This window comes from Falco cherrug, chromosome 5, assembly GCF_023634085.1.
Source record: "Falco cherrug isolate bFalChe1 chromosome 5, bFalChe1.pri, whole genome shotgun sequence".
NCBI lineage: Eukaryota > Metazoa > Chordata > Aves > Falconiformes > Falconidae > Falco > Falco cherrug.
The window spans coordinates 92,422,621-92,494,345 of record NC_073701.1 but is presented as its reverse complement, the minus strand read 5'-3'; the positions used below and the strand labels follow the sequence as shown (position 1 = coordinate 92,494,345).

Sequence of the window (71,725 nt, the reverse complement as noted above, 5' to 3'; positions counted from 1 at the left end):
ATCCACAGGGTAAGATTTCCAGTAACTGATTCTGGATCTGAAATCCCCTGCCTGTTTGCAAAGCCAAGCCTAAAACTTCAAATGGTAAAAACCAGAGGATATTTGCCAGACATTGCTCTTCACAGAGATTTGTAGTTTTGTGATGATAATTCCATTCTAGTACCTCTTACACTGTAGGTTCTGACTTCCCGCACCAGCAAGCTGCAGTAGTATTGTACAGAGAACACTAAAGCAAAGCTGAATGCATGAAAATACAAGACTAGGCCAGAAACCCATCACATGCAGAAGAAATAACCGATTATCCACCAGAAGTAAACTAACCCCTTTTTAGAGACTTTATTTCTCACAGAGTTTATCCTTTGTAATTCGTTTACCTTATTGAGGCCAGCTGTTGAAATAGCACCTCCCATAGAGGCTGGATGCATTCAGTCTTGGACTTAGTTGCAATGAAGGGGTTTGGCACTCCAGTTTCACTACAGGTGGACAACTTGCCAGCAGCCTGGAGACTACACCTGATTTGTAAGACTGGAAGTCAAGCAGGTGCCAGGGGGTTCAGTGCAGAGGTGCAGCTCAGAAGTTCCAAAACAAAGAAAGATTCCTTTCCAGTGGCCCCTTCTGAATTGAGGGGGCTCTGCTCATGGTTATTCCTTTTATAAAGAGGCATGTGTGGAGGCAAAGGCTACAGTGCCTGCTCCTGCTTCAGTTGGAACCTCTTCTCTGTGATCACTCTCAAGCTGAAATGCATTTGTGTTTTTTTGGCAGGGATCTGACCCGCTGGTCCGTCAGATCTGCAAAGCTTATCTGGAAGAGGGGCCCTAAGTGGTGCAAAAAACCTCTGCCAGTGGGACACCCTTTGCTGAAGGATAATGTCAAACATACACACAAGCCTCTCTGTTTAAACCAGTAATGGACAGAACTGGCATAGTCAGTAAGCACAGCTGTTCCCCACTGCTCTGCTTTTTTTGCAAGGTTGTCAGTATCCCCGATTTTCTTATGCCAAAACTGTCATTAGTACTCTATACTGTCTCCAGTGAATGAGCTGCAACCTGCTCCTCTAGCAGAATACAAGATTTAGCAAAGCAAAGTCCAGTGTGCAGAATGATTTGGAGAAAGGAGGGGCAAAGACTTTTACCTCAAAGCTGGAAAGGATCTGAAGGCTTTTGTTTCATCATGGTTCATGACTGGGTTTGGAAAAGCATGTTTCCTGCTTTTTCCAACAATGAATGGTGATTCCCCATTAACCTGTGTTTCAACTCAGATCTGCCTCATTTGGGCTTTTATACCTGTGACACTAATGGAAGAAAAAGTCTCCTGCAGAACTATATTTCCTTGGCAGTAACAGAAATTGTTATGACTACCGAAATTAATTTTTTTAATTATCTGTACTATCCATAATTTGCAGCAGAACACCTATGGCAGTGGTAAACAGACGTGTGTATCTTACACGTCCCCTTAAGGATTTCTGGCTTGTGCTTCACTCCTGGATCTAGGAAATACAGAATGTTGACATCCTTGATGACTTGGCCTGTGATTTTTTCCCCATGGAAATACATTTGCCTTAAGTCGTCCATATCGGTGGTACGGCTGCTTCCTGGGATAGTTTGGGCCTGATCGATGCGCGTAATTTTCCACGCTCTAACTAAAAGGTGGCACCATTTCTCTCCTTGTATAGTAGTACATGCATGTACCTTGCACCTACTGACCACTGCTACTTGAGACGTGCTACTTATGGGCCTGGTATGAAAAGGTCATTACATTTATCAGGGTCATTATGGCTTTGGCTCCGTTTCTTTGATATTTGTCTGGGGGCTACAGATCAACACAGCTTATTTATATACTACTACTATGCCACTTAACCTTGTACTGCTTTCATCAGAATCATCTATCAGCATGGACAGGAACAGAGAGTACGGATAAACACGTTTTACCCAGGAAACCAAGTTATAATGGTTCTTCTTAGCCTTACTTTGTGAAATGGAAGCCCTACATTCAGCCCCTTGAGCTGGCCAAGATCTTTTTGCTTTGGGAGGCAGAGCTAAGACTTCATTAACTATACTGAGATAAAATCTCTGGCTGACCGTCTATTTTATGAAGCTTTGAAACCTACAGCCCTTCAGAAGGGAAAAGATTTTTCTTTCTTCTCCTGCGTACAGAAGTTACTATGTCTTCTAGCCTAGGTAGCTCTGCTCAATGAGCTTTACTAATGGAAAAGTCGCTGGATTAAACCACTGCCTTGAGATGAACCTGAATGAGCACATTTTGCAAAAGACCAGGTGATGCCCACAGTTAATGTTTTCTACAGTTTAGTGCCATGAGCTGGAAGGACCTCTCTAATTTTCATGAAACCTAACATTTGAAAAACAAAATACTTTCTTCAATATGCCTTTCTAGAGTTCAGGGTTTAGTACAGATCCCTTACAGTATGCATGAGCTTTCTACTCTGAGTGCAGCCCTGTTCTGTTTGTCGTTCATGGGTGATAGTAGGCACTCATTCATGCTGTCTCCAAATTAGTTTTTGTGTAAGCATGGTGTCAAGGAAGTGTCATGGTTGTGTAAGCATGTGTAACTAGATGGCCTAGGTTTGATTTCTAACCTGGGGCTTCACCCATCATGGAAGAAAATGCCATCTGTCAGTATCTAAAGGATCTTCAGTGACACATAACAGGGAATTCAACCTGGAGCTGAAGGAGGATCGCACACAGCAAAGTCCTAAGGAAAGAACTGGGGCCAGAATCCAGGCACAAAAGAATCTTACTCAAAGTGCAGAGGTTTCACACTTTTATTAGAACAAGCAGTAAACAAAAGTCTCCTAAGTATAAAATCTAAATGTTCTCGAGCCCTCATCCCAGACAGGCGAGTCACCGCATGAAGGGCAGGTCCAAGTTCTTCTCGCCAGTGCCGAAGCAGACATAGCCGTACTGCTCGGTCATTGGGACATGGTAGAACATCAGTCCCAGCCGCAGCAGGCTCCGCAGCACCACCACAGTGCCTCCCTTCTCTAGCTGGACAGTCCAGGAGCCTGTGCAAGAAAATGCCATTTGTCAGTATGTCACAAGTGCAGTCCCTGGAAGGGAGAAAGAGGCAGCATTCCTGGAGCAAGCTGTCCCTAAGCTGAGAGGGGGGCTGCAGTGCGTTCTGCCTGACCAGTTAACAGGGCACAAGGCTGCACTGGAGTTTGTGACACCTGAGAAAAGGGAAGTGAGGGAGACCAGAAACCTTGATACCTTTTTATCTTTTGTCAGTTCAGCGTTACAGGCTGCCCTCAATTCCAGATGTCTGTGTCTAGCTTCACAGAGTAGCATATTCCATGGCTATGATAGTAACGCCATATGCGTCACAGGAAGGGACCCCTGGAGCTCCAGACTTGTATACTTGATCCCTAGGAGAGGCTAGAGCTATTCTTGGATGCTTCTGAGCGGGCAGCAGTTACTCTACCAAGCTGCCACCTACTTGGTCTAGCTACTAGCTAGAGAGCCAAGACTAGCTATAGCAATCCTGCATAGTATGAAATTTATTTTTAAAATAAACTTGTAGCATTAGTAGTGAGAAGAGGAAGAAGACACTTCAGCTCCAGAGAAGACCGGTTTCCCTGATGCAGCAACTGGGAAAGAGGAAGAGAGCACGAAAAGCAGGGTATTTCTTAGCTCAGAGAATTTTGCAGAAAAGGTTAATTCTCTTCAGTCTTTCCTGGCTCCATCATTGAAGAGGATGTGCGTGGTAGGGGCAAAGGGATTAGTTTCCGCATTGATTTTGCTTTGGCTCTGCAGAGGAGGTTCAGAGCCAGTGTGAAAAGGCAATTTCTCCTGGATGCAAGGAGCTCTGAGCCACTGAGTGTTTATTTTGCATCTGACACAACAGCCTGGGAACAACACAGGAGGGGAGGGGGCTGGAGCATCAGCCTGGATTCAATGCCAGAGGGCAAGGAGCTGCCAAAAGAAGAAAATACCAGCTTCAGCATCAAATCAGTAACGCCTAGAGGCTACAATGTAAGGAAGAAGGTTCCTGCTGAATCTTCATCTAAAAGCAAAAGCAGCAGGCCCAAATTAAAAATTGCAGTTGGAGCTGTCATACTACTATGGGCCTGGAGTCAAGCGGTCAGGCTGTCTGCACCCAAAGTCAAAATCTGCCAATTCCAGAGTAAGCAGAAAGCCCATAATGTGTTGGGACAGTTAGACAGTATTCATCCTTGTAGATAATTTTAGGCTCATCAATTTATGCTGTGACTATGCTTACTTATGTCATGGTTAGCCTGGGGAAGGGCTTCTGTGATTGCTGTCAGCTGCCAGTCCTCCCCTTCCCACTCACTTCTGACTCTTGGCCAATTTTAGTGGCATCCGACAAAGGGTTGAAGTGTTTTAACACCACAGGTTCCTACAACAGGTCTCCACAGGACACGGCCCAAGGGTTGCCTGCAGCTCCTGAAGCTATTTGTTTATCTGCCAGCAGCTGTGGGGAAGCACAGGCTGTTTGGCTCGCCCGGCAGCAGCTATCTGGGCAATCAGTGCTTGTAGCTTTGGGCTCTTGCACACTCACTTGCGGTACATGTAGTCTCTGAAGCAGTTCATGGCAAACTGCAGTAGTTGAGGGCTTGATGGAGGGGGGAAGTTGAGAGGAAACAATATATATGGTGGCTGCAGAATCAGAAAGGAACACCACAATTCAAAGCCCTGTAAAAACAGGTGTCGTGAGTTCTGCTGCTCACCTGTTACCTCCCTCTTCTCTTCGTATTTCTGTACTTTTCAAAAGTTTCTTGGGCACCACTGTTTCCCCTGTCTACTTCAGTAGCAAGTTCCACAGGTTGGTTATATCATAATATGCACCGTGTCGTCTTTGATCTGTTACCTTTCAAAGTACCCTCTTCAGTTACGTGCAAACATGGAACTAAATGGACAGCAACACCTGCCTTCCATGGCAGTCACTGAACTTTCTAACAAAGTGACTCTGGCTGCAGGATAGAAGTACAAGAGACATTCACAATCTTTTAAGGGCTCGGGAGATTTGCATACCGGAGAGCGAGCTTCTGACTCACTCAGCTCCATGTTGCCACTAAAGAGAAACAGCTGGAATCTCGGTAAAGCAAAGCGCTACTTCATACAGAGCAGGATCAGTACAGGTGTGTGCCATCTTCCTTGCACTGTGACATTCCTTGCACACGTCCTAGTTAAAGCATGAGCTAGTGTCTTCACACACAGTGGTTTCACAGACAAGGCAACCCTAGACTCCCATGCAGTCTCTCCAGTGCTACTCATGGACACAAACTGGACTGGACCTTGGTCATAGCTGGAGTAAAACCACATATTAATGATTCAGCCACTGGGATTACAAATTCTAACTGACTGGGTCTCTGACAAAATCTGCATGTTCTTAAGAAACTTCACTACTTGGATAGCATGGAAACCCAGGTGAAGAACATTTCATGGCAAGGCAGATCATCCAGTGGCTGAAGCACTACAGCCATCTGCTGTCAAAGGACAAGCTTTCAAACAGTTTATTGAACTTTGCCTCTAAAAATTTTCACCATTTGCTCGTGGCGGTAGCTAGACTATGCATAGGGGAGTTGAGCAACAAGTGGCAAGCAAATAGGTCTGAATATGTGACAAATAACTTCTTCCATTTCTCCTTTGAACATCGACTCTGCTTTCAGTGCAGGGTTCTTGCAGCTTGCGCTTGCAGAAATGATCTGCGAGCCCTTTATCACGTACTGGTGGTTCTTGCTGCGGCTTTACACATTGGTTTGCAGGGGGATGACTGTAAACTTTTGAAAGAGTTTCTCTGACAAAAAGCTAATGGAAGGAGGAACTCTCATTGTCTTTGATTTAGGACCAGTCCTCTGAGAAGCAAGTCTGTCACGAATAGGACTGTGCCTTGCCCTGCTGGGTGGTGAGAGCCTCTAGGGATTATCTGGTTTGCTAAACGTCTCCCAACATACTGGAAGCATCCAGCAGCCTGGGTACATGTGACAGCTTGTGTGTGTGTGTGTATATATATGTTCATGTACACAGATGAATCCTCTGCCCAAAACTATTTACAAAGAACAAAAAGAAATGCCTGGAGCATGACAAGTGGGAAAGGTGAGAAGGAAAACAGGTATATTAATGCTCTCATGAACTATATCTGGATTCAGACTCCTTTTTGCTGGACAAATTCAGAGAGAAGCTAGAGTAAATACAGTTCAACTTGATTTAATCCCCTTATCTATGCTCTGGGGCAATACAGTACATGGATCCATAGTGTCACACAGGCTTGTCTATCTCTGCAGAGTATTCATCAGCAGTTAACTCTGCTGATCAAAGGAACTTCCCATGTACCTTCACACCTGGCAGAAATGGACAGATGTAATTGAAGACAGCTCCATTCACTTTTATGCTTGATCTCTAAAGGCTGTGATGTGCAGCTGTTTCATTTCCCTATTGTCTGTCCAAGCTGCAAACTCCCAAAGGGCTCAGATTTGTCATTTCATAAATGTGAGACCTTTGGGGAATATTAAATTGTTACAGCTTTCTAGCTCTTCTCTGATACTTGATTCTGCATCTAATTCTATGCAAATAGGGACAATAAAGTTTTGCTGATGCTGCATAAGTCTTACTGTGAAATAAGGACCTAAACAAAACAAGCAGGTTACTTCAGGGCAATCCCACCTGGACTGACACAACACTCGTTGAAGACAGGAAAAAAATTACATGAAACTGTCTGAAACTGTAACGTCGTTTTCACTCAGATCCTGTTTTCAGCAAGAATTAGTCATAGAGCTGCTCTTTATTCTGCAGAGCCAAAACAGCAGCAGCCGTGCCACCTTCTACCTTTTACTAACCAGGTCACTGGGGACATATTTCTAACACAGCAATCAAAGGTGATTTATTCAGTATACTTTTCCAGGCTGGACCTTTGCAACACAGAAAATCAATTCAGAAACTGCACTGATACACAGTGCTGGTGTTTGCCTTCTAAGAAGGCAGCGCATTAAAGTTGTGAAACCTAACCACTTATTTTGGTCCTTTTAGAGCCCATTATCTCAGTCTGTTTTTTCCCATACCTCACCACATTAGCAGCATTTGAGGAGATGGTCCAGAAGACAAAATTATTTGAACTCATGAGACACAGAGCAAGTTATTCTCCTTGAAAGCTCCAAGACAATTGTGTTCTCTTCCATCACAGCTCAAATCTCACTATACTAATAAAAAATGCTTTTTCAGGCCCACCTTTCTTGTAGGAGTTTGAAATAATGATGTCATAAATCACTCTAAAAGTACTTTAATCAGAAGCTTAATAACAGCATGAAATAATAGCTTAAAATGAATATGCCTTCTTTCCTCCTTCAAGAAAATGCCTTAGAAATGCATTTCATAATAAAATATAAAAAGGGCTGAGAACTGCGAAAATGAATTGCTGCTTTTATCCTTTTTTTTTCTTTTATCCTTTTTCTTTTCTTTTAAACCTCCCTGCTATTACAAATGGTTCTTGGAGTAAAATCATTGCATAGGTAGTTGTAGGTCTCTATTACTATAAAAATGCAGGAGTGGGATGCTGGGTTCAAATCCTTTCTAATATTGGCTCAGAATATCCCAGGGCAGTCCCCGTACTGTTCATTGCCGCTGTGTCAGACAACATGTCTCTTGCTGGGAGGCTGAGAAATTCAGAGCATCAGTCTGTAAGGTACACCAAGACTCCTAGATAAAAGTTGTCAGGAAAAAAAATTTTATGAATTATTATTTGCATTGGAGGGAATACAAATAGAACTAAGAGACAGCAAGTAAAAGCTGGCTTTCCTAGAGTTAAATACTGATTTTTACTTGCATCTACATGTGAGCTGTAGCTAGCCTATGTTATCCCTAAATCAGGCAGCAGAGTTAACTTCACTCATCATGCTTGCTGAGGTACAGGGAACCAGAGGTCATTGCTCTCACACCAGAGATTTCTAACAGTAACACCGCTCTGGTAAGATTTCCATTCTTCAAAATACATTTTTTTAAAAGAGCAAATTAATTCTGAAGCTGCACCCAGCAAACCTAAGGAAGCCAAGCACTGTCTGTGTTGAAACTATTGCCTGTCGCTGCTCCAGAAGGGAAGGGAGGGAGCTGCTGTGTGGGAGGAAAGAGCATGGGAAAAATATCCGCTGGATGAAGATCTGGAGCTTCCTATTCCCTCTTTAGAGCAGGCTGCAGTCTCCACCCCTCCAAACGCAGACAGGAATTCTGAGGAGTTCCTTACATCTTTCCCAAACAAGAAAGTGCTTTGAAGATTCTGATGCTCACCCAGTGTTAAACCACTGCCTTTTTTATGGCACTTCAACAGCTGCCAGGACACCAGAGCTGAATTTCAAAAGTCAACCTACTTCTCAGCTTCTTCTTCCTTTCCAGTTGCCAATAGAAATCCCTGTCTCATCCCCCATGTCTGTCTCAGCTATGGGCTGAATCTTCTAATTCACAGAGGCAACAGTGTGCGTGAGACATTAGCTTTTAAACAAAAGCCTTTTAAGAAGGCTGTTTGCAGAACTTTCCTGTGGGAACTGGTCCACTTTCAGTATGACTTCTCATAACATTGCTGCTTCGGAGGTGATTCAGCAATGCCTCGTTTCAGTACAAGCTTGAGAAGAAACAGCTTTAAGAGCTAGACAGGCTGATAGAGAGGCTCCATGTCGCAAAAGCTCACAGAGGGTCATAAAAGTGACATTATCAATTCCTCTTCAAAGGAGGAAATGTCTCAAGGGAAAAGCAGCGTCAGCATGGTTGCTCTTACCATTAACGCAATATGCTGCCACATGAGCAGGTTATAACCTACCTTGCTGCAGTTCAGTTCTGAGTGAGGGTGAAGTATGGAGTTATAGCACAAATATTAACACCCACAGAGGGGTAACATAACTGCTTCCCTTTGCAAAAGCAGCCACTGCTTGGCTGCGTGACCCCAGGCACTTAGCTCTGACAAAGCTACACTACACCCGTGGGATTTAGCTTCCATTTCCCTCCAACAGAAAATCTAGCACTGCAAAGAGCTTCCTACTTCTAATCTGCTGTCGATAGGAAACAAAGACAAATTGCAAAGCAGAGCAGCTGTAAGGAAATTTTGCTGCTCGGAAATTTGAGGCACAGCCTACCAGCCATAAGGACACACATCCAAATGCTCTTACATGTGGGGCTCAGACTCCTTCATGCCACTTACTGGCTACAAACTAAATCTCTTTCATTTGCTTGACACACCACCTGCACCCCATACGTTAACACTGCTGTCAATATTTCCAATTCCCCATATAACTATTTAATAATAATTAAATAAAAACACAGACTGGTGGCAGGTTCGGTACTATTTTTAAAAGCCTCCAGAGCCAGGAAAGCACAGTTTACAAACAGTCAGATGCTTCCAAGTGGCTCTTGCGTGGTCCTAATGCCTGCCACATCTTTGACACACAAATACAACCATGCCCAAACCTCAAAGTAAAATGGTCTCGCTTCAGAGGGTTTTTCTCTCCATTATCCTCCCCCACTGGGGATGCCTCTGCAGCACAAATGATTAAGACAGCCCTGGGCCTTCCATTTACGCACAAAGTACCTGTTTCCTGCTGACAAGGAAGACCCAGGCATTGCAATGTTGTCCCAGGAGCACAGTATTCAGGTGCCTCCAAGTACTGGCTGAAATGAGGCCGTACTTAGACATCTGACAACAGTGCTGCTTAATCCGGTTAAGCAGGCTCTGCCCCCAAACCCTTATTCCCCTCCTCATCACTCTTCCATCACAGAGACCACAAAAGTGTTTATTTACTGCTCAGTGAACCAGGTCAGGGAACGATCTGGCTGAAAAATAGTTTAGCCAAAAATAAAGTTATTTTTCCAGCTGAAATCTGGCTGCACAGCCAGCAATGCCAACACAAAAGAAGGGACAATACACAGACATAAATGAGCAGCAAAGGATGGGAAAGACTGAAAAAGCTAGCACAGAAGTAACACACATCAAATTACAGCCTCCCTTATTGCCCAGTTAGTTTGCCCTTAAGTCCTAAATCCACCTGATAATTAGAATAGAGCTAGAATCCTTTTAACTTTTGTTGTTGTCCTTGAGAAAAAGATGCAGACTTTGCACAGAAAGCATCCAGAACAAAGATTTGGAACAGGGCTGTGCACTAGAGGAAACAGCAAGACAATATACAATCAAAACTTAGGAGTAGAAAAACTGGTTAAAATCTGTGCTATTTGGATTCTGACAACTGTAATACTGATCATTGTATCTTGGGTCTTCTGTAGTAAATTTGCAAATCTCTCAGAGAGGCAAAGCACCCTCCTTCCAAAGCACAAGTTTATGCTGGATCTTGTCACACTCCGTATTTCTTGTTCAGCTGGTCGCTGTGGAATCATTTTTGGAGCGTGGCATGAGTCACGTAGCATCTACCTGGGGAGCCCCTGCATTAATCCGTCACCTTCGTGGGCTTCTGTGAGCCCATTGGTTGGTAGGAAGAAAACGAAGGACTCTCGCCCCTCCCTGCTCTGAATGAAAGACGCTTCCTCTAAATCTTGCTGCAGGATTTCAGGCTCAATTCAGCTTCTTTGGGGCTTTTGTCACCAAACAAATGTGATGTCTTTGAAAGAAAGATTAACAGTTTGATGAAAGGATGCAATGGACAGCTTTGTTCTAGCCTGCTTCCCCCTAGAGCTTTCAGTCACTGTCACTTTCTTACCCAGGGAGAGTATCTGTCTGACTCTCAGAGGAGATTATGGCCACCTTGTAAGATTTTGCCTCTCCTGATAACAAAGCACTGGCCACTTTGAGGAGGTGATAATGATGAACGGGGGCTGGATTAGGGGCAAAGAACCTCACATCGATCTCCGAATTCTGAGAGAACACAAAGCAGTCGATGCTGGGATTCAAAACCCATCGAATGCTTAGAGGACATCCAATTCTCTCTCCTGCAGGAGGGGCAAGGCTACAAGCCCTGTCAGGCCCCCAGTTGTACTTACCTCATCATCAAATTAGCAGGACTAGTTAAAAGGGCTTAGGGTGAGGAACAGATGGCATGGATTATTAACTGTTGATGTTCTCATACTAAACTAGATACTAAATTCTGGCCCGAATTACCTGAAGAGCTTACCAGTTTCTGAGAAGACTGTCACACTGAGCGTATCCACACAGCACAGTGCAGTTGTGTTGATATTCAAGCTAATTCTGAACACTAAAGATGGCTAAGCGTCTTCTAATGCCTGGGATATCTTAGCTGTCTCTGCACAGCACAACCTGCACAGCACAACTGCCATACAAATATACCCATAGATGAACTGTCTCATCCTTTTCCCTCTACACACAGCCACGCACCCATTCAGCCTGCAGAATTTCAATCTATATGACATTTGCATACAGTAAAGCAAGACAACGCCCATTACTTCCTCCCTGCAAATGTTCTATGGCCAAAGGGGCAGCAAACAGCAAAGCAAAGCTATAAACAGGGCTGGCACCAATGCCAGCTGCTGCACAGGCAGGAGCTGCCACTCAGAAATAGATCACTCCTAGCAAAAGCTGACCTTGTTGTGACTTCAGTGACATACAGACTGCCCTGGGCTTTCCCCTGCAAGTAATTTTTCATCATTCCCTAGAGAAAGGGCTAGGCCAAGGCTGACCGATGTGGTGATAAAACTACAACTTCTGGTTCTAAGAGGCTTCACCCGCATTTCCCATCAGTTCAGCAAGAAGTTCATCTCCTTTTCATGTCCAATGAACCAGGAGCTGAAATGGAGACAGGGTGGGCCATGATTTCTTTTACTGAGAAGGAAAAAACTTCAAATATAATCCCTGGAAAGTTGCTACGGAAGACTCTGCTTCTGTCCTCCTCCTTTCACTGCAGCAGTCAGGAGAGTGAAGGATTCCACCACAGCTCTCGGTTGATGGGCAGCCCTGCTCCAGTATAAACTCATCCAAGGTCTCTGACTAAGCAAGACCCCTGCGGTGATACAGACCTAGGACCCAAAAGCAGTGAATGCACGGCTTTATTACCCATGGACACAGAGCCCAAGGAAAACAGACTCCTTTCCAGAAATCAAAGCAGACCACAGACAGCCAGTCAAAAGCTATAATACCAGCTGGCTCTGGAGTCCTCACGTGGCAACATAGCAGGAGAGGTTCCAGTCTGATCTTGAACTCCTGAGTTGGCAGCACCCCAGCTTGTAAGAGGGACAACATCTTGTATTGCTCCCAGGCAATGCTCTCGGGTCGCTGCAGGCGTAGCCTTAACAGCCTTTAAAGGCTCCTCAGTCCAAAAACATGAAGAGTGTCTCTACTTTTGAAGGATGTAGGAGACATGCTTATGTATTTGTGTACATCCATTGCATGCCTGTAATCACTAAGGGTGCGAAGAAAGCTATTGAAAAGCCCCAGGACCATTCCAGAAATTGCCTAAGCTTGGAAGGGACAAAGTAGCTTCTCCATACCTACAGTTCAGAAGGTCAATATACCACACACAGCCTGGAAACTCAGGCCATACCTTCTCCTCAATTTGATGCTGCTCTCGGTGCTTTTCTTTCTCGTTTTGCTTTTCTACAGCCTCCTTTTCTGTGCGCAGCACTGACAACGCCTGGACCACAGTGCGCCCTGCTGGAAAGCAGCAGCTACGGCCAGCCTGGAACTATTTCTAGGGATGGATGACTGCAGTTTTAACAGAGAACTTCAGGTACCAATGCTTTAAGTAATAACCCACTGAGCTAACTGTTTGGTTCGACTCTTACGTCTGAAAGCCGACTGTTCTGATGCACGCTAATCTGTTTTACTCCTTCTGTACTACTGTGTTATGAAGTTTGTCAAAAACACTTCTATAAATGTCAGGTAACTCCATGGGATGCTGTAGCTCAGTTTCACACATTTACCGGACCTACAGATCACCTCTCCTAACCAGGAATGAGGATAGCTGTGAGCCACACTAGGAGTTTTGTTCTATGTTTTGGCTACCTCTTTTTATCCTTGCTAATATGAAGCACTGCCCTCTCATTCATTATGGGTCTTTTAGTTTGAATTTCTGCAAGACAGCTTGAAAAGCCTTGTCCCCGTGTGGCTCTTGGCAGGCTAAGAAGTAAAGTGCTTTTGCTCTCAGTTTTCACAGAGCTGGGGAGGTGCTGCTTGTTGTTAAGCAATGAAAGGGGAGGGCTTAGGTCACATCTGTGAAATGTTAGTGGAGAAGGGAGGCTGGGTGAAAGTAGGTGGCCAGCACAGCATAGCACTGCTGGATTTTGCAAGGCCACTGGGGAGATAGCCATTTGTCTTAGAGCCCTGATAACGGGCAGGCTTGCTCTCTGCTAGCTAGCTGGGGGTTGTAAATACCTCTGCAGACACAGACTCTTCAAATGGCTGGAGACTAGGCTGATAGAGGATTAATCGCCTGGAGGGTGGGTCGAAAGGGAGTTAATTAGCTGTGTTAATGCATGGAGATAAAGCAGGTTCGTGCCTCCTGGCCGCCTTACTTCCAGCACCTGGACTTTTGGGGCAACCAAGATGGAGCTACCAAAATGGGCCTTGAGAGTGGCCAAAGGAAATTATCTCCCACTTAGAAACGCAGCCTCTCTATCTTCAAGGGCCCATTAAGCACCAGCTGTTGCTAAACCGGTAAAAAGCGTGCCAATGAAGCTCAGAGAACAGGAGGTTATGAGTGTTCTAACCCAGGCTACTGTTCAGCAAGTTTGCAGAAAGGCTAGTGCCCAAAGTATTCAGCCAAGGAAACAGCCACAAATCCCATTGTCTGCAATGCTGTGTAAGGAATGCCTCAAAATCACTGCACTTTCAGGTGAAGAAACGGAGCTACAGACTGAGTGGCTGTCACTTCTTCCGCAGTCAAAATGGTAAACGATCTTCTCTCTAGGCACTTCTCTGGCTGAATCATGAAACAGCAACTAGACAAGACTCACTATGATCCACCCTGCCACTGTATACCCGTTTAGAATGACGCTACGAAATCCCAGCATTACAGAGTCAGAGCAATCACATCTGAGAGGTCTCAGCTCCCCAGTCTACCCTACACAATGCATGGCAATGTCAGGAATCTCCTCAGTCCTCTTTTGAGCCCTCATGCGTCATAGCTCAGAGTGTAAAGCCAGCTGTACTGAGAGTCCTGTGCTTAGAGTCGCTGTCTCAGGAGCACATTGCCACCTTTGCGTTAATGTCACTGACAATGAAGAAGCCCAAACTAAAAATCACCCTCCATGGCTGTCATCAAGTTTACAGCCAGGCATATCAGGAAATCACCTGTTCTGTACTCCTACACTAAACTTAACTCAGTTACACATGTCTGGGACTAGCAACTTAGATTTGCCTTTGGCTAAAACACAATTCCCAGGAAGACATCCAGAATGATGCTAAGATACCAAGAGACACAAATTCCTCCATTATCCTTGTTAGCTGGTAGTAATTTTACTGTTAAAATTTGTACCTAGTTTCTCATTTTCATTTTTCTGGCTATAATATTCAGCTGCTGATTCCTGTTACGCCTGTCTCTGCTATACTAAATAGATCTTCAATAATCAATACTTAAACTCCATGGAGTATTTACACAGTGTAATACAGTCATTCTCATGTTCTTTCCTGCAAGATAAACAGATTGAACTGTTTATGTCTCTCACCAGCCCTTGAATCCTTTTGTGGCTCTTTTCTGTAACCCTCCAGTTTTGCAATGTGCAGTAATCCAGTCCTGATTCCACTAACAGCATGCGCAGAAAAAAAATCACCTCCCTGTTCCTATTTGCTACACCCTTGCTTATAAATCTACAGATCAAATTAGCCTTTTAAGTTTCAGGATCAGACTGGGAGCTGATGTTCAGTGGGTTGTGCCTGGATTTCCTTTCAGAGCCACAGCTTCCAGAATACAACTCACAGTCTGGCTTCCAGTCCCTGCTCTTAGGTCTGTGACTTTGCAAGTAGCTACATCAAAATGTACTTTCTTTAAGCAAGCCCAGTTTACCAGATCTCTGTAGCTGTCCTGCCCTTGTCATTATTTGCCTCTCCACCAATTCTTTACTCCTAGATCATTTATAAATAAGTTGAAGAATACCAGTACTGGCACTAGTCCCAGCTGAATCCCCTTCTGACCCTCTCCAGAAATATGCCCATTCAGTGATTTCTAAATCACAACTACCAATTAAGATAAGTTTAGGGGAATATTTCTGCAATGCTGGGATTTATTAAAGGTTAACATCGTAAGTATGCCACAAGTCTCCTGAGATAATGATTTCAGCAGTAACTTATCTGGCTCAGCCATTTTCATTTTTTGACACACAGTAAAGGTTGTCTAACTACCCTCCCATAGCAAACAGTCTGAAAACTGTCTGAAAGAGTATTTTATTGTCTTCATTTCATGTGAGTCCTTATTCTTCCCCAAAACAAACCAGAAAAAAAAAATTTGAGCATTTCTGCTCTTCCACATTTCTTATCAGCCTTTTTACCTTCACGATTTAGTGACAGTTTCCAGTACCATTACTATGCTTTCTTCTCCTATCAATATAGTTGAAAAAGTCCTCCTTATAGTTGTCAGGGACTACTGCAGGTTATCCTGGCTTCCTTGTCATTTTCTACTCAATATAAATTCCAAATTATATCAATCATTAATTGTTCCCAACTTTCTGTATTTCTTTTATATTGCTTTTTAAATTCTAATTCCTACCCTTATTCCACCAGTGAACTGTGGTAGGCTTTCAGCCAGAAGCAGCTCTTTATTGACTGGGAGTCATGACTTGTGAATAAAGTCTTATTTTATAAATCCTATTTCCACTCATATCTTTTCCTATCCACATTTTTCTTTTCCTTTGCCTCCAACATACCTCCCCTCCCGCATCAGTTTTTAACTGCATCAGTTTTTTAACCTGTTGGTGTCCCTTATCTCCATATCAAAGTGATCTGAGTCAGCAATCTGTAACAAAACTCAGAGTCAATTTATTGCTTTTCTGAACTGTACTTTGAAAGTACCAAAGACCTGAATTCTGCATCCCCTGTTTTACTTCCTCCCAAGCTTTCCAGTCTATGCTAGCACCTTAGGCTTTCTCCCATCCCCTTTCATTTGTCCTTGCAGAACGTAGCATAGCCTGATCTGATACTATGGTGACAGTAAAATCATCCTTCCCCCTCCATTTTCACTTTTCCCATCATGTCAATGCTTGACAGGTGACTATTATTTCATACCTATGCAACATTAGGTCATCAAGTGAAAATGCTGTAGGCATGCTAGGAATTTCTGCTATTTTTTTCACCATTCCATTACCTACAAGCACATGTAAAACTGCCACAACTCTAGTTCCCGAGATGCTATCACCCAGGGTGCCAAACTCCATGCAACAGAAAGGACCACACTGGCAATCTGCCAGCAGCTGAAAGGCTATATCTAATTGTGCATAAAGTTGAGCAGATTGTCTGCTTAGACTAGAGCAAACAAGCTTATCTTTAATGCAGACATATGGCCAGCAAAACCTACAGATCCCAGCATGCAACATTATGGCCAGCTGGCCACTTGGATCAGAAAGAAGCATTACATGATCTGATACTGTGGTGGCAGAAGATCAGTATCACAACCCCTCCATGTTCAAAAATCATGAGTCGGGCCACTCAAATTCATGAGTTTGGCTCAGAGAGCTGGCGACTTTAGAGGGGATAAGCCAATTGAATTTGCTTTTGAGACAGGGTTTGCATTCTCCCACTTTTCTCTACAATCATTTACAAAAAATTATTTTTAAAGTAAAATCTAAGTTACACAGTCACTTGTCTCTGGGAGCTGAGACACCAAGAAAAACCAGACAGACTCACAGTATGATTAGGGGAGGAGCAGCAACATAGTCTGAACTCTTGAAGTGCACAGATAACCCAATAGACAGACACACGGACAGAATCTGGAACCTGCAATCACCACAGATATCACTGATAAAGATGAGGGTGGCAGACAGTTTTGTTACAAAACTCCAGGTTCCCCAATCTTGCACTAAACTCTCTGCTTTTACCATTGTTTCTTTTATTCAATCTGGTTTAACTTCCTTTCTTCCCACCTCTCAGCTGTCATATGAAATGTTCTCTCTGCCTCCAATTTTCCATTCTGTAAGACACCTCTGCTCTCCTATTATGACACCCCATACATTTGATGACAGTTACACCCTTGACAGCCACCACACATGTTCAGTTTCCAATTAATAAAGAAAACTATTCCAAAAGAGCTGTTACTTTTAGACAGGTTAAAATCAGCCCTTAATCTCTCAGTCCTGTTCTTTAGGTCTTTTAAGGGAGAATTCTAATGCACGCTGGGAGCATCACTCACATGTTACTCAACCCGGTCAATTTTTTGTATATTTATGGAGGGCAGAGATGATTTTGACTTTGGTCAATAGATTTGGGAATTCTTACTTCTGCTCTGACAATAACTGTTCAAGAGTGGATCTAGCCAAGAAAGACAAGAAAAGCTTCAGGTCAAAATGAGGGGATTTGCCAGAGCTATGAACAACATGTCAGGAAATAAAAAAAGCACTGTCTGCGCTGGGTCAGGACCAACATGAACTGGCAGAATTGAAAGAGGGTAATTCAAGAACCAGAGTTTGAGTACCTTGCAACCTGGAGTGAGGGACTTCGGCAGAGCCGTGCAGATAAAATCAGCAGAAAGCCTGTGTCTACCTCCTGTTCTTTTTTTTTCCCCCTACATTTTCACAAGCAACCAGTACTTCAGGCAACCTGAATGCTTATTAAAGGGGGGTGGATTGATCTTTCTTTAATGTCAGAGCTCCTATGTGCATGTGATAGAGTGCAATTAGAGAGGCTACATGCCTTGCTGATCCTGTAACCAGTTCCTGTCTTACTTCCTTCACCTGACAAGCTCATTCCATCAGTCCTCAGGTTCAGTCCAAAAAGGAGCAGAACAGAGCAGCCAGAGCTGCACAGGCACCATGATGAATCTTCTTTTCTTCCATTAATAAGCACTCAGCTGCACTTGAGCTCAGGTAGTCTTTGAGAATTAACTTTTTTGAGGAGATAGAGATCTGCACTAACAGCAACAACCTCCCAGTGTTACCGAAATCTCGGAATGAAGAACTTATCGACACCAATGTGATGTAGATAAGCAGACACTTCTTTATTGACGGCCGGGTGCGTGAGCGAGTCCTCTCACGATCAATGCACACCAAGTCTCAAAATCAGACACCATATATAGAACTTATTCATACATATTCATTAAGTATTCATGCATAAACATAATATCATTAACATATTCTCCTCCTATATCCGATTCTGCGCAGTAGAGCTTGGAAAGGTCTAGAAATGGGTCTGGGGTACGATTTGGGTAGGTGGTATGTGAGTCGGTGGTCGCGATCTCCCCCTGCCGGAATTACCTTTTACTAAAGTTCATGGTTTCTTGGCAGGTAACCACAAGCTGTTCCAGTCGACTCTCCCCGGTTTCCATTCATCTCATATTCTGACATTTCAATACACCTCTGCATACAGAAGACTGGTCAAATACAAAGAAACCTTTCAAACCCTGAAGTTATTACCTAAGTTTTAACAATGGTTCTAGACCCTTCTTCTAGCCTTGGTACGGGATGTACAGAAGATCTCATAGCAGCTTTTACTGTGCAACTATAAGTTTCATTAAAAATATTTCTTATCCTTCTATTTTTCGATTTTATAAAATAAATTAATCAATCAAATAAAGTCAATCAATCTTAACTTATTAACAAATTGATAACAGAAGGATAAGATTGGATGTGAGGAAAAAGAAGTGTCCCTCTGAGGGTTACCCTGGGATGCCAGGGTTCACCCAAGGGAGCCTGGATCAGCCCGTGGCTTTGAGTTTCAAGGAAGAAGCAGGGATGAGTGCAGAGACATCAGCGAAGGCAGACAAGCAAGGGTGTGAGGGCTGGGTGGGAAAGAAAGAAATGTGCTAACCGCCAGAGTGGAAAGTGATACCAGCATGGACAGTGCAGGGCAACTTGCAGTGTAGGTGACCCAGGGCTGCAGCAAGGCTGAATGGCCCCACAGGGGACTGAGGCCTTTGTCCCCCTGGCAGTTGCCCATGTCATCAAGGCCTGTGACAGGAAACTTTATTGGGAGAGACTTATTATCTGCACTCCAAGGGCTTGGGGGTCAGGGCTTGGCCTTTCTGCTTCATCAAAAAAAAAAAAAAAAAAAAAAAAAAAGGATAATTGCAGTATTACAAGCACTGACACAGTACCTTTGCCTACCTGCACTTCTGGCCTCTATTAGCTACCCTAACGAGTCCATGGGAACACCTTCTCAGTAACAGCCCTCATTGGGACCCATTAATATTTGAAGGTATTTTCAGTATTGCTTCTGACTTGCATTCCTTCAGTTGCTGGTTCAGTCTTTTCTCAGTAGCTCAGGTTCATGGCAGGAGCCCCCAATGCCCTAATGAGGTGTTTATCTTTTTGTCATTTCCTTCCAGTCTTGGAGACCTGTGTAGCTAATTGAATCTGTTCCATTCTTGTAGATAAGAGAGAGGAGTTCAAAGTGCACCTGAAAATAATTAATTTTTATTTCATCGCTTATATTTTGCTACTTTTTAGGTTAGGGGAGAGGTTCTAGCAGCATTCTCCAACTTATAATGAGGCAGAGGTTCTCCTGAGGAGGTCTGGAGTGGTAGGAAACACTGTCCCTTGAGGTCTGACACAGGGTGGACAACCTTGCTCTGAATGTCCCCAAGCCCACCCTTTTTCTCATTGTCCCCGGGGACTTACATTCCTTCTCCTTACATCAGACTTCTTCCCTCCATTCTGCAGCTGGGTGCTACAGCTCCTTTACATCGTCTCCCACCTGTTTGCCTTAGAGCTCTGGGTGCACACAGATGCAGATGGATCTTTCCTATATGCAAGCAATGTGAAGCATGATCAAGTGTCATAAATAAAAAAACTCACTCCCCACTTCTGTCACCTGGGAGGGTAACTGTCCAGGTGGATTTCCCAAGGGTAAATGTTGGGGTCTGCAGCGGGTCTGCAGACAAGTTAGTTGACTTCAAAGACTTAGTCGTGTACCTTTAAGACAGCCACAAATTGTCAGGTATGTAAACAGGGTGTGAAGAATTGGAACTTAGAACCGCAGCATACGGGCACCTACAGCAACAGCAAAGAGCAAGCAAGAAGAAGGACACAAAATCCTATCAGGGTCTAACACCTGCACTGTCTAAGATATATAAATAGTTTGTATAAACAATAAAGGCCATTTTGTCTGAACCCAGCCACGCAGACAGTGTTTCTTTTAAGTCCACCTCAACTTGCGTCACCACAGGTAAATCACACCTCGCAACCTGACAGCCTGCAGTTGTGCGTGAGGAGCTACAAAGTGGATGTCACTTCCCTCAGCTTCAGCAAAACTCTGGCCATGGTCTCCCTCAGTGTTCTGCCCAAGTGAGGCCATGACACTCTGGGTGCGTACGGAAAGAGATGGGTAAAACACCAGCTGGATGGTCAGGCTGAAATAGCAGTGGTGAGGGGCTGACACCCCACCTGGAGGCCCCTGGGACATACTGGGGCATTGTTGCCAGCACAGGGGACTGACCTGTGCGTGGTACAGTTTAGAAGCTGTACACATGACCCAGTGGAGGCAACTGCCACAATGTCTGGTGATGGCCCTGAACTCGGAGGCCCATTCCTGTACCCTAGGGATGCCATCCAGGGAAAACCTGGCAGGTGGGATGGCCGCCCTGTCAGGAGCTGCACAGGTGCAGGACGGACCAAGGGCAGAGCCTGCACCTCCCTCGGATGGACTAACACCCTGCAGCTGCAGGGCCTGGGACCTGCCTGGCTGGGCAGTGTCTGTGCAGAAAAGGCCCTGGTGGTGCTGGGGCACAGAAGGCAAAACACAATCCCACCCCGTGACCTGGTAGCAGAGGCAGCCAGCAGTGTCCTGGAGCGTATGAAGAGGTGCCTTGCCAAGAGAGTGAGGGAAGAGATGGTGTCCCCATGCTCATCACCCATTACACCATGTGTAGACTGCTGTGTTCATCTTTGGGCCTTGACTGGGGAGGGACTGAGGCAAGAAGTGTCTCAGTGCCTCGAGACAGGACCCATAACAGCAAGGAAGATGTGTATGACTGGGAGTGAGTTCAGTGAAGGGTCACTGAGATGCTCAGGGGCTGGAACACTTTCCTGGGAGGGGAAACTGAGGGCAAGGCCCTTGTTCTGCCTGCACAAGGGAAGTCCTTGGGAGCCTCCTAGTGACCTGCCAGTCCCAACGGGGAGGTGGTCAGGAGGATGAAGCCAGTCTTGGAGCTGTGGTACCTGGCAGGAATGTGATAGGCAATCGTCAGATGTGGAAATAAGAATGTTCTTGGCAGGAGATAATGCAATGACCAACCTCCACATCATGGGGTGCTTGAAGCTGTAAACAGAATGCAAACAAATGCTCTGCTTGGATAGTATGAACTTCTTTGTTAAAAGGTGGGGAGGTGGAGGAATCTCAGTGCTTTCTGGTTCCTGTGAAAGATTTAAGGCCTATATGAAAGGAGCTGAAGGTAACGGTTTTGCTCCTCCATTTTAGTCCTTGACAGCCAGAACCTGCTTTTCCTTCTCCTCCTCCTAACAACTGATGAAGGGATGAGAAGTAAGGAAGCAGAGAGGCCCTAGGATTTAAAGGGTCATAGTGTCATTTCATTGGACACCCCATCAAGAATCAACTGGGAAAATGAGCCTTCAAGGCCAAAAGAACAAGGTCTATGGACAGGCAGTGCTGTGTCTAAGATGTTGCCTGGAGACCTGCAGATCTACAGCATGGATCACGTTGGAGTTGAAACTACTGCCTGGCTTCAATGGCCTCCTGGAACCATGGAGAAAGCTTTAGGTGGAGGCCCAAGATGAAGCTGGTTAGGCCAGGAAGGCATAGGGATGCTTTCTGGTCCCTGGCCCCACGGGATCCCACCTGCCAGGGCCCTCAAAAGGCCAGGTTCTCATTCCCTCCTGTCCCAGAGCTGTGCTTTGCTGACCTCCTTCTCCACCTAATTGGGGATCAGGGTCACCACAACTTCACACTCACTACAACCAACACTGGCACTGGTCTTCACATCCTTGAGCAGCTCTTCCTTTTTGGAGTGCCAGGTCCAGGCAGGCATCAGACTGGATGGGCTGTTTGAACATGGGGAACTTGCCCACAAGGCCCTGGGCTCTTGGCATCCTTGCTTACCTGTGCAGTGAATACCAAGGAGACTGATTCCTCCAGAAAAGCCAGACCCTGTCATCCACAGATTGCCTCAGAGCATGTGAAGAAGACATTGTTCATTCCTCACCCTGACCATATGACCTGTAACTCTGTCCTGGCTTGGGCTAGCATGGAGTGCATGTTCTTCACACAAAGCTTTTGTTTCTCCTATTGACCTTTGTCCTGACCTGTGAGTTTTCCTCTGATCCTCTCCCCAGTCATGTTGGACATGTATATGGTCAGTGAGCAACTGATTCTGGGTGTTTAGGCTATGGCCAGGGTCAAACCACAACTAATTCCTACCACAGTGTCATTCTTTCTGGTCTCTCCTTTGATCCACACACAAGCTCTCACCCAACCTCAATTGCCTGTCCAGTACAAGAGCCCCATGTATCTGAGCTGCCCTGACATCACACAGAGCATCCCCCACTCCTCATCTTTCCCGTAGGTCTCCCCTACAGACCTTGTGTCTCGACCCACCACCGAAGGCGTGGGAGCTGTCCTGCCCCTCCTCCAGGACTTATGGCATTGATGTCACAGCTCTGTGGTGGCACAGGGGGCTCCGGCTGCCCACGCCCCAGGCGGTGGGCTCTGGGGCCCATGTGGGCTGCAGCACCTCAGGTGTGGCACCAGGGCCAAGGGCAGGCTTGTCACACGGACACCGGTACCCAGGGATGGGAGCCCTGGTGCGGGAAGGGTTTGCTGCCCAGCAGAGGATGCTGGAGGGGATGGCAGGGGGCAGCAGAAGGATGAAGGGGGTTCCCACCACGAGAGCAAAGGCTGCAGTGGCCAAGGCCAGAGGGCAACAGGCCTGGTCTGTGCAGCCCTGCCAGGAGAGGGCTTTGCTCTCCCAGGTGGCTCTGTAGCACCCTACAGCCTGTGCCAGAGGTGAAGCTCATCTCCAAGAAGGACAAGCTGCTGCTGCTGAGCAAGTCCCTGGGGGAGGCCAGGCTGTGATCCAGACCTCCTGTGGCTATCCTGCTGGTGGCAGGGCAGCTAGAGAGCAGCTCTGCAGAGAAGGACCTTTGGGTGCCAGAGGACAAGCAGGTGATAATGAATGATTGATGCACCTTCATGGCAAAGGCCCAAAGCTGTGGTGGCTGCATTAGGAAAAGCATCGCTGGCTGACGGAGGAAGGTGACCCTTCCCTCCTCTCAGCACTGCTGAGGCTACATCTGCAGTGCTGCGTCCAGGGCTGTTATTCCCAGGGCAAGAAAGTTTTTGATCTGCTAAAGCAAGTTCTTCAGAGGGCCACAAAGTGGGTGGGAGGCACTGGAGCAACTTTCCCAGGAAGAAAGGGTGAGAGTTCTATACCTGTTCGCTCTGTAGAAGTAAAAGCTCTGAGAGTCTTATTAATGTATACAGCATTCCATCTGAACCAAGGTAACACTTTTTGACTCTGAGGATGATCAGCCACCGGAAGAGTTGCCAAGAGAGGTTGTGCAGTGTCCATGCCTGAAGATTTTCCAAACCTACCAAGCTAAGGCCTTGTAGAACCTGCTTGAGCTGGCTGTGCCTCAGCTGGGGAGTTTCACTGGGTGATCTCCAGAGGTCTCTTCCAATGTCAACACTTCTCTGCCATTCCGTGAGTATCAAGAACACAAGTAAGACAGAATGAAACGAACGCTGCAAAGATAGTGGGGTTCATGGAGAGGACCCACACTACAGCAGGGCAGAATTGTGAGCAGAAAGGAGCAGCAGAGGCGTTCTGTGCTATCAGCCCACTCTTCAACATCCCTCCGGCACCTCTCAGGGTGTGGGTGATTAGGTGGTTGGGAGCAATGGAGTAATTTGGCCCTGGAAGGACCTGTGAGGGGAATGGTCATATAATACTTTGGACATTGTTTCTCATAATCAAAATCCGTTTGAATTGGCAATAAATGAAATTGACCTTTGGCAAGACAACATCTAATTAGTCATTACAGGGATAGGTAAGTAATCTCTCTGTCTTCATCTTGACCCATGAACATTGCTGGTTCATTTCCTCCCTTGTCCTGTTGAGTCAGGGAAGTGAATGAGCAGCTGGGGCACTGGTAGGTTTCGGGCCAAGGTTAACCCACCACAGGACCACATCAGGACTGCTGTGCCCAGAATGTGGCTCCCCAGCACCAGAAAGACCCCGACAGATTGGAGCAGGTCCTGAAGAGGCCAGAGGGATGGGTGGGACCTGGAGCACATTATGGACAAGGAGGGGCTGAGAGAGTTGGGGTTTTATTTGAGGAATCGTTTAGAGTGAAAGGCCAGAGCGCTGGGCCCAGGGCTGCTGCTGGATGGCAATCCTTGGCCTGTTTCAATATTTGTCAAAACAAGGCCATGAGCACATGATCTGGCTGGAAGTCTCTGACCACGGCCTTGGCTGAGTGACCAACTGTGGCAAGAGCTATGGGACACTTGTGTGTAAGAAGTGTCTGTAGGAAAATGAATCACTTTATATTGAAAATGGCAATGGAGTTTGGTCTCACTAAGCCACCAAGAAGGATAGACGTGACAATGCAGCAAAGGTCCCTTGCTGGGGCTGGGGTCTATGACCACACAGGGAAATGAGCGGTGATTGGGACTTCTTGGGGAAATTTTCCCTGCTGCATCCTCCCTGGGGTCTCCAAGGAGCATGAAACAGTGCAGGCCCTCTCCTTTGGTGCCTTGCTTCCTTCACCATGACCCCTGGGTCTGCACCAGGACCACCCTGCTCTGTACCCCACCATGCACACTCACACAGCTGAGCTCTACACTGGTGTTTGCCTCTCCCAGGCCCTTCCCAGCCCAGCCCTGCCCCCTCCCTCCATGCTTTGCCCCCCTCCCCTGCCCTCTCCCCAGCCCAGGCAGACACAGCAGCCCACGCTGGGCTGGCCCCATGCAATTGCCCACCCAAAGGGGGCTGCAGAGCTCTGGGCACTCATCCCAAAGACCCAGCCTCTCTGAAAGGCACAGCAGATGCTGGTGATCAGAGAGGGGTCTCATCTTGCCAGACAGCCCCAGGGCTGACACCAGCCATGGCATGAGGGGACAGAGGCCAGTGTCCCCCTCTGCCTGCTGCTCTTCTCTCACACAGACCCTGATTGCCCACTCCCGGCAGCCCCTCTGGGCCAGTCCCTGTCCCCAGCACCAGACTGCTGGCCTGGGGGCTCCCCAGGCACCTCCTGGTGCACCAGGGACACAGCAGCCTGCCCCAGCTGGGGCGTGCAGAGAGACACCTGCTCTTGCCCAGGGATGTGGCCTCAGCCATGGCCCTGAGCAGGCGGTGCTGCTGTGCAGGGCAGCGGTGCCTGAAAGCCCAGGGAGATGGTCCCAGGCACATCCCTCTTGGTCACCCACCATTCCCATGGGCACTGGGCACCCACACGGGAAGGCTCAACACAGGCCCATTCCTTAACGCATTGACCCATGCCCTCCTCCCCTGAGCCATGGGGAACCCAAGCCCAGCAGCACGCTCCTGGGGGCAATTCCTTCAGCCTGTTCCTGAGCTCAGCTTTGGAAGAAGAGCCCAACCTCCAGACACGGGCACTGAGAAAAACCACCTTTATTACAGAGATGCAACACTGGAGGCCAGCTGTACCACCCTCCCATGCACAAAAAGTCCTCTGGGTCACGCAGGCTGGGTTCCTGCTTTTGAAGAAGTGCAATGGGTGCAGATATTGCAGGGAAAACAGGATTGTAACAGATACAGTCATAAATGTACAGGATGATCCAAAGATGAACAGGAAGTCCCTTGTGAAGAGACACAAAGCAGCTCATTTCTCCTGAGAGACACCTGACTGCAGCAGCTTCTTCACTGCACCTGTGAGCTCCTGGTTCCTCATGCTGTAGATGGCGGGGTTCACTGCTGGAGGCACCACCGAGTACTGCACTAACACCACCAGATCCAGGGATGGGGACGACATACGGGGGGGCTTCAGTTAGGCAAACATGACGGTGCTGAGAAAGATGGAGACCACGGCCAGGTGAGGGAGTCACGTGGAAAAGGCTTTGTGCCGTCCCTGCTCAGAGGGGATCCTCAGCACAGCCTTGAAGATCTGCATATAGGACAGCACAATGAAAATAAAACAACCAAATCTTCCTAAGGCACTAACCACTTCCCTGTAGTAGGTGTGCGAGCAGGAGAGCTTGCAAAGAGCCTGGCCCCATCCTCCTGACATTCACCCTTAAGGGATTTGTAGGCATTGGTAAGACACCCTCAGCCTTGTCTTCTCCAGGCTGAACACACCTAGCTCTTTCCACCTGTCCTCATAAGAAGGGGGATGCTCCAGACCCCTCATCCCCGTCGCACTTCTCTGGACCCTCTCCAACAGCTCCCTGTCTCTCCTGCACTGGGGAGCCCAGCACTGGACACAGCACTCCAGGTGGAGCCTCAGCAGGGCAGCGCGGAGGGCACCCCAGGCAGCCCTGCAGACACATTGGGTGCCTTTGTGCCAGCCACCGATACCACTGCTGCAGTGCAGTGAGCTCTGTCCTCCCTCTACCCAGCAGATGCAGAGCAGCCCAGGCACACAAGGCACATCACACCGGGGTCTCCACTCGTGTGCCTGCATTCTCAGGCTGCTGGGTTTTACCTCCAACAAGCCTTACTAGCCCCTGGATAATACAGTTGGGGAACACGCCAAGCAGTTTCACAGTGGGCCTGTCAGCAGCTCCATGGTGTGCCTGGAGATCTCCTTCTCCTCCACCAAAGGCCCTCAGGGCAGCAGATACCTTCAAGTCTGAAGAGAGCTTTGCAAGTTGGCCTTTGCAATACCAGCAATGTCTAATGAGGGCAGACGTGTTCTGCACAGGTCTGACAGAGCTTCCTAGGACCTGGAACGCCTGGCAGCTGGTTCTGGTCATGTTCCATGTTGGCTTTACTAAGAACTGCAGTCAAGTTTTTGTTGTCTGTTTTATTTCAGTCTGCCCTTTTTTATTATGTTTCCCTTTCTCCACTGCCCCTCCCTCCCCCTTTTTTATTTTTCTCCTCCAGGTAACTACTGGTTACAGTGTTTTGTTTAGTGCAATGCTACTAAAAAGCTAAATACGGAAAACCACTCTGAACAGGTCATCTCATGGACAAGATGCCTTTGTGAAGGGAGCCTGTCGGGGCACAGGAACTTTTCAGCCACGTTCACACAACCCATCCCACTGACTGCGGCATCTTGTGAAGCATAACGGTTCGCCATGTGCCCAAGCACAAGAGCTGTAGCTGAAGTGTGTGAGTGAGGAACGGGAGGAAGAGGCACAGCCTACTTGACATCCAGCTGCCGGGATCCTTCACTTCCCTGGGTGGCATTGGGTGCTGCCAGCTCCTGCGGCCTGGCCCTGCAGCCAGCTCAGCAGGGAAGGAAATTTGCACCTACGCCTGTCAGATGCCAGCTGGAGGAACAGCGCTGAAGGAGACTTGGAGCGGAGCTGACTTTGTCCTGAGCAGCAAGGTTGTGGTGTGACACTGAGATCCAGCCTGCGCTGGTAGTTGGTGCCAGGAAAACAGCACTGGAGTCCTGGTGTCCTGCTATGGCAGGGCAAAAACGGCTGCCCCCAGCAGGGGAGGGGCAGGGCAAGATGCCCTGAGCAGGACAGGGACAGAAGTCAATGCCCCCTGAGGGGCAGGAGCAAAGCTCGCCACCCCAATGAGGGCAGGGGCATAAAGAGCCCCCTGAGCAGGGCAGGAGTCAACCCAGGTACCTGGTGTGGACAAGGGGCAAAAGCAGCCTCCCCCGGCCAGGAGGGGAAACACCAGCCATCCCCAGGGGCACATGATGACAAAAAGCCACCCAAGCGAGGCTGTGGCCAAAGTGGATGTCCCAAGCACAGGCTGAGTCCTGGGGGCAGATGCAAGTCATGGGCAGGTGCTTTGCTCCACGAGTCTCACGCACACAGTCCTGTAGCTGGGATGAATGGCAAAGAAACCCTGCGCAACGCGACGGTGCCAGCCACAGCTGTGCACGGGCAGCTTCCAGCCCGGGGCAGGCGTTGACTCCTCTGGCTGTGCGCAGCGGGGAAGAGGTGGGAACTGTGCCGGCGGCCGAGCAGCCCTTCGCCAGCAGCACGTGGGGAAGCCCAGCGGCACCGGCTGCTGGCTGCAGGGGAGGTGCCCAGGCTGGGGCAGCTGCCTGGCCACAGTGTGTTGCCGTGCAGCCCCGTGCCACAAAGGGGCAGTGATGCAGCACCCACCCGGAACTTGTGACCTCACCTGGCCAGGGCTGGACATCCTGAGCAACGGGACGGCCAAAGCCAGTTGGGCTGAGCTGCCCGTCAGGATAACTCGGCTCCTTCTTGAGCTACTTGCGTGGCTACCTCTTTCTAAACATTTCTCCTTTCCTGCTGACTGCTCCTCAGCTTCCACCCTCTTCCAAGGGTAACTAGGACTTTGCTTGTGGGACAGGTCCTAGAAGAGGTAGGTTGGGGATAAAAGTGGAGGCTGCTCTCTACCTCCCAAGCTGTATGCTGAGCTTTTCCACCCTTCTAGCCTGGCCAGACAGGCGCTATGGGTAGAGTTCCTGTTTGGTAATTCCTATTTTTTTGCCGTTGCCAAGGCTAGGGAAGTAGTGAGGTGGCAGGCCGAGGCATTGAGCTCAGCGTAGCCTGACCCAAAGCCCACCTTGACTGATGGGTCAGGAAGGGAGACCAGAAACACAGCCCAGCAAAGGCAACCGTTATAGTAGCGGCCAGGCACCGGTCACTCCTGCAAACAGGGTGGGCAAGTGTGGGCTGGAGAGCCAGAGGGCTCTGCTGCTAACAGTCGCTACAGGCAGTTAAAGCGACCACTTGAACACTTTTGATGGCAAGTGTTGGCCTCTGTTTTTTATGGTGGTTGAATGATTTTCTTGAGCTCCACTTTCTTCATTGCAACCAGGTGACGGTATTGGTGCTGATCTTCTCTTTCTGGGCCGCATCTGGACATTCTTTGCCAGCCGAAGCTTCCTGCTCTGCTCCTGAGAGGAGCCACAGCCACAATGGGAAACGACTCCTGTGAGTAACAGCTTCACCAGCAGCCTTGGGCTTTGTGAGCCCCCAAATGCAATGGGCACGGCTCCTGCTCCATCCTGGAATGTTGATTGTGGGGACAACCTCGAGGGAATTCTGGGGTGTTTCCTGAGAGCAGCCAGGCCTACCCAGGGTTTTTTGATTGGACACAGCAATTGGTCATTTTGTCCCTCCTCTGCCATTCTACACAAGCATTTGGAAGATGACATTGCTCGTAGAACAAACTGACATCAGTAGGGTTCCCTTCTGGGCTTGGTGCCTGCTTGTTTTCGTCAAGTGACAGTCAGAAAAAGGGAAGGCTTGACCTGATCATTCAACACTCTAGATGGAAAGGCGGGTATCCCGAGCCCAGAAATCAGAGTGTGGGTTTGTTGGATTTCCAGCAAAAGAAGGAGGTGAACAGGCTTTTCCCAAACCTTTTCCAAGCAGTAAATGTCACAGGCAGCGTTGGGTTTCCCCTGTTCTGGCTTGGAGGTTGGAGCTGGTTGTCCTGGGTGCTCCTGCAGAGAACTTGGCTTTTCAGATACGCTTCTGTGCAACAAAACCATCATTTCCCTGCAGTCGTTGCCGAGGGAATGGCTCCACCACAAAGGATCCTCTTTTCCCCGGAGAAGATTTGCATGGACTGGCAGCAAAGGCAGAAAGCTGGAGCAGGCCTCTACAACGTGGGCAATACGTGCTTCCTCAACTCCGTGCTGCAGTGCCTGACGTACACACCCCCTCTTGCCAACTACCTGCTCTCTCATGAGCACAGCAGCTCCTGTGAGTACTTTTAGGAAGATCTCCTTGTCAGTCTGCTGGGCACTTCCCAAGCATCCCCAGAACCTGCAACGGGATGTAGGAGAAAAACAGCCCTTCTTTGTCAGCTGCCCCCAAGCTGGTGTTCTGGGAACACTCAAGCCTAGAAGCCGCTTGTCCTATCAAAGTGTGTTCGCTTTCACAAAGACGCCTCTTTCTAGTCCCGGGTGTTGTTCCCGATTCCTGCAGGTTAAACTCTTTCTGCTGGTTGCACAGAAAACTTCTGTCAGTGAAGCATCCCTCTCAAGAATGTTTTCTGTGTACTGAGATGTCCTGGGCATACTGGGCCATTGGCACCTGGGGAGGACTAGGAGACTGTCTAGGACAACTCCAAGATCTCCATGAGGTTTCCCATTCAATGGCTCTTTGACTAACCTGACTGGCTTGCTTCCCTCCCTCCCTCCCTCTTCAGGTCGCCAGCAAGGCTTCTGCCTGATGTGCATCATGGAAGCGCACGTTAACAATGCCTGGAACACCTCAGCCAGTGCCATCCAGCCCAGGGACGTCATCAGTGCCCTCCCACGTAGGTCACCTCAGCTACTTTGACGTGCTTTCCTCTGTTGGTAGAGGACTGAAGTACTACCTTCCTCTTGATTAGGAATAGGAGGACATTTCATGCTTGGCATGCAGGAAGACGCCCACGACTTCTTACGCTGTACTGTCACTGCCATGCAGAGAGCTTGTCTGGCTGGAAGCAGCGCGTAAGCACAAACAAATGACCTTTCAATGTTGCCCGGCCTTTTGGCTGCCTTGATGTACCCCCATCAAGGAAACACTACGCCCAGGGCTTGCAGGCAAAGGAAAACACTTGGAGGAGATAACTCTCTGCTTTACTGTTTCCTTCCAGCTGGGACACCTCTTCTCAATATTCTACCATCGTCCATCAAATATTTGGGGGCTTCCTGAGGTCCAGAGGTATGTTTCCACAACTGTTGCTCTCCTTACACTTGCCTGTGCCCTGCTGTGTGCCTGTGAGAAACAGATGAGCGTGTGGCTGGCTCTAGAAAAGATGAAAAGCATAAATGGGCACATCCTATTGACTTCACCTGTTGCTGAGCATTTCCGTTTGCCTTCCAGTCACGTGCTGCAGCTGCAAAGCAGTTTCCAATTCCTGCGAGGCCTTCCTGGATGTGCCTTTGGATATCGAAGTAAGAGGGTTTCTCACTGTGCTTCAAGACATCCCAAGCTCCTTGTGGCTTCCCAGAATGTGTGCAGCTGGCCTTGAAAAGTGCACTGTGAACACAGGAGAGCTTGGTGGGAGGTGGGAAGTGGTATGGGAGGTGTCCTGCAAAGGCCATGGCAGCGGTCTCCCTGTAGGTGCTGGGCAAGCACGCATTATACTCTCTGCACTGAGGGACTCTCAGCCACCATCTCTTTGCCTTCCCTCAACACCCACCTGGCTCCTAGGCTGATGGCTCGTGTTGTTTTCATTCCTGATGATGCTGCACACTATCGGCAGCTGAACTGAGCGGTGGCACGGTGAGGTAGCTCTTGATAGCGTCAGCCGGGAATCTCTGGGAAGTGAGGGAAATGTCCGATATCATACCCTCTTTCCTCCTCCCTCTGGCCACTCTTTGCAGGGTCACGGTGGGTCTCCTCAGCGTCATCCACCTGGGTCTTGTGGGCAACTCCTCCTGAGTGCTTGGGCGAGGGCATTTCTCCCAGCTCAGAGCTCTCCTTTCTCACCCCTCCAGGCAGCCTCATCTGTCACCGCAGCTCTGGAGAACTTTGTGAAACCTGAGCGGCTGGCTGGTGAAAACAGCTTTCAATGTAACAGGTAAGAGGATGTCTAACACCAGATTAAGACTTGTACCTGTGTGGAGATGCTGCCTGTCATCGAGCCTCAGGAGGTTCGATGTACAATCAGGAGGCACAGCTTTTCTTTCTTACGGCCTAATGGTTCTGAAGAGTCTTGAAATGGCGTGAGGACGTGTGAGGTGGAAAAGGTTGTCTGGCTGCCTTGGGGCAAGCTAGGGTGCATTTCAGTGCTTGGCTCTCTGCTTGCTTTCAAGGTGTGACGAGATGGTTACTGCCCTCAAGAGGTTTACAATCGATCGCGCGCCCAGGGTGCTCACGCTGTGCCTGAAACGCTTTGATTTCTATGGCAAGAAGATCGGCAAGGTGTGTACGCAATTGGAGGGCAACTCTCTTTCTCTTCCTGGAGCAGGAGATTTCCCAAAGCAGGATGCTCTGCCACAAGCTGTTCAGGTGGAGCTTTTGGTGTTCCCTTCTGGGCAGAGGAGAGCTCCTGTGGCAAGGCAAGCACATGCTCTGCTGCGACAGAGCTGCTCTGGCCGAGAACAGTTTCCTGCCACCCAAGGCGTTACCTGCTGCTTCAGGGACAAGAGGTGTTGATGAGCCCCAGAGATGTATTTTAACATAGCTGGGCCCTGGTCTTGGCAGGCTTTTTCACATGGTATGGCAGTATCCTTCCTGAGCCCTCTTGGTCTCTCCGCAGTTTGTGCAGTATCCCCAGTACTTGGATCTCTGGCCATACATGTCTCAGGGAGCTGCAGAACCGCTCCGCTACGCCTTATATGCTGTCCTGGTGCACAGCGGTGGCAGCTGTCAGGCAGGACACTATTTCTGCTACACAAAGGTAAAGAGCCACCTCCTTTGTCACGGGGAAGAATGTGTGCTGGGGAAGGCAAACTTTTCTGGTAGCCAAGCTTTTGGGGGAGAAGGTCTCCTGACTGGCTGGATGGGATTTGCACTGGTGGACTCTTGCTTCTGTAGTTTGCTGCCTGTGTTTTTCTGAAGAAACCACGCATTTCATCTCCAGATATCATTGCCTTTATTTACAGGCCAGCGATGGACTGTGGTACCAGATGAACGATACGTTGGTGGATCGTTGCGACATAAACACAGTTCTCGTGCAGCAAGCCTATTTACTTTTTTATGTCAGGTAATAGCCACTACCAAAATGTGTCGAGAATACATTTCCCTTTCCCGGTCTGGCTATTTTCCTTCTGATCCTCCTGAGTCTTTCTGTCCTAGCAGACAGTTACTACCTGCATCATTCAGTGCTGTCCAACGTGAACTGCCCCCCGTCAGTCCTTCCCCTCCCTTGCTGGGCTTTAGGCTGCTGCCCCGATGTAAACTGCTACTTGTCTGCTCTCTGTAGCTGTTTGATACAGAGAAGAGTCCCTAAAGCGGCCTACAGGGAAGATCTGGGGGACTCCTGATCAGGATGTGTAGTGATTGGGTGAGGGGCAGCAGTTTTAAACTTCAAGAGGGTAGATTTAGAGTCGATCTTAGGAAGAACTTGTTTACCGTGAGCGTGGAGAGACACTGGCAGAGGTTGCCCAGAGAAGCTGTGGATGCCCCGTCCCTGGAAGTGTTCAAGGCCAGGCTGGACAGGGCTTTGAGCAACCTGGTCTGTTGGAAGGTGCCCCTGCCCATGTCAGGTGATTGGAACTAGATGACCGTTAAGGTCCCTTCCAAGCCAAACCATCCTGTGATGCTATGATTCTATGAAATGGAGGCCGTAGGGGGTATGAAGGCGAGGTCTTGCTGTGACAGGGGCAGACCTAGTGGGAAGACCCCAACTGAATTTCCCATATTCTTGTCTTGACATGTCTTCTCTCTGTCATAGAAACCACTCCAAGTAAATGAGTGAACCCCAGAGGGGGCTGCAAAAGCAGCTCTAAACAAACATTGATCCTTGTTTGTTCTTTTTCTCCCGCAGATGCTCTGCACCCAGCGCTACTCGGGAGCAAACCCTGCTGAGGCAGAGAGAGATCAGATCCCCACGGCGCAGCTATGATCTCTGCAGCCAATTAGTGGAGCACAGAGAGTACCACCAGTCACCAAAGAGGAGGAGAATGAGTCCTCCAAGTCATCGTCATGCTCCCAGGATTGAAACAACTCAGGGGCTTTCCAACAGTTTTTCCGAGTCACCTCTTGCACCCAGGGCTGCTGGGGAGAAAAGCCTGCTGAGGCAGAGAGAGCGGAGCAGATCCCCATGGCATGGCTATGATCTCCGCAGCCAGTTTGTGGAGTACAAAGAGTACTACCCCTTAGCAAGGAGGAAGAGAAGAATGAGTCCTCCAAGTTATGACCATGCTCCCAATGATAACGCAACTCCAGGGACCTCTAACGGCAGCTCCCAAAATTCTGCACCCAGCGCTACTCGGGAGCAAACCCTGCTGAGGCAGAGAGAGATCAGATCCCCATGGCGCAGCTATGATCTCTGCAGCCAATTAGTGGAGCACAGAGAGTACCACCAGTCACCAAAGAGGAGGAGAACGAGTCCTCCAAGTCATCGTCATGCTCCCAGGATTGACACAACTCAGGGGCTTTCCAACAGTTTTTCCAAGTCACCTCTTGCACCCAGGGCTGCTGGAGAGAAAAGCCTGCTGAGGCAGAGAGAGCGGAGCAGATCCCCACGGCATGGCTATGATCTCCGCAGCCGGTTTGTGGAGTACACAGAGTACCACCACTCAGCAAGGAGGAGGAGGAGGGTTTCAGTGCACTACAGATGCAGCTGAGAGAAATACTCAGGGTGCTGTGGTGGAGACACAGGTGGTTTGCAACCCTGGATGAGCGTGGAGCACAGCATCTGGATCATGGAATATCAGAGAGGAGGAGGAGGAGGAAGATCCAGGAAGCACCGCAAGTGACCCCAACAGGGAACAAGCTGCACAAAAAGCAGCAACAGCCCACCCTGTCCCTCCTCCCAGTGCTGCCTGTGGTCACCAAGAGCTCAGAGGGAGCTTCCAGAGACTGGGACAGCTCCGCCAGCTGGCCCACCTGCCCACAGGACCATCGAGGAAGAGCTTTAATCTCTCTTCTGCTTTGGGGATCACCTTGCAAAAACAACACTCATTTGGAACCCACCGGCAGAGAAGCCAAAGCCAGAATTAAAAGCAGTTGCTGGCCTTGCACAAGTCACTGAGGGGGCATGTACTTCTCTAGGTTTTAGGGGAGTTGTGGAAATACTCAGTGTGGGAAGTTTATGCCATGGGGTTTTGAAAGCTGTGTGCTTGCATGGGCCCCTCTTGCAATCTCTTCCTTTTAAACATGGAGTTCAAGTCACTCAAATGGAAAAGGGCTAGGTGAGCCGACAGCGAGCGGGACTGAAAAGGACTGAACAGCCAGGCCCAGCGGGTGCTGCTCGGTGGCACCAAGTCTGGTGTGAGGCCAGGAACTAGCGGTGGCACCCAGGGGTCAGTACTGGCTGCAAACCTCTTTGACACCTTCCTTAATTAATGGTCTCCATGACGGGGCAGAAGGCACCCTCACTTTGGTAAATGACACCAAAGCGGGAGGAGCAGCACTTAGGCCAGGGCATCGTGGTGCCATCCCAAGGGACCTGGGCAGGCTGGAGAGAGGGGCTGACTGGGACCTCATCTAGTTCAGACCTCCTTCAGCATACACAAGCCAAGCCTGTGTATAACAACGAATATGCAATGTACCATGAAGCCTAAAGACTGAACAAAGGAGGGGAGAAGTTAGAGGAGAGTCCATCGTAACTTTGTCCCATGGGTCTCCAGGTACCCAGTGAAAGCACAGCAACTGCTTTGACTGCTCCGCCATGTCCCTGCACCATGACGCGCTCAGCAATTTTTCCAGGCAGAGTACAGAGGCGCTAAGGGGGCCAGAGGGACCCTGCAGGGCTCCCTGAGGGACTGTGGGACAAACAGAGTGCCTGGGTCACCCTGACTGCCTCAGGAGGGCTCCCATGATCTGGCTAGAGAGCTACACAAGGCTCTGGGGCATTACAGACACCTATGGAGGAGTGCCGTGGAGACTCAAGGGGAATGGTCGAATCTAGGGTCCAGGCCCCGAGTCCAGTGGGCTTTCTTTTGGTGCTAGAGTGCCTGCAGAGGGGTCTGGGGTGCAAGGAAGGGCTCAGGAGGCATCCTGGGTGGACTAGAGTGAGCCTAAGACAGCTCCAGGGCAAAGACAGCTCCAGCGCACCCTGGGGCAGAGGGTGCCCAGGGCCAGGTGGCCTCCACAGCCATCAGGGACCTGGCAACAGGCATTGTGATGTGTGGGGGGAGGGAGCGTGGCATGGGCTTGTTGTGCTCATCATCTCCCTGCCCCTTTGCAGTGCCTTGATGTTGCAGCTGGTACAGGCACTGCCCCCCACCAGCGCAGGGACCCTCACACAGCACTCCAACTAACATCACTGGCACAAGCTGCCCAGAGAGGCCTCTGGAGACGTTCCAATGCCACCTGCACAGAATTTTGTGCAATCTGCTCTAGCACAGCCTGCTTTTACAGGGGGGTGGACTAGATAATCTCCAGAGGTTCCCTCCAACAACGACCACTGTGTGATTCTGGGACTCGTGGCACTTTGGCTGAGGAAGAAGATGTCAGGATCCTCAGGCAACCCAACGTCTGACTGCCCTCCCAGTCTCCCTGTCCAAGAAACCTGCCAGTCCTCACTAGCAGAAATTGGAACTCCACACGTGGGCTTGCAGATGTGCATGAGCACTGCAGGGCAACAGCCTTCTCTCTCTTCCCCATCCTCCACTGCAGGGCAAGTGCAGATGTTCTGCGGAGGGACCACCAATCCCCACCAGCCCTGCTGCCCTCCCTGTCATGCAGTGGCTCCTCTACCCTGGGCTCCCTCTACCGCGTCCCAGACCACTGGCCTGCTGTGATGGCACAGTCAGTGGCACTAACCTGCATAGCACATTCCCAGTCCCTCAGGGCCAGTGGGTGCCAGTGGGGAAGCTGGGAATCGCCCCTGGCCAGGACCCAGCAGGAGTTCCTCATGGATGGCTGGGATGCCAAAGCATGAGGAATTCCCTACTGGATGTCAGTGAAAGAGCACAGAGCCCCATCCATGTGAAGCCACCCCCGGCAGCCCCTCAGCCATAGCTGTGGTTACACAGAACCTCACCAAGGAGCTCATCCGCATTGTGCAGGACACCGTCATAGTGACCAAGCAGTACAAAAAGTTTTTGCAAATCATGATGGCCAAGTTGCGAAAGGAAGCCTGTGGTAGGACGCCCCCCCGCAGTGCCCTCCTCCCCCCCGCCAGGAAAGAGGAGCAGCTCTAACCAGGCCTGCTGCAGCCCAGAGGGTGGCCCCAGGGCCTTTGAGTGGAGCTGCTGGGGGCAGATGTAGACTCAGGGAAGACAGCAGATGGGGACAAAGACCAAGGGCAGGACACGGTGCCAAGCAGAAGCAGCCCTATGCAGATGGGCAGAAGGAGCCCGGTGGGGGTGACGAAGAGGAGCCCCTTGGCGCCAGACAGAATCAGCTCCATGGGCCTAGGCAGCACCATCCATGTGGGGCCGGGCAGGAGCACCCCAGCAGAGCCCAGGCCCCAGCACCGGGGGCACGTGGGCAGGGCACGTGGGCAGGCGGCCTCAGGACTGTGCTGGGCAGGACTGTGCCTGCAGGAGGGCTGCTCCCGCCTGTGGGGCTGCTCAAAGCTTTGGTGGAGATGCGACTGCTGGCCCCACTGCATCTGCTTCTGCAAGCCCCCGTGGTGGCAGCGCTGCGCCCAGAAGAGCAATGGGTTTCCCTGCCAGTGAGCAGCTGGCAGGGTGCAGGGCTGGGAACCCCCTGGGCTGCCCCCCATCTGAAATGTTCAGTCTTTTTTCTATCCTGGTGCTGGGGCTCATCCATCCGTCCCGCAGCTGGGGCTGTGTCACTCTGAGTGCCTGAACCCAGTGGGGACAAGCAGGCATTGGGCATGGCTTGCACCCACAAAGCAGGGCGTGGGGGTGCCTGGTACCACAGTGGGTGGCGTGTGGGGATCGGGCTGGGCTGGAGAAAGGGGCCAGAAGAAACCTCATCAAGTCCAACAAGTGCCGAGTCTGGTGCCTGTGGAGGAACAAGCCCAGGCCCCGGCACAGTCAGGGGTCACCTTGCTGGAAAGCAGCTTGGCAGAGGAGGTCCTGGTGGGCCCCTCAACGAGATGCCTGCTGGGCAGGGGACTTGGACCCCTTGCAAAGGGGGGATCCAGTATGTATTGAGACGCCACAGTTAATCCATACACCACAAACTGACGTGCGGAATTAGACTCTATAACTCGAAAGTTATAAAGTAGGTATGTTTATTGCGCGCAGATGCACGGGGGATCGCTCCTCCACAAGCGTGCATACCCGAAGTGACGAACCATCTCACATTTATACAATGAACAAATGAATATTCAATTAACGCCTATACATATTCGTTACCTAAACCCCGCTTCGTATGTTAATTAGCTTATCAGTCCGTTGCCTGGAATGTGGTGGTCTTGCAGGTTTGTAGGTGATTCATGTTCTTGTGACCATCCGATCTTCTTCAGGTGATTCATGTCCTTGTGACCACCCGATCTTCTTCAGGTGATTGTGACCACCCAATCTTTTCCAGCAAGGAGACTTAGCACTCCCTCCCTCTAGATAGCATTTGAATGTCTCTCATCTTTTCTTATTCTCTTTTAAATAGCCCCTTTGTTAGAGGAAGAAGGGCAGGCGTCTCCCCTTTGTTAGAGGAAGAGGGGCAGGCATCTCCTCAAAACTGTAGTTGTCACCGCACCCATGACCAGTCACCATACCCACATTCCTTAAGCAGACACATACAATCACAATCCATGTCCATTATCCCCATTTCGCACTATTTCTCCATATCAATCCCCCCTTTTCTATTAAATTAAGTAAATTCTTTTACTTAAGCAGCCTTCCTGAATGATATAAAGCATCATACATAAGTGTTACCCTTTTAAACATTCTCCAAACACACAAATATAACATAATGGTTAGTATTAAGGAAATTCCTAAACTGATCAATAAGATCACAATGGGGTGTACCAGAGTGTTAAGAATTCCTGTTGCAGAGGGTGACCAGCCAAAGAGAGTATCCCACCAATTATGGTTTCCATCCTGTTCTACCTTTTTTAAAACTTTCTTGATCCCCTCTACATCATGATGGATCATAAGAAGAGTTTCATGTCCCTTTTCTTTGGTTTCTTCCAGTATACGTTGTAAATCTGCATGTCTTATTAGTTCTTTTATACTGCTTATATTTAGTCCTATGGGGGTAGGAATTATTATCTGTGATAGGGTAAAATTGGATTTTAAGAATTGATGACACTACTGGGGCTGAGTAACTAAAATCGCATCCTGTGATAGTAGTAAAATTACAAATACAATAATTTCAATACTGTGCAGTCTCTTTTACCTCCCCATCTATGGTTATTGTGTTACACTTAGTTCTCAAACACGCACATCCCTTCCCTGCATATATAATTACTGTTTTCAAGTTTGCATTTGGTCGGGCCTCGAAATGACATATTTTTTGATCTGTATCTAAACAAGTATCCTGAGCCATTATAGTATTGCTTTCACAGAGGAAGCCCTGCTGTTCTCGCATAATACAAGATTCTAAATCTACTGTTTGCCACTTGTCGCCTATCTTTCTGGCCCATGTTCTATGTTCAAAAGGGTATAGGAGCACCCCATTATGGTTAATTCCAAGGGCTACAATGGGGTGTATGGTAATTATTACTGCATTATGTATGGTTAACACAAAAGCTGTGATGGTGTGTGTGTTGGGGTCATAGGTAAAGTTCACCATATTCCACCATGACTGGAGTTTTCTTTCTACCTCCGTAGCATTGTCATAAAATTTGCCACCCACATTGTTCCCATTTGTCCGAGTAAATTTGAGTTTCAGTTCTTTTTTATCTGGGGTTACTTTCCAAGAAGTTGCAGGGGCTTTCTTAATCCGGGTATGGTGAATCCAAGAATTCTGTCCCTCAACCTTGATTGCAGTGTAGGTGGTGAGTAGGACTTGAAAAGGTCCGGTCCACTGTGGTTCCAGGGTTTTATCTGCAAAACACTTAACGTATACATAGTCTCCTGGTTGTATATCGTGAACAGGTCCATCCAGACCCCTACTGCGTGTTCCCATCACATGCTTCTCAATTCTTATTAATTGTTTTTTTAGTGCCACCATATAGGAAGTCATTGTTTCTTCACCAATCTGTGAAGACATCCCCTTTTGTACCCCATAGGGTCGTCCATATAAAATTTCGAATGGGCTAAGCCCCTCTTTTGCTCTCGGTCTAGTTCGAATTCGTGTAAGAGCTAATGGCAAAGACTGGGGCCAAGTTAGATTTGTTTCTTGGCCTAACTTGACAATCTGTTGTTTGATTAGATGATTCATCTTTTCCACCTGGCCACTCGATTGTGGTCGGTATGGGGTATGTAATTGCCAATCTATTCCTAGATGGTGGCTGATCTGTTGTACTATTCTGGACACAAAATGTGGTCCTCTATCCGAGGACATTACTGCTGGGACTCCAAACCTAGGTATTATCTCTTGGAGTAGTATTTTGGTCACTTCCCGGGCTTAAGCAGTTCTGCATGGGAAGGCTTCTGGCCAACCTGAAAAGGTATCCATTAGTACCAATATCGATACCCCCCTTTTCTAGGAAGTTCTGAGAAATCGATCTGCCAATGTTGCCCTAGAACATTCCCTCTGCTAATGTTCCCTAGTTTTATTTTATTTGCTGTATTGGGATTATTGCGTAAACACATTTCACATTGCTGAGTCACCTGTTTTATTACAGTATACAAGTTTCGCCCTTTCAATTTTTGATTTAGACTTTTATATAAAGTATCAGCTCCCCAATGCGTCTTATTAATAATAGGGCTGTGGTCCACATTAAATTGGATGGTACCACTATACAACCATCCCTTAAATAAATCCACTTACTTAATTTTATTTTATAATTCATGTCCTGAATTACCTTTAAGTTTTCTTTAGAATAGTTTGGCTCTTGATCTGTACTTACATTTTGGATTTTATCATCTGGTATTAAGGATAATTCCTCCTTTCCTACCTCCTCTGTTACTTGTCTGGCCTCATGGTCGGCCAGGCAGTTTCCAATTTCCAAATCAGTGCCTCTATGGGCCATCTTATGTTCTTCCTTCCTGGGTAACCCTCTTATAACAGAGGGGGCCATTCCTCACATCAAGGTCTGGCATGGCATTTGTTTCCACCGCTCAACGCCTGCTGGGTTGCAGCCAACAGCGGAGCTCAAGATTCTTCTTGGTGGCAAACACAGAGGCCAACCCAGTCTTGCCCTTGACTATGGTAGGAGGCACCTGACCAACCTTATTCCTTGTATTTCATTGTCAATGCAGTTTCATCTGCACATCCCATAACAAGTCACTGTCATGGCAAAACACACAGATTTACATTAGTAGAACTACTACAGAGTGTATTTTATTTCACTTTTTCTGCCAATATCCCCACAGCCTTGCTGACCAAGGGATATTGTTTTTATCTGAACTGAGCAAGCCTCCCCCTTATCATTTTACTGTATCAGGTAAAGCATTTTTCACCTTTCCTGGAATTTATTTTCAGATACACCTGGTTAAAAATTTCTCTTACTTCAGGGAGGTCCTCTTTTCCTCTTTTCTGCTGAATTAAAGATAAGCTCAATATTTCAATTACTTGATCATATTTAACTTTTAATTTCATTTCCCCTTCTTTAAATGTCTAGATGTTCTAATAAATCTCATCCCAACAAAGATTTTAGTGAATTTGGCATTCTTATTTGTTTTTTTTGTTTGTACTTTAAAGGTTTCAGGATGTTTTCCTGGTGGCCAGCAGCTCCCACAACTGTAACAAATTTATTTATTTATTTATTTATTACTGAAGTTTAACAAATAAGTTGGTTTTGTATTCACTAGAATTCCACCTCATACCCATTCCCTGCCCTAGAAGGGCCGTTACCGGTCCTGTTGTACTGCAAATGCTGCAGCAATTGGGGTGACATTGTCAGGTGCTCAATTGTCAGCATAAGCAACCCCCTCCTCCCCACCATCAGAAGGGTTCGGGGCAGGAGATGCTCTTCCTGCTCTGCAGGTTACACAAGCCTGCCTCTGCAGCAGCACTTCTGTTTTAACTCTTTCTTACCCTGAATGCAAATCTGCTACTTGTTGCTTTAAGTCTGTTGTTTTTACGTATCATGCCGTTGCAGGCAAACAGAAAACATCCTGCCATGCATTCCAGCATGATTCAGTCGCACCTTCGAGGGGGTACAGGGGTTTGTACAAACTCACCCCAATACTTCAACACTTTCACAGGGTCTTTGATTCTTCACACACACACGCATGCCTCAGGTTTTACATACATCAGTACAAGTTTTTATATCTTACAACGTGTTTCATTCTGGTTGCTCACACGCCTCAGGTTTTACATACATTAGTACAAGTTTTTATATCTTACAACGTGTTTCATTCTGGTTGCTCCACAGAAGGAACCGCAACCTGAGCTTTTTAACACAAAAATTTCAACAAGAACGTCCTTTTCTAGAGCCACAATCAAAGATCAGGTGATGTTAATCCCGCACTCTTTCTAGTGCTAGTACCATAGGATCCCGAGGGGGTACTAATCCACAGTCCTTTTGCCACTCAGGTTTGTCCTGGAGGACAAAGAACATGTCTGCATATAATACTTCATCCCATTTTCCCTCTGTCCTCAGAAACAACATTAATTGAAGGAGAGTGTTATAATCTAACGTTCCTCCCTCCTGAGGCCATTTCGCATCGCTCTCCAATTTATACAAAGGCCACCACTGATTACAATATTTAACCAATTTCCTTCTATTTTCGGTACCACCCTGTCCTACGATATCACTCCAATGTTTTAATATACAACCCAAAGGCGATTTTTCACAGGGCTTACTCCTTCCATTTCCCATTTTGCAATTTTAATTACTTTGTTTTTCTCCGGCCGCCTTAGCCACCCAAGGTTGGAAACGCGGATAGAGCTTTTTACTCGTTTTGCACTCAAACGCCTGTCTCAAGCACTCTTGCACTCACACTTAGTCAAAATAATTAAGCTATACACGGAAAATCAAAATGCGCATCTCAATCACACCATTCACACTCTCTGGGCAGCCCTCAGTCACACAAGCAGTATGTTATACGGTAGCGTGCACTTACGTACAACTTTTAGGAACACTAACAGTTCACAAAGTATGCATTTCAATGAACAATTGCCAAAAAACAAACAACAAATAAAACCCAATTTTTCCTGGTCTTAAGCAGAGATTAAAGTTTTCTGCTATTTGCCACGAATTACCAGAATATTAATATTTTTCAACATACATTTCATAACTCCGAGTTTTGAACATATAACAAGACAACACATAGAACAAACAAGACACAGAGCGCTATTTCAGCTGTTACATTCCAGGAATTCCCCAATTCTTAAGACAACCTAAAGGAAGTTTTTAGCTTCCTCTTTTTCCTACGCAAAAGTTTCCCTTTTACTTTTGCTGTGAGGTCCCTCTTGTTCCTGTGAGATTCCGCCTTATTCCGTCCCGCCCCCCGCTTTCCGTCACGAGGCCTCCGGGCTTTTAGGAATGGCAGTAACCTCGGGTTTGCTCGATCTGCCCTCAAGATCGCTAGCGGCCACCCCTTGGTCAGCAAACCCCCTCCCAAGGTACCTTTCCTCCTGGGGACTACGCTGCGCGCCGGACGTCTCCGTGCGTCTCACCAGCCGCCCCGTTACTAAACATACCGTTTTATCCGTGGATCCAGGGGTTTCTTTTCTGCTCCCGGGTGAACAGCTGAGAAGAGGAGGCTCCTCCGAGGAAATCTCCCGGGGCGCGCCTAGGAGCGTCCGCTCCGCAGCTGGTCCCTCAGCCGAGCAGAAATCCTCCTGCCTGGCTCGCCAAACTGACGTGCGGAATTAGACTCTATAACTCGAAAGTTATAAAGTAGGTATGTTTATTGCGCGCAGATGCACGGGGGATCGCTCCTCCACAAGCGTGCATACCCGAAGTGACGAACCATCTCACATTTATACAATGAACAAATGAATATTCAATTAACGCCTATACATATTCGTTACCTAAACCCCGCTTCGTATGTTAATTAGCTTATCAGTCCGTTGCCTGGAATGTGGTGGTCTTGCAGGTTTGTAGGTGATTCATGTTCTTGTGACCATCCGATCTTCTTCAGGTGATTCATGTCCTTGTGACCACCCGATCTTCTTCAGGTGATTGTGACCACCCAATCTTTTCCAGCAAGGAGACTTAGCACTCCCTCCCTCTAGATAGCATTTGAATGTCTCTCATCTTTTCTTATTCTCTTTTAAATAGCCCCTTTGTTAGAGGAAGAAGGGCAGGCGTCTCCCCTTTGTTAGAGGAAGAGGGGCAGGCATCTCCTCAAAACTGTAGTTGTCACCGCACCCATGACCAGTCACCATACCCACATTCCTTAAGCAGACACATACAATCACAATCCATGTCCATTATCCCCATTTCGCACTATTTCTCCATATCAAAACAAAAAGTCCTGTTGTCCCTGGGCTGGCATATTCAAATGCCTAACAAATGGGGTAGGGGCTTGGTCCCTTAAACACTTTTTGTCCAATACAGATAATAGAGTTGAAACACGGGAAATAAATCCCTTACCCCATGAGAATACTCTCCTCAGGAATTGTTTGTGAACAATTAGTTGTGAGTCGTGGAATAGAACCATGGTATACCCCAGACTTGCAAACCTTTATTCCAGACATGTGACCTTGTTGGGGTTTTCTTGCACCAGGGTTTAAACCTGGAGATCCCATATGTTAGGCAAAAACTACCAATCGAGAAAACACATTGAAATATGTGGTTTCGCTTACTATCAAAACAAAGTGGAGTTTTGTGAGGGAAGGAAAAGAAAAACCTGTGACCTACCAACATGCTCCACCGTTCAATATCCAGCCCCTCAGGGTCCTTTCTGGGCATGTTCAGATGGCAAGTTGTACTTCACACTAAATAGTTCCCTGAAATTATTTACATATGCATAAGGCACTTGTGTATGTCACTTTGCTCCTGTGGGGCTTTCTTGGGGTCTTTTGAGACTACTGGTGGTCAACAAGTTGCTGAACTTTCTTGGGGCACATGCACTCTGCTTGTATTACAGAACCTCATTTATTCTCGGTGCTATATGGTTTTGACAGCAGTGCTCTGTTACCCCACTTCCCTTGGCTATTGTTATAGCCCAGGTGCCTCAGAAGGCTTGCCACCCTTTGCTGAGTTTACTCAATAGGTCTAGTTAATCACTGCTTTAGCTGCAGCCTCTCCTGATGACTCTTTACAACTTAATCCTGTCAGCGAGAAGCATCCAGCTCTGCCACTGAAGGGCAGCAGGCTCCAGTCACCAGGCTGCTCCCCACGGGGCACAATCCCTACTGCCTGGATCTCGGTGGTGAGAGGCTGTATATAAAAATGAACTATTTTCCTGCAAGGGAAGCAAGGCTTGAACACGCATGCTCTGGCTGGTAATTCTCCCAGGCAGCTGCATATTCCCAGTCCCTCAAGGGGACTGGGCTTCCCCCAGGGCTGCCCCAGCCCAGCCTGACTCCAGCTGCCCAGGGGCCCGGCACACTGGGGGGTGGGAGCTCCCCCCCACACACACCCCCGGGCAGCCAGCAGGCAGGAGACACCCCTGCGCTGGCCCAAGGGCCTCCCTCGCCCCATGGCCGGCCCCAGCCCCCACTCAGCCTGGCCGCAGACCCAAAACAGGCTGCGACCCCCCAGCCCAACGTGGCTGCCAGGAGGCTGAGGGTGGGCAATTACAGCTGCCAGCACACCCCGGGAACAACATGGCCACCTGGCATCCCCAGGCCTACAGCTCCCAGCATGCCCTGGGAACAACATGGCCATGGGGTGGCCCCGGGCCTACAGCTCCCAGCATGCCCTGGGAACAACATGGCCATGGGGCATCCCCAGGCCTACAGCTGCCAGCACACCCTGGGAACAACATGGCCACCTGGCATCCCCAGGCCTACAGCTCCCAGCATGCCCTGGTATTTAAGGACAGAAAATAATATTGTCTCAACATCACTGTTTCACGACCGCCATTTTCCTGTTGCCGAGCAGAAGGGACTTTGTTTACCTACTCTGTGACCACAGCATCCTGTTGTTGGCCAGAAAAGCCTCAGTCGGGACGGCTGCTGCCGGAGACATGCTGCCCGTCGGAACTGGGGCTGGGGAGCCAGCACAGTAACACCTGGGAGCGTGGGCGAAAATTGTGCGAACTAAACTATTTTAGGAGAACTGGGTGGTTTTCCGGGGAAATGGTGTGGACTGAAACCTATAACTGCTGGGGCTCTGCTCACTCTTGTGCTCGGCGACTCGGAGGTCTCCACGGACTTCACCGACTCCACCTGCTCCACCCGCTCGCTCACCTCTACAGAGTCTGGGACTTGGACAACCGCGCCAAGACAATACATCACTGGAGTCCTATATTGGTGGTGGTGAATAGATGCGCCTCTCCCGTTCTCTTGCTTAGGGATTCTGACTTTCTCTTTCTCTTCCTCTCTGTCCTATCACAAGTATCAGTTGTTGTAGAGAATAAAACTTGTAAGCTTGTATGTCATCCGGCCTCGTTTGTGCCTTAATCTAATTCTTGGGATTGTTTAAGAACCGTCCCCGATATCGACTTCCAATATCGGATCGGGACAGTACCTCAGGTGGGACTGCAGTGTGAGCCCTGCGCTAGGAGCCGTGTATCCCAAGTGTGAATGTAGAGGTTGGGCCTTGTTTTTAGCTTGGTTCAAAGTGAACTGTGCTGACTGATTCTCTGATCAGAGCAGGCAAGTCTGATCCCTGAGAGAATATTGTCATGGGTGGAAGAGTTGAAGTGCAGGGATTGTGTCAACAAACAGGTGGTTTGAAAAGTCTTTGGTCAAGGATCTGGTACGGTTGTGTAACACCTTTTGCTTTTACAAAGGTGTCTAGTAAATCCAAGTGTTCCTGCCTGTGTCCTAGTAGTGCAGAGACCTCTGTACTTTCTTTGGACTGATTGATGTGTAAGATCTGGGGATTTTTTGGACAGCTCTGAAAATTGTTCAGAAGGTGGCTTGTATGTTGGGGTGAAATCAGTCGTCACTTCCATAAACCTCTCGCCTGGTCAGAAGACCTGTGGAAGCAAGGAGGGTTTCTTTTTTTTTTCCCCTTTTTTGTTTTTGGTTTGGTTTGGTTTGGTTGTTTTGTTTGGTTTGGTTTGGTGTGGTTTGGTGTGGTTTGGTGTGGTGTGCTTTGGTGTGCTTTGGTGTGCTTTGGTGTGCTTTGGTTTGGTTTGGTTTGGTTTGGTTTGGTTTGGTTTGGTTTGGTTTGGTTTGGTGTGGTTTGGTGTGGTGTGGTTTGGTGTGGTTTTGTGTGGTTTGGTGTGGTTTGGTGTGGTGTGCTTTGGTGTGCTTTGGTGTGCTTTGGTGTGGTTTTGTGTGGTTTGGTGTGGTGTAGTTTGGTGTGGTTTGGTGTGGTTTGTGTGGTTTGGTGTGGTTTGGTTTGGTGTGGTGTGGTTTGGTTTGGTTTGGTTTGGTTTGGTTTGGTTTGGTTTGGTTTGGTTGGGTTGGGTTGGGTTGGGTTGGGTTGGGTTGGGTTGGGTTGGGTTTGGTTTGATTGGGTTGGGTTGGGTTTGTTATTACTGGGAGGAAAAGCAGTGATTAAGTATCACTCTGTGATACCCCCAGGTGCAGGCTGTGTAGTGCATTTGAGGTGGGTCGTTCCTGTACAGCCAAGACGGAGCCCAGACTCCTCAATGCTTTGCGCACTGGCAGTGGAAGCCTTTGTGCAGCTGTGGGGACTGGCTTTCTGTGCTGCAGCATGAAAAATAAGAAACACTAGGGTAAGGCTGACAGAGAAGTGGAAAGGAATGGAATATTTTTTGCTGAAAAGAGTATGTCCTGTAGTTTTCAAGCTCTCAATATCTCCACGTGGAATTTAAAACCTGCTTTTAACTATGCTGTTCTGTTTCAATGAGAGGGAAGGTGTCTTGTAGTCACAGATGATCCGTTCTGTTAATAAGGTTCTTTGCCTTGTGAGTTGAGCTTTCTTGGCTTTACATGAAAAGTGCCTCAAGCTGTACGATTTCAGGAATTACATCTACATGGGGATTTAGAGACAAATGAAAAAGTATGTCATCTTTTTGTTTCAGTATATGAATACTTTTAAACAGTATTTGCTGTGTTTTGAGCAACAGACCTGCTTCCCATGCACCTGCATAAACCCCAGTTTCTCGTGAAGCCACATGCAGTATGGTTTGTGATGTGATATTTACTTGATTCGTAAGCCGTACTATGCTGTGCTCTTCTGGGCTTGTCATAGGCCTTTGAAACACAGCCCTGCACATCAAACGAGCAAGCTGTGTAATCTGCTTTCCCTCATAATGTAGAGCCATGTAACTGTCATCAATACAGGCAGAACAAATCTAGTTGAGGGATTTGTGGGCTACTGTGCGAATCGTGGTGTGCCAGGAATTAGCCCATGCTTACTAATAAGTTCCTGTATTTGAATAGGAATGGGAACATGATGGTACCACAGAGCTGATCAGATGTCCACTGCCATGATTTTCTCTTTTTTAACAAATTATACCAGGGCTGAGCAATGACAGAAAAGGCAAGAATACGGTTACACCAGAATGCAAACTTGTAGTTCCAGCATACTAGATGGATTGTGCCCAGATGCTTTCTGTTCCAGTGTCTCTGGTGCAACAGAGGCAGCTCCTCTAACCCACCAGACTCCTTGGAATCTACCTTCTTGTGCTGGCCCTTGGCACTTTGATTCTGGGACTTTGAGTCCAACTTGATCAGTGTTTCCCAAATGGTTTTCATTGTCTCTCTAATGCTTTCTGTCCCTTCTCACCCGCTGAGGATTCCATCAATGTACCGATACACTGTGATGCCAGGTGGAATAGATCTGTGCTAAGACTACAGCCAGAGTACTGTGAGCAATAGCAGGGCAGTGTTTATATCCTTACAGAGGCCTACTGAGAACGTACTGAGTCCCTTTCCAGGTAAAGGCACACTGGGCTTTATCTTGGATGTGGAGCGGAATCTAGAGGAACATATCTCCCATATCAAAAGGAGCCTTCCAAATCAGGGAGGCTCCCTGTATTTGTGTCACCAGCTGGGTCTTGTTGGGCACTGCCACACTAAAAGGGAGTTAGCATTTAGCTTGCAGCTATCGAGAGTTAGGTGCCATTGCCCGTAAGGCTTTCTGACTGGTCAAAGCAGAAAACTGTATGGAGAGTGGGCTCTAGTGCTGATACCTCTCTTTTCTAAATGTGCCACCACCCCATCCATAGCAGAGCTTGCTGCTGCTGGCAAGGGACATTGTTTTAACTGGTAACTGGAGAGCGAGGAAGAGGTGTGGATGGTTGTAACAGACAAATTAATTTCCCTGTTCCATTTTTCTCCCACATCCACCCAGTAGTTATGTGGGGCTCCCCATCGTCTTCCTCATCTGCTGTCACCAGAGAAGCAAAAGACCATACAGACCAGCCAGGCGTTTTCCTGCACCGACCATATGGCAGGACAGATCCCAAAATGTAACTCTCAGCTTCTCCAGCGAGCACTTCTGCATCTGCCATTTGTTTTTCCTGGCCGGGGTAGCCATAAATTAATTTTGGCCACTTAGCTTTCCTTACTTACTCCCTCTATTCCGGTATACCTTACTTTGCGGCAGCCAGGTTGTGTATGTAATGCCTTGGCCGGGTCAGCAGTGACTACTGACATTTGGACAGCTCCATCAATTAAAAAGCACACAGAAATTTTTTTGATCCAATTGGAATACTGAGAAGGGGTTCAGGGCCTTTCTCAGAGTGCCATACATTGCATAGTCATGTGTCATACACAGGTTTGGTTACTGGTTTTTCACTTCTAATGCAAATACGTATGCATCCTCAATAGCACTACTGACGTGTTTTGCCAAACTACGCATGTTCTCCAAGCAGGGTCTTGGCCTCTTTCAGGTGGAACTATTTGAGTTGGAGGTCGCCATCTCCCACTGCCGCAATTATCTTTGTCCTATTTTTAACTCATTTTCTGTTGGTGTCAGTGGATCCCAAGACCTGATCAGCTTGTGTTCTCTTGCTGCCAGAACTTTCCTCATTGGAAGGCTTCTTCCTGCGTAACTTAGCTAACGGTGTTCTTTTCACGACCTGGTCCTTGTTTCTCACCCCTGCCAAGGCTGCCTCCCTTGATGGGAAGTCCCTTCATTTGAAACTGCTTTAGAGAGTGAGTCATGTCGGTGGAGGTGTCACCTAGACAGAGGGGAGTGTGGAAGGTCGGTTCTCTGCATGTGGCAGGGGCTGCATTAATCCCTGTCTCCCACTGCGTGAATGACCGCAAGCAGAGGCACTGTGCACGGAACATCAAGCCTTTAATGAATTAAGAAGGAGAGATATGGGAGAGGGCTGGGGCTGCAGTGGGCGGGTGCAGGTCACACGTCACAGGGATCTGTGCTCCACACCTTCTCTATCAATATATCAACAGCGGTCAGGGCGGTGTGGGGCACTTTGTCTCCTGGAGTCCCTCAGGGTTCTGGCTCACTTGGTGAGCACGGAGTCGCTGTTGGATGCCCTCTGCTTGCTGCCGCCCACCTGCTGCCCACTACAGCCCGCAGTTGTGCCGTCCCTGTCCAGGTTCCCCTCCCAGAGGGTTTTGGAGCTTTTTGCCACCTAGCAGACCACCATCTTCTTGCACTTCCTGGGTGTCATGCTGTCTCATAGGGAGGTCTTTAGCATCCTGAGGGTACCAGCCAGTGCAGGGTGCTTGGCTTTTTTGCCAGCAGCCTTGCTCGATCTGGGCACCACCCGTCTGGAGAGGACACCCAGTGGTGACTGCAAGTGGGTCAAAATGACCCGGGGCTGCCTCTGCAGTGCCTCCTCCACCAATTGCGCCATGTGGGGCAGATGATGCTGAGCGGCAGCCGTGGGTCTGGCCAGGGGACTCTGCAGCAGGATCTGCAGGAGACTCCCTGGGGGACCATTCTGGGGACCCTCTGGTCTTCTGGTCTTTTGGACCCTTCTGGTTTTCTGGACACTTAGCTCTCCTCTGAAGTGTCCATCGTACCCACCTGAGAGAGCTCCATGGGACTCCCTGGCAGGCAGGTGGGGAGGAGCGCTGCCAGCCCACCCTGCTTCCCCTTGGGGTCCAGCAAGGGGGTGTGAGAAACTGCACCGGTGAGACCCACCATCGCCATAGCAGATGTGTTTTCTCAACATTGCTATGGCAGGAAGCTCATGCCATCACCACAGTGAACGATCTGTATGTCGTTAAGGCAGGAAGATATCACTGCTACAGAAGAGGTTTAAGGCAGGAAGATCACACCACTGCCACTGCAGAGGTTTAAGGAGGAAGCTGACTGACGCCATGGAGCAACAGGGGAGGCTGATCCTGCAAAACTTAACCAAACCCCTGTGCTTGTGCCCAGACCAGGGGTCAGGGGGATAAAGGTACCTGGAGGCCCCTGAGGAATGTTGGGCACGTACACCATTGCCGGGTGGAAGGTGTGGTGTAGCAGAACAGCTTGCAACAACTCTATAAAAAATGGAACCACCTAACATTGGACGGAACGTTCTGCCACTGGACTTGGAAACGAATCGGACTGTTGGGATGCTGCAGCTCCGGGTGGTAGCTATTGCTCTGAACTCTTTTCTTTATTTTTCCTTCTTTCTTTCCTTTCTTTCTGTCTTTCTCTCTCGCTCTCTCTCCCTTTGCATTCGCAGACTGATTGTTGGGCAAATAAAGTTCCTTGGCTCTTGACTCTGTTTTGAGTCTTAATTCTGTTCCCGAGAAGACAAACAGAACAATGCTCCGGTCTCAGACCAGCATGCGACAGGGGGATGTTGCCACCTTCCACCAGGAGGAATTGGTGTCCTCCTGCGTCACGGCTGCCAATTTTTTCTTTTGGACATTCGCCCTCCATCATGTACTCCAAGAGGTCAGGTGAGGGTGGTGGTCAAGACATGGACATCAGGGACACCACTGTCTGTGTCTTTGCTGTCCCCTAGCCCTGCAGTCACTGTCTGCTCTATGGAGCAGCCACCATTTGCCACGTTTTCTGAGAGCTCTGGGAGCTTGTTGAGAAGGGTTGTCAAACAGCAGCTGTTGAGAACTTTAGGGAGCTCCAGGATGCTGTCAAGCCACGTGAGCGGGTCACTGCTGTCCATGGTGGACAAATGCTCACCCTGAAACTGCAGGTTGTCCTCTGCCAGCTCAGGAGAGGCCTCATTGAAGGCATCTGGCCACAGCTCAGGCAGGTCCAGGGGCTTCTCTGGGCTTGCTGGGGTGGTCCCCACTTCTCAAAAATGACAACAAATCCAAGCCACCTCCAGGGCAATGCAAGCTTTCTTTGGCACGGCCACCCATCTACGGGCTCTGCCACTCCCAGACCTCACCTTGGGGCTTTGTTGTGGTTTTGGCAGAGGGCAGCATGCCAGCAGTGACTGGTGGTGGCATGGTCGGAGTGTTGAAGCTCATGCCGAGCACCTCTGACACCATCGGCAGCTGGAGGGGGAACCTCTCTCTTAGGGGAAGCAAAGGGGGGTGATGGGGTGAGATTCTGGCCGGCAGAGCTGGTTGGGGGTTACCCGGAGGGCAGGAGCACCACGAGGAGTTTGCTGCAATATGTGCCGTGGCGGCTGGCCAGTTGGCATTTGTTGGGGCAAACAGTGTTCTGTCCCCATGGCGATCATTCTACCAGCACCTGCTTCAGCCAGCGTTGTGATGGTTTGACTTTTAATTCTGGAACAACTTCCCATCTCAATGGTTTCCCACCCTGCTGATGCTTTCCTGTGCTCAGTGCAGATTTCCCATTCCCACCGTAGTTTCCTACTTCAGCTGTGTTTTGTTTTGGGAGTTGAATTTCATGTGAAAGGGGAAGACACGGGGCCAGCACCACCAGCCCTGCAATGCCAACATCTGTGTGCTGGCCAGCCTTCCTTGAGGGTGGAGTTGGGAGGGGACCTTGGGGTACTTTTGGGTTGTTTTTGTCCTCTCCACTCTCTGGTCTGGGCCAGAGGTCAATCTTGGTCTTGCTGTCAGGGTAGCAAAGCTGTGTGGCGTTCACATGCCCCTTCCTGGGGAACGCTGGTGGGGCTGTACTGGGGGTCTGTCCTGGCTGTGGAGAAGCATCATGGGGTAGTGGGCAAGCACCCTTCCCTACGGGGTCTGCCAGTGCAAGGGGTCCACCAGTGGTGAGTGAGAGCTGCAAGGAGCCTTCCCCTGCCCCTCAACGTTTCTCTTGAAGTGAGGGGCCCAAAATGACAACACAGTGTCTTAGGTTTGGCTTCAGCCATTTACAAGGGGTCGAACACTGCCTTGGTCCTGCTGGCCACACTGTTTCTGGTACGCCTTTGTTCTGATACCAGCCAGGATGAAATTGGCCACCTGGGCACACTGCTGGCTCATGCTCAACCATCTGTCAACCTGCACCCTCTGGGTACTTTCCCACCAGGCAGCCTTCCAGCCACTCTGCCCCATGCCTGTAGCGTTGTGTGGGCTTGTTGTGACCCGAGTGCAGAACTGGCACTTCTCCTGGTTGAACTTCATACAACTTGACTCACTGAAATTGTCCAACCCGTGCAGATCCCTCTGCAGAACCTTCCTGCCCTCAAGAACATCAGCCCTCCCACCCAACTTGTTGTTGTATGCAAACTCACTGAGGGTGCACGCAATCCCTCTGGCCGGATCATTGATAAAGTTCTGGAGCAGGACTGACCCCAACACTGAGCCCTGGAGAACACCGCTCCTTATGGGCCGTCACCTGGATGTCACTCCATTTACTACCACTCCTGGGGCTTGGCTGTCCAGCCAGCTTTAACCCAGCATAGAGAGTTTCCCCTCCCAGGAAAGTGTTCCAGCCCCTGAGCATCTCAGTGACTCTTCACTGACCTCACTCCCAGTCATACACATCTTCCTTGCTGTTATGGGGAGAAAGATTGTCTCCCCTTGCTTCAGCTGATGCCCATTGCCTTCATCCTCCCATCATGCACAAGAGGCATAAACCTGTTTGCCTTTTCTTGCTGATATGACCCAAGAACACATGGGAAAGCTGTTATCAGGTGTCCCCAAAACCTCTTCTTCTCCTGGCTTTGCACCTTTCAAATAAGGCCAATGGCATCCAGGGCTGCATTAGGAAGAGCTCTGCCCAGGGGTTGGTGGAGGTGATCTTTCCTCTATACTCAGCCCTTCTACAATTTGTCTTGCTGACTTGCCCTTCATTTCTACTTTACCAGATTCCCCCATACTTGACTCAAAGATGTTGTCCAGAATTTTCACCCCTCCTACATTGTCTTTTTGTTCAAAACAAGTCCATGAGAGCATTTGTGCCATGTTGGTGAGGGGTCATCTTCCACTTTCTCTTCAACCAAGGCCTTCAAGTAAAGGTCTCTTTCCCTAGCAGTCTAAAGGAGATGTTGTTCTCCTTCTAACCTTCATCAGGAGGTTCAGAGAATGTGAGCAGAAGACCTTTGTACATGAAGGAGTTAGTGATGAGTGTCACAGGAAACCTGAGCAGGCCTGTGCTGTGCTCCACGTACCTCTTGGCCTTCAGGCTGGGCTGTGCTGAGTGTGTCCCTGGGTTGCAGAACAAGCCATATTGGAAGAAGAAATCTGCAGGAAGCTGCTGGTGAATGGCCAACCGCTCGCCCTTACCTTTACCTGGGACTGCAGTTACCAACTCCCAAGTGAACATCTCCTCTTAGAACACGAAAAGTGATGACTAGAATGGGTTTCCCTGGCAGAAAGCACTTCAAGGTCTCACAGGAGACAATGTGGGATAAGCCTTCTGCAGGCAGGATCTGCACAACTTGCTGCACCACTCTCCCAACACTGTAAACTCTGTGTTTCCAGCCTCAGAAGGGATGGAATACAGCTGACACGATTGTCTCCGTGTGAGGAGAGTTTGCTCTAACAAAGGCCATTTGAAATGACACTTTGTCTCAGAGTCCAAGTGCCTTTCTTACTGCAGCCATAACCAGCTGGGCTGCTGATGGCCAGTCCCCCAGGGAACTGGACACTCCAGGGACCTCAAATTTGCCTTCATGGCCACGTGCCTCCTAGTGGCCTATGAGCTTCTCAGATGTCATGGGTGTCATAATGATAGCCCAGATCATCAGCCTTCTTGTGGCCTTGGTTACTCCTTGGTTAGCGGTTCCTGAATTGGAGAAGGCAGTGATAAAGAGATGCACAGGAATGGAAGAGATGGCCAAGGACCCTGCAGGTGCCATGAAGGCTTTTCAGGAAGAAGTTAGAAAAATAGCCACTATAGCTGTTCAAAATGGAATGACATTAGATATGAAGCTGGCATCTCAAGGCAGACTCTGTACTGTTGTTAATACCATTCATTGCGTATATGTAGATCAAAGTGGGGGAAAACCTACAGATATAAAAAAGATCTGAAACATCCTAATATTTGTCATGAGTTCCCGAAAGTTCACACCTTCTATGGAACTCAGAAATTTGGAATATGCAGATGTCCTGGTTTCCTGATCTACAGCTCTGGGTTAAGAAGTTCATCTCCAGATGCCTTTCTCCTCTTCCTCTATGATCACCCCAATCCATTTTACCTATGCAGCTTCTCCTTTAAGGTTCAGAGAGGAAAAGCTGGACTGTCTTTCAGTAGTGTCTCTAATATTCCCTATGGGCAACTCTTCAGCTGTGGCAATAGACCTCATGGGGATCTGCTTGAGTATCTGAGAAATGTATTTTTTATTTAGTAATTTCTAATCCTCTCCCCCACACACCCCTTGATAAGCAATCCCACTTTTATTTCTGTTTATACCCCGTTCTCTAAGGAAAGCAGGCAATAATTACTGCCAAGCACTTGCTATATTCATCTGCAGAGTTGGTTGAAGAAGTCTCATGTAAAGCGATGTAAGTCCCATGGGGCTGAGGACTAAAATAGTGGGGCTGTAGAGTTGAGGAGCAAGGCTGTCCACACAGTGTTTAGCTCCAGGGACTGCTTTTCCCACCTGGCCACACCTATTAAGGAGACACTCTGCATCAAGAGCAATTGGAAAAGTCTTCTATCACTTCTCCAGAGTGGTCATTACCTGCTTTCCTCTCTCACTGTACTTCTGAAACTTATCTCATTACCTGTGCAAGCAAGACTTGAAGACCAGATGTCCCTGATGGGAGAGACATGGCTTGTCAGGGCTTCCTGATTCGTAATGAGCCCAGGGTGTCTTTGGTGCTGTGAACTTGAGATCATGAGAGGAGACTGAAGAAACCTCTCAAGAACACCTAGTCAGAATCAAACCCCAATGTCCCTGGAAGCATTAACAAGCCCCGCTGAGGACCATGACTGAGAAAACCTCCCCATGGCCTTGTTAGAGCCCATCCTTGGAGGCTGTGAGTGCAGGTAGGCAAAGGCGCTGTGCAGGCAGCTCTGCTGCTGAGCAAAGCCTTGGCTTGCTTGATGAAGCAGAAAGGCCAAGCCATGGCCTGCAGCCTGTGGGAAGGTCGGTGCTGTCCCTCACACAGGGCTCAGGGCTCTTCCTGGGGACCATGGAAGGTGGGGGATCCAATGCAATGTTAAGGACAACAATGGCACAACGACTTCCAGCTTCCCCATGGGGCTGCAAGGAGGCAACGATGACCCAGTGCCATGAGGACAACATGTCTTCTCACAGGCCTCAGTGTCAGAAACAGCTGCCATAGCCAAGAGGACAAAGAGCTGGGTTCTCTTCAAGCTTTCCAGCCTTGCTAAAACCCTTTTCCATCTCCACCACAGGCTGTTCTACATGGTTGGACACCTGCCCCTGTTTCCCTGCAGGCTGTAGGCACCATCTCGCTGCCCTACCTTGCTCTCACCCCAACAGTTCCATCTGTTCACTGATGTACCTCCACTCTCACTTGCTGTTCCTTGAAACACAAAGCCACGGGCTGATCCAGATTCCCTCTGGCTGAGCTCTTGCACCACAGCAGGACCCTTGGAGTGACAGTTCTTCCTCCAGACAGTCACTCTCCATTTTCAATATTACACTTTGTGAAATCTTTTCCTCTCTCCTGCTTTTTCCCACTACCCAGGAAAGCTTTACGGTCGCAGGACCCCCCCCTTTATGCAGGGAACCAACAATGTTTGCTTTTTCTCGTGGTCTTTCCCCTCAACAAAGTGAAGTCACCTGCACATGGTCTTCTACACCACGTGACTCCTGCTGGCCTTTCAGCTTCTCCAGGGACATGACCAAGCCACATGCCTGCTGCTGTCCTGTTGTGTCCACAGGCAAAATGGACATGACAGCCTGTACCCCAGCCCTTTTCCTGGAGAGGACCTATGCTGTACCTTGGCAGAGGGACTTCCCCAGCCACATGTTCCTGTTGCTGGCCTGTCACCTCCAGAGACAGAACTGGCCTCATAGGCCCCTTCACAGCCATGCCCTTCTTCCTGCGTTAGGGGTTCCTGAGACCCAGTTGCCCTCCTAATACCATACCTCCCCATCACCCTCATTCTGGCCCACCACCTGACCACAGAAAAGCAGGCTTGCTTCTCCCTGATTGGTCAAATACATTTCACAGAAGTAATTTGAATGGAGAAACATTCTTCACATGAACTCCTGTATTGGTGCTGACACAATTTATATATGTTCTTTTAGCTCTATGGCTTTTTTTCAGATTGGACTGACCTCTGGAGATCATCTAGTCCAACCCCCATGCTGAGGCAGGCTAAGCTGGACCAGCTTTCTCAGCATCTGGTCTAGGTAGGCTTGCAGTGTCATAGAATCATGGAAACAGAATGATTTAGGATGGAAAAGACCATAAAGATCATCAAATCCAAACATTACCACAGGATAGTCAATTCCATCACTGAATCATGTCCCCAAGCACTGCGTCTATGTATTTCTGAAACACCTCCAGGGCTGGTGATTCCACCGCCTCCCTGGGCAGCCTCTTCCAATGCTTGACCACCCTTGTAGTGAAGATGTTTTGCCTCATGCCCAACGTAAACCTCTCCTGGTGCAAATTGAGGCCGTTTCCTTTTTTCCCTTTTCTCTTGTTATGCGGGAGAAGAGACCTACCCCCACCCATCTACAACATCCTTTCAGGTACTTCTAGAGAGCAGTAAGAACCCCCCTGAGACTCCTCTTCTCCACAGTAAAGAACCCAAGTCCTCTCAGCTGCTCCTCAACCTACCAGGGCTCCAGACCCTTCACCAGCTTTGTTGCTCATCTCTGGACATACTCCAGCACGTCAAGGTTTCTCTTGAAGTAAGGAGTCCAAGACAGAAACATGGTGTTCGAGGTTTGGCTTCAGGAGTGCCGAGTACAGGGAAGCAATTCTGACTACAGGGGGTCGATCACTGCCCTGGTCCTGCTGGCCACACTGTTTCTGATACCAGCCAGGATGAAATTGGCCACCTGGGCACACTGCTGGCTCATGCTCAACCATCTGTCAACCTGCACCCTCTGGGTACTTTCCCACCAGGCAGCCTTCCAGCCACTCTGCCCCATGCCTGTAGCGTTGTGTGGGCTTGTTGTGACCCGAGTGCAGAACTGGCACTTCTCCTGGTTGAACTTCATACAACTTTGCGGCGAATGAAGAGACGGGACGCAGCTTGATGCAAGCAAATGTCGGTTTATTGTACAGGAGCACAACTTTATATACACTTTCAAAGGCTGCGCGTCTAAAACCAATTGGTTCCTGAGGCTAAGCCTTGCATACTAGGCAATCCCTGATTGGCGGCTAATTAACAGCAAGGAGTTGCCTTTCCTTGGCGCCAACTATGGCGCCATCCGTTTCCCGCTCCCCTGTGCTCTGCAAACAGGCCTCATCATGTTAATTGTTGTCTAGACAAGCTCATCATGTTGATTGTTGTCTAGACAAGCCCGAGCACATTCCCCTCAGCTAACTGATTGCCACGCATGGTCCTAGTTTGCAGCCTGCTCCTGCATCTCCCCCTTCCTGTTGCACAAAAGAACCCCTGAAACCGAGCAAAAACAAGGCACAAGTAATAGAACAAATAAAAAACCAACTAAGACACATTATCAATGTCAACATAACCCACTGTCTTTGTTCCGTACAATTTTACAATTTCCCCTTTTTGTTTTTGAACAGCTAGTACCAGGTTTGCCATGTTCTGCAGGGCCCTTGCAAACATGACAGCAACCAAGGTAATAGCAAACAAACAATACTGCCAATTGAGTGAATGGATGCCAAAAAGGCTGAAATTTTCTCAGATTTTGATAACATGTTGCTGCAATGGGGCGCCTAAAATGCACGCAGCACATACCATCAAAATCCTCACAGCCATGTCCTTGAACCAACAACAAAAAGCAGTGGCAATTTTGACTCACATTCTTAACTGCCTACCAAACAAGGTGATTTAACTCTTTAATGCTTTCCCTGCTGTTACTCTGGATAAGAGCAGAACCGCTGCGACACGTTCCCATCATAGCCTCCTACTACATTAGCATCCACAGAAAGACAATTATCGACATTCAAAGTGTAAACAATATCAGCTTCTTTTGGATTAACATTATACATAGGTGGAAGGGCACACCAAACAAGAACTGGTTCAGTCAAAAATTTGGAAACATCGCATGCCTTCTCTGAACATACCTCGGGGTCATTCCCTTCATTCCTTCTCTTTTTTATGCAAAGAGAGACACTTTTACCATAACAGAGAAGCCCCTATTTACATCTCTGAGCCCGGACACAAACCGCAGCTGTATGCTCCACCAGGCTCAGGGCAGGAATCGTTCATGCAGTTACATAGCTATGTATCACTACAAGCATGCAGACACCTATTAGACACTAGATAACCATGTTTATCTTTCCTAGTCTCCTTCACAATACCTAGCTGTTCTCTCATCTCTTGTTAGGTCAAATATTCTCCAGCTTCCTCTCCTACATCTCTCTTCAGACATTCTCTATCCTCCTCTTTTTTGCTTGTTAATTGCGACAAGGCAAAGGTTGTGTGTAGCTGGGTGACCATGACCTGATTTATGTTACAATCAACTAAACACTGAACACAGGAAAAAAAAAAAAAAAAAGTATGGGAGACATAAGGCAAACATCAATAAGGTGGTTAAAGATAATTATAATAAATCCTGTAATACTATTGAGTCATGGCCCAAAGTTTCCCAGCCGTGAGAAGAGACCAAAGGCATCCCGCCCCTGGCTCTGTTGCAGATCTTTGTTTTAAGGCTTTTGACTTTTGTATACTTTTGTAAATTAATTCACAGTGGTCACTCAGATTCACATAACACATCCTATCAAAGTCTTCACACTTGTGTCCCTGTGCTAATAATGAAAATCAATAGCAACTCGGTTCTGTAGCAACATATGATGGACAGAATCAACATCTGTTAATAAGCCAGAAAAAAAATATGGTATTTGTAGTATTACTTTGTTTAGCAAGCTAGCAGCCTAATTTACTAAGCAAGTTAAAAGCGTGTACTATTCTTACAGAAGAGATTAGAGAAGCAAAAATGTGTTATGCTGCATTCCAGAACTCAGCCTGAGAATTACAGTCTGCTGTGAGTTCTGCGTTACAATCATTTGACACATGTTGGGGTTGCGATTGTGAAAGTTGCCCGTTTACAATTTTCATTGGCATTATCACAGCTAGTTGTTTTAAAAGCAACCCTTGAGCTTCCTGATGTTCGACTTGTTGCAAAATATTCTGAAGCCAATCAATCAAGTTAGTATTAAAGTTAGTGACTCTCTAGGACCCTGCAAGACTGTGCCAAGACTCCCCCATCCTGACTGCCTTAATAGCCGTCTCATTCATTTGCAAACAGCTGTCCCTGGGATACCTTGCCTGAGTCACAGAATCGGCACAGTTAATTGCTCCAGCCAACTGCTCATAGTTAACAGCAATTCCCCGATTAAGGTTTTCAGTCAAGGCCACTACACATAGCTCACAAAAATCAAATAACCACATCATATACTGTATCAGTTAGTACCATACAAAGCAATGACTTCCAATCATGCAGTGTGAGCGTATAAGGCTCTGCCATCACTTCAGGAAGGGACACAGCAAATGTATTATAAATCCTCCCTTCCCGCACTGCTTTGCTTAACCCTTTAACAGCCTCGTATTGCACAGGCTGCCGCTCTGCAGGTTGATTTGTCTGACAAAATACTGAACATGCCCTAGCGACTCCCAAAACCCATCACTGAAGTGTTTCCCACTTGCATTCCTGCCACCAGTCCCTCAGACCCCCTTTCTCCCTCCCCCAAAATACAATCAATGCATCAGGAGAGACGAGGGGGTGGGGGAAAGGTCTAGCTCCTTTTCCAGATCTATAGGACCTGGATCAAAAGGTTTATCAGTGTCAATGGAATCATTGTCCGAGTTGTCCTGTTCCCGTGCTTGGTCCTGTGTTGTGAGGGTCGCTGCAGTCAGTGACAGAAGCTTTGGGGGCAGAGGAGGTGTGGACAGAATCACCATCGCTGACGGTGTCTTGAGAAGAGTCGTGCTGTCGGTGGAATTTACAGCTTCCTCTGGTTTAGCACCGTTAGTAGAATTAGTCCACACTTGGCAAAGAGGAGTCAGAATTTGCCACCAAGGTGCTAAATGCATTCCCAACGCAGAGTTCCCCTCTGCAGCAGCATCATACAATTGTCTGCTGACCGCTTTAATTTCTTTCAAAGTCTCTAAAGTTTCTTGGCTGCTCGCCTGTCTCAATGAGTACAGGTTTCTAAAGCTTCTTAAAATTTCTTCAAATATTTAAAATCTCTAAGGTTTCTTGGCTGCTCACCTGTCTCGATGAATACAGGTGTTATCCTCGGAGTTTAGGTTGTCCGCCTGGTCCAGACAGCAAGACGATCGTTCAGCCAAGCCGTCTCCTCCGGAACGCAGCCCTCTCCCATGAGCTGTCTTTTTTCCGTCCTTATTCTTCCAAGGCTTGGGAACACCACCATAGGGGTCACCATTTGAGGAGACTGAGGCACGGACTCCCTGATCTGACTAGAAGACCCTTTATGAGTCCATATACGTCTCTTTCTGGGGACGAAGCCTGATTCCCCGTTACAGATTTCCCACATCTCACCTCTCACCTCCGGAGGGATTTCAGGCCGGCTCCTGCTTCCTTTCAGCAGATCATTCAAAGTTCTGTGGGATTCGCTGCATGTCGCTCAGATAGGCGATTCGAGAGCCCTTCACGTTAGATCCTTAAACGCATCACGTCGGGGTCACCAATTTGCGGTGAATGAGGAGACGGGACGCAGCTTGATGCAAGCAAGTGTCCATTTATTAGTGATTTTCTTACAATTATATATGTTTCTACCTTCTACATATTACACACTGATTGGTTAAATCTTAAGCATAAAAAACACTGATTGGTTAAATATTTAAGGCACACCGTTAGAACAATAGGAACTTACTAGTTTATCTTGACCTAGCAATAATTTTTATTCCAAGGTTAGGGAGTTTCTTTCTACGCGGCTTTCTTGATTACATATCGGCGCCATCCGTTCCCTTATCTGGCTACTTGTTTCTCTGTCCGTCTGCTTGCCTCCTCAACTGTGACGGCTCAGGGGTCTGCAGTTAGCTGGTTCCTTTGCTCCCAGGGCTTGTGCCCTACAAGTTCTAACAAGTCTCTATTCATCAGGCTATCAGTACTTGGACTCTTGTCCTTGAGGCCTTGTCCTACACACTAGAAATGGATGACAAGTTTCAAAGCTATTTTTAGGAGGTCTTTGACTTGAGGAAAGGAAATAAGCAATCAGTGAGGTAACTCACTGCCACACATGGAACCAGCTAATGTATGAAGATAACAGAGGCAAAAAATGTTGTCAGTCTCTAAAGTGGTATATCAAGTAACTTTTGGACTGGATAAGAGAGTTTTAAATTCCACCTCATCCCAGGTTTGACAACACTGATTAAAATAACCCCAAATCCTACAAATTACTGATCACCAGCTCCATCGGTGACAAAAGGAACTAGTTGTTAGACCATGTCCAGATATTTTCAGCACCATGTTGTCTTCTGAATGTGGTGCCGTTTACTCTATACCTTTCAGTATGGCTATCACCAACCATTATTAGAAGTGAGTCAGGGACTGCACATTTGCTAGTGCAGATCCACGTTCACCATTCCAAAGAAAACATGTCCATAATGACAGATTAGTGAGAATGCAGGAATAAAGGCATTTTTATAGATATATCTGTTTTCAGAAAGGAATTCAGTTTATTAATAAGACTATTTTTGTTGAAGTTTAGCAGCAGATAGACAAAATTAGCTGGAGGGTTACTTACTTTCAAGTAGATCCAGTGTTCCACTCCTCTCCTGGCAGAAAAGAAAAGTACCTTCAGGTTTTCAAGGCACAGATTGTGTAGTTCTTGTGGTATGAACTAATTTCTTTTAACATTCAGCTGTGCAACTCACCAGTTCCAAGGACTGCGTGTTATAGTTTGCATTCTGAACAAAGCTAAGTACCTTCCCTTCCAGGGCTCTTTTGTCTTCTAAATGCATCCTCCTTGGTTGTATTTCATGTTACTGTGTTCTCACTGCTTCTCTATAAATGAACATACTAATCCTTAATTTTCTAGGTTTCTTGCTCCATTTGCCAAAGAAGCATTTTTCTTCTCTCAGGAGCTGCAGATGCAGATTACCACTGTGCCAGCTTCTTCCTGTCTGGAGTGGTTTGGCAAAAGGAATTAGTTCAGGAAAGTTCATAAACGTCTATTTTCTTTTCACTTCTACTACACTTCACAGCTGTCTCACTGTGCTCTTGTCACTTTTCTTTTGAGTGTACTTATGAAAAACCATCACAGCAGCTAAGGTCTGCAGGGTTGGAAAGCTGACCTTCCAACACAAGGGGCAGAAATACGGGAGGCAATCTTTCTCCCATCAAATAACAGTTCCTCCACAACCCTTTTACTGTTTGGGATATCCCTGAGAAAATGCAAAGCCTCAATTTTGGCTTGTTGCAGCATTCACAATGATGGAGAAAAAGCTGTCAGGTTTCACTTGTCAGCAGCTTAGGCAGTTGTGGAACTTGAGGTCCATTTGAAAATACTTCAGTTATTTGTATGCAGTAGACCTAAACGCAAGGGCATTAAAATCTGACATGAAAGCCTATATGAGCAGGATATGCTCTAGTCTGAAAGAAAACAGGTTTTGATTGAGATAAGATGAAACACAGACAACTAGAAAGAAGCACAAGTGCAATACTGCTGGTTGACTTCATGTTTAAAAACATGGCACATCAGTGCAGAGAAAAACTAGTCTGTAGCATCCCATTAGAGCTGCTGCATTTTTCTAAGCTGTCCGGCTTACTCTGCATCCAGGCAAAACAATTCACAGAAATAGTATATTCCCTTCTTTACGTATCACTTCAGGAGAAAAGGAAAGAAAAAACAACAGACAAGACGACACACAAACCCCCAAAACTGTTGCTATAGAGGTATCATCTACAGAGATAAAGAAGGCCTAAAATGAAGCAAGAATTCATAGAATCACCTTTCTAAATCTTCAGTTGCTCGGTCTTGAAAATATGGGGGAAGAAAACTGAAATGCACGTGAGTTAGCATGCAGTTGCATAAAGCTATCCATGAGATCAACTAGGACTCTAGGAATTTCCAGAGAAGTTGATCCCACCACATCTGCTTTCTCCCTACCTGTGAGAAAGGACATCATGAAAATCAACCTTCAGACAGATGAGATTCCTTCTCCCTTTGAGTACTGCATCATCACAGAGAGCCCAGCACCCCCAAAACAGCAAGAGAGATGAAGGAACTGGCACTTACTGCCACAGAGCATTTCCAATTGGTTTGATACTGCAGGTCAGCTACAAGCAACAGGATCCAACTCACGTTCAAAGAGCTCCAGCTCTACGTCTTATTGAACAATGGAAGTGGTGCACTCTGGAAACTCTAATTTAGATGTCCCACTATATATGCTGGTAAAAGCATATATATATATATATACACACATACATACATATATATATATATATATATATACACATACATATATATACACACACACACACTGATTATTAAGACATAATCTGGGGTTTGCCTCACACCTCCTGCAATGAAGCTACTGATACTTACCTATCGTCACGCATATAGGGCATTGCAAACCATCCTTGAAACAACTCATCAGCAACTAGTGGACTCTGTATTAAAACTGTAGCAGTATTAATATTTGATGTTTTCACAACAGTAAAGATTTATTTATTTTTTAAAAAGCAGAAAAGTCTGAGAAAGCCATTATTTGTCATGGGATGATCCAAAGGCTGTTAATCTCCTGTCTACACCTTAAAGAAAGAAAAGAGGAGAAAAATCTAATTTAAACAAGTGTTATTAGGGATAAAAAATTCAGACTGATGTTACATTAAATTGTTTGGGAGGCTGAGGTATCAAGCCATGGTCTTCAGTATAAAAGAAAATTATAGGGTCTATCAACCAGAGAAGCGGTGCTCTGAGCCTATATGCTGGCATGCTTACAGTTTTTTTCATGTCTGGCAGGTTGTTTTACAAACTAAACTCAGCAAGATGACAATTCCACTAGAAGGTGCTTCAGATGGTTTTGCTAATAATTTTGATCAGCTGAAATGGAGAAAAACATAACTTCATTTATTTGGCTTTTCCAGAACCTGTCAAGTCTGAGCAGAACCATTAATTTCCCCCTTCTGCATCTCCCCCACCTTCTTCCAGAAAAGTCGCACTTCAATTTTATTTTTTTTCTACAAGTATTCTGCATAATCAGCCTTTGTTCCCAAAACAAACTTTGGTCATTCTTTGTTCACTTCCTTTGCTAGAAGGAAGTGCCATTTCTTGAGAATATTCATTGGAGGCTGGTACTGCTACCGCTGCAAACATGGAAGTGCTAACCACATCTATTGGCTTTTGTTTTAAGAGCCTTTTAACCAACTTTGTTAATGGACTGAATGCAATTTAGATATGGAACTTGGCTAAAATGTAGCTTCAATTGGCTATTAAAATTTAAGAGCCAACTAAGACAGCTAATTACAAAAAAGCTCCAGTGATAATGCTAAGCAGAACTAGTAATAGCAAATGACAGTCTGTCTAGTCTTATTCCCAAAGGGAAAGAAACTCTTAACTAAGAAGTCAACCACACAATGTGCAGAAAACCTAACTGCATTAGTGTTATTATGGCATCCCAAATCTGGCAGCTCACTAGGATAAAACAGTGAGTAAAGTCTGTCAAACTACTCAGGAAAGCAACTGACCCCCTTCTTAATGCTAGCTGTAACAGACATTGGGAATTACGTTATCATTTTATATTAACTTATTGGCAAATATTCCTATAAAAATTAGCAAAGCAGCACCATCTAAAAAATATCTTATACCCATCCTGAATTTGATTCTTTCTCCAGATATTTTAGGTTAAGGAAAAAAAATAGAAACAATCTGTCTGCAAAGTGTTCAAGCACTAAAAGAAGCATTCTGTGCTTCATTATCAATAGCCTCATTACACCATCAGCTGAAGTGCCGACTAGTTCTCCTGTGAAGATTTATCATGTATAGTGGCCACTTTGAAACATAGGTAGCGGAGTCTTTAACATTCCCTACTCAAGAGTCTCCCTGCTGTGCCTGTAAATGTCAGTCCGGTTTTTTCACGGCTGTGCGCACAGATTGGAAACAGCAGGAGAGCTTGGGAGTATGACTGCAATACCAGTAAGGACACTTGTCTTCACGGCACTGCTCAAGTGATTCTGGGAATGCAGGACCCTGCTGTTCTCTAATATTTACACACACCTGCAGTCATCAGGAGCAGTAGATGCAGTCTAAAGGCAGCTTGCTTCTTTTGTGTTGGGGGCTTTACTTTCAAACAGGGATGGCAACAAAATCCTACCGTTTCCCTATCCCTGTTTTGCAAAACAACACATACGTGTGCAAGCACATACAGTACGCAGTAAGTACAGTAGTACTGCAGGGATTATCACAGCCTTCCACTTCGCTTATCCTGACCATCCCACACTTTAAAACATCATTGCAGTTCACAGTGAGCCAAAGACATTCTTGCTTGCCAAGACTGTAGTTTTGCAGTCTCTTGTGAGCAACGGCAAGCCCTGAAACAACATTCACCTAGGATGGAAAGCACCCTTTTTCTTCGCAGAACACTTGCCAGTACAAACTTTTTCCAGGACTTTTTTGGGGTGGGAAGAGGCAGGGATGGCTTACGAAATCTGCACCTCAGAACATTCTTTTCAAATATATGAAAATATCTGTGTTCCCTGCATTTGGCTTTGGCAGTCTCAAAAGAAAACACACTGCTTTTAAACTTCAAAATAAAGAGAGAAAGTTTACTGGTAAATGAGTTTCTAAAACAATTAAAATGTCAAACAACTAAAGTACAAAAGAATGACATTAACTTTGAGTATGCAAGACAGCAAGAGAATACAATATGCTTTCCTGACAACAGTTCTTCAGAATAGTATAACATACTTTTTGAACAAAATGATTAAATGAAGTCATTAAAATGATAGTTTGGTTTGAGGAGTTTTAAATATGAGAGAGGCTTTAGCAGTCCTATTTTTGCATCTGAAATTAAAAGAATGCTATGCTTAAAGTCACCAGCCACACTTTGCTGATTGAGTCTGTATAGCAGTCAGAGTAGAAACGAACTTTTAAATGTTATTCCAGTTTCATTTCCAAAATATGGATTCCCTTGTTTTCAAAACATAACCTCTGCATTCATTCAACATTTTATGCTACAACATATTTATTTCAGTAGCGATTCGGACATAAAATCAAGCTAGCAGAGCACTGGACATCCACACAAATACACCACCCACTGGCTCACATGCATTCGTTTTGGTTTGCCGAACTTCATAAAGCACTCTCCCTGATAAGAATAATGTTCATGCCCTAACATTTTTTTTTCTTTTTTGCAGTATCTAAATGTAAAGTAGTGGTATTTCACACCAAAATTAAACACTGCATTTTTTTACTTACAACTCTGAAAACAAGACTCAAAGCCAGGCAAGGAAGTACTTTTAAGAAAGGTTTTGTAAGGTTACATGCTTCTCAACTATGAAAAAAAGGTAAACCATTATTTTGTTATGAGAAGCACATGTGAGTCAAGCTTCCACTGGAACTAGACACTTTACAAAATTATTAATAATTACAGCTTTTCACTAACATAAAAAGAAAACCTGAGGGGGCGGTTGAGAATGGACCTTGGGTTTTGGTTTGTCCTCTTCTTTGCCCTGGGCCCTATGTCTGAAATTCTGGTCTCCTCCTTTCCAGAGAAAATCTGAATAATTAGAAAAGTGACACAAACACAAATACCATGAAAAAAATAACTAACATTCACTACCTGTTCTCCAAATAATTGTTTAAACATATTTTGTAACAAACTGGAATGCAAGGATGTGATTTTTGTCTTACATTCTCTTTTTTTAATTCAAACACTTGAAAAATATTTAAAAGGTGTCTCTACCATTTCAGACTTCCTCTTGGTGTACATCTAAGTGGCACTCAATAGGACTTACTCAAAATTAGAAGAAATCAGATGCAACACCACTGTTCTTTATAAAGTACCCACAACAAAAGTAAATAAAGCTTTATTTCTACACTATAAAGCAGAAAAAAGCACTTTAGTTTGCCTTTAAGATATGAATTTGTGTATATAAAGAAAACACATCCTCACTTCAAAGTTGGCAAAACTTTGCATTCGTATCGAAGTATTCATAAATTGTGCAAATATTTTAATAAAACATGTATTCTTCAAAACAGGTACAAACATCATTTCAGGATTCATCACTTTAAAAGGAATGAAATAGATTCCAGTGCTACAGTAACTGAAAAAAAAAGACAACACAGAGGTAAGCCACAGAGCAACTTAATCTGTTGTTCCATCTATAGTTTACTTCTGGACTCCCCTTCTGGATGCTGTGCCTTTCTTGGCTTTGGTGAGGTCACCTTCACCTTCTGGTAGCTACTGCATCAGCAATTCAAATAACAACAACAACAAAAAAAAGACAAGACTTTCTAAAAAAATAACAGAAACATATCAGAAGAAAATATGTATAGTCTTAAAGAGGACAGATCGACTCAGATCATGCATTTAGTTTTGACTGGGGGGCAGGCGAACACATGATAGGGACGCAGAAGAATTTACCACAACTTCTGGGCACAACATTTTTTCCTGAAAAACATGTTGTACAATTGAGCTTCTCAAACGGTAGCATTACATACCTTGGAGCCAACTTAATAGCTCAGGTCCACTAAAGGATGAAGAATCAGATCCTCTTCAAAACCTAACCCCCTCCTTCCTCCCCATGCACCAACTTTTAGTTCCATGATCCCTCCCAGCATTAAGCCATTTTTGGTGCTCTTTAGCCCTTCTGCTAAGCTGATCCAGCTCCACAATCTGGCAAAGAACTTTTCTTTGGTCTAATAGTCTAGTGAGCTGCAGCATTTTACGAGCATTCTGAATGAAGCTTATACAAGGGGTGGTGGAAGGCACACAGGTAGAAAAAAGGAAGATTTTTGTTTGGCACTGTTGAGCTGTTAAATCAGCTCAGCTATCAGTGCAACTTCACCTACAAATTTCAAGCTATTATTTGGCAATATTTTATTAGCAAGTGCAGCAAACAGTGCCATCTAAGTAAGATTCCTAACAAACTTGGCAGGCAGGTTGTTCAAAAAGACCATACTCAAATGCAGCAATAAAAAACTCCCTGCACTTTGATTCTTTCCTGCCCACTAACATGGGAAAGGGGGAAAAAGCCCAACAAAACACCACAGCTCATTTCTGTAAATCACATTCAACTGTAGTCACTTTGAGAAAAAAATATTACTTACCATAAAAATTGCTACCATTTTCACAAATGCAGTAGCAGTAATATGTTTTTCATCTCTTAGCCACAGTATTACTTGGTTTACATTTTTTTTTTATCCTGACTTCACCCTTGAAGTCAGTATGCCTAACTATTTAAGTTCTTGCTTGTAAAACTATATGTAACTCTACAGTTCCTGTTAACCTTTTAATCTGGATTACTGACAAAGAAAAAAAGATAAAATTGAGTTTCATGGAAGTCTGTAAGAAAGAAGCTGTTTGCGTAAGACAACAGCCTTTGAGCAGTATGAGTCACTGATTGTTCAAGCTCAATGAGTATGTCTGGGGGAAAGTAAGAGGTAGAGAACAATACAAAGCAAACCCAAACAGTTTTGAGTCTACCCAAAGCCAAAACCACACCAAGAAAAGCAGCAAACTACTGCAAACAGTTTTGCTTTCCTGTTTGCTTAATTTTACATAACTTAATTTGCTCTGAAAATGTTGATTTGAAATTAAAAATACCAAAATTTGCTCTGAAGAATTCTAGTCTTGAAAATAAAATGGAGAATAAAAAAATATTCTTGTTCCTTTTTTGTCCAAAAGCACTTGCTGCATTCAACACATAACTATAAAAAAATTGCCAGACAATACATCTTTGATTAACAAATCACTTTAAAAAAAACAACACAATGGACAGCTCTGGTGATAGTCTCTCATTGAGCAGAGCAGCTTTACCAATGAAAAATATGTTCTGGCAAAACACACCTCTGCCTCCCCCCCCAGCTGCTACGTAAAAATCGAATCCATTCTGGTACCCTTACATAACTAAAAGATATACAAGCAGGTATCATAAAAGGAAGTAGTAAATTAACTATGTAAATCTTTCCTTCTCTCAGCTAAATTCTGGCATATGTTCAAGAATTATTTTATAATTTTCAGAGTCACAAAAGTATTTCAGCTACTATAACTGAATTCTAGCAATAGACGGTTTCCTGATATTTCAAATGGAGTATTCAGTGGTATGTAGGTCAAGCGGTCCTACCAATTGCATGAGCTGTAAGTTTTCCTCTCTCCACCCCTCCCGAGATTTTTTTTTCCTGGAATCTTTGTATTGCAACAGAAAGCAGAGAACGACCCAAGTTTTCTCTTCAAGAAAATACAATAACCTGATCTTTTCCCCTTTCATTAATCCTCACTGGTTATGACTGAGGTAACCGTGATTTTTCTTCTCATCCAATCATAAGACTGTGTGATCAAACACGCCAAGGACAGGTCAAGTTCATGGTTCTGCTATCACAAAGATGGTCAATATGAAAATGATGAACTTCAGCAGGAAGGTGTCGGTTTATAGAGAAAAAAGAAATGAGTTACCAGATTTTCGCATTTGTATTTCAAGAAGGTAGTATTTCATGGTTGTCACAGGCAATACAAGCAACTGCAGCTCACCCATTCCTCATTCAGCAAGAGCTTACCCATTTCTAGTGCCTATGCTGGAACATCAAAAAGGAGAAGACAGCTGCCCTGTCTCTGATTTGTCCTTTATGTTTATTGCATTAATGAATTGTTTTCAGGACTTTTCTAAACAAACTATGATCATGGAGAATCTCCAAGTGAATCATAACAAAAAAGGGAAAAAATCCTTGTCGTGGTCCCTCTATTCATAATTTCAAACTTAAGCAGCAGAAAGACTCTCTTAAACTAAGTTAATTATGTTCAAGTCAAAATGACTGCTCTGAACCCAGGTTTATCTTCAAACTTTTCAGCTATTTCAGAACTAAAGGTCTTCTGTACCAAAAAGCTTGTCTGTGTTTTCAAAATTAATTAGTTTGATAACATATACTGCCCCCTCCCCACAAACTTTTCGGGTGGGAGAAACGCCAGCTCCATTCCTGAAAACAGGAGAAGTCCTGTGTAAGCAGCACCAAATGAGGACACAAATCTATTACAAGGAAAGGAGAGAGTTTATATAAAGCAGCTTAAACTGAATTAGGTTGAAACAGCAATTTAAATGCGGAAGAACTATATAGGCAAAAACAAACCAGATGGTGTCACTGCACAGCTTGTTTTGAGACTGGAAAAAAGTTCAGCAGAGGCATAGAGTCTCACAGGCTCTAGAGGAATTATTAGACGAGTTGACTGTGATATCTGTGTAAACAATATTATAAAGCAACTTTAGAAAAGAAGCCCAGCAGTACTGCGTATAGTTTTGGGCTCTATCCTTCAATAAAGTTATGGGCAAAATGGAGGTAGGGGAAATACCAGGGGTGGTGATCATGGCTTCTAGATTTAGGAAAATATAATAAATAAATTGAATTTAACCAGTTTATCTGAAGAAAGGAAAAAATTAGAGAGAGATGTGATGTGCAAATGTGTACCACGTGCAAAAGGTTGCTGCATAAAATGAGA

General features: G+C 46.9%; 1 protein-coding gene across 1 annotated transcript; it reads left to right on the top strand.

The window, feature by feature from the left end:
* The first annotated feature begins 29,648 nt into the window (after nucleotides 1–29,648).
* Nucleotides 29,649–36,884, top strand: LOC129736188 (ubiquitin carboxyl-terminal hydrolase 42-like). Its single transcript, XM_055711993.1, has 11 exons — nucleotides 29,649–29,835; nucleotides 30,284–30,394; nucleotides 30,470–30,572; nucleotides 30,719–30,786; nucleotides 30,949–31,019; nucleotides 31,566–31,648; nucleotides 31,884–31,992; nucleotides 32,330–32,470; nucleotides 32,676–32,776; nucleotides 33,785–33,950; nucleotides 36,717–36,884. Exons 1-11 carry the CDS (start codon nucleotides 29,649–29,651, stop codon nucleotides 36,882–36,884), a joined length of 1,308 nt encoding a protein of 435 aa, XP_055567968.1.
* Nucleotides 36,885–71,725: the final 34,841 nt, after the last annotated feature.

Bases quoted from the DNA above. Each gene is read 5' to 3' on its own strand.
- LOC129736188 (XM_055711993.1), top strand. From the start codon at position 29,649: ATGGCTCCACCACAAAGGATCCTCTTTTCCCCGGAGAAGATTTGCATG. The intron at 32,471-32,675 runs GTAAAGAGCCAC...CTTTATTTACAG, and splicing joins ACTATTTCTGCTACACAAAG to GCCAGCGATGGACTGTGGTA. The intron at 33,951-36,716 runs GCAACTCCAGGG...GTGGTTACACAG, and splicing joins ACCATGCTCCCAATGATAAC to AACCTCACCAAGGAGCTCAT.